General features: G+C 33.4%; 1 protein-coding gene, 1 long non-coding RNA gene and 4 pseudogenes across 3 annotated transcripts; 2 read left to right on the top strand and 4 right to left on the bottom strand.

Moving 5' to 3' along the window:
* Window positions 1-273, bottom strand: part of LOC125855877 (uncharacterized) — a 5,313-nt pseudogene extending 5,040 nt beyond the window's left edge.
* Window positions 274-8,231: 7,958 nt separating this feature from the next.
* Window positions 8,232-9,122, bottom strand: LOC125855876 (uncharacterized; annotated as a pseudogene).
* Window positions 9,123-10,890: 1,768 nt separating this feature from the next.
* Window positions 10,891-13,259, top strand: LOC125856639 (uncharacterized). Of its 2 annotated transcripts, XR_007445542.1 has the most exons (5): window positions 10,891-11,112; window positions 11,780-11,990; window positions 12,099-12,331; window positions 12,928-13,022; window positions 13,184-13,259. It is a non-coding gene; the product is annotated as an uncharacterized LOC125856639 (long non-coding RNA). The 2 variants fall into 2 exon arrangements; XR_007445543.1 differs by lacking the exon at window positions 12,099-12,331.
* Window positions 13,260-35,538: 22,279 nt separating this feature from the next.
* LOC125856630 (putative late blight resistance protein homolog R1A-3) lies at window positions 35,539-41,317 on the bottom strand. Its single transcript, XM_049536219.1, has 6 exons — window positions 41,233-41,317; window positions 37,125-40,889; window positions 36,707-36,846; window positions 36,533-36,571; window positions 36,398-36,433; window positions 35,539-36,211 (listed from the first exon to the last, which is right to left on the bottom strand). Exons 1-2 carry the CDS (start codon window positions 41,278-41,280, stop codon window positions 37,182-37,184), a joined length of 3,756 nt encoding a protein of 1,251 aa, XP_049392176.1. The 5' UTR covers window positions 41,281-41,317; the 3' UTR covers window positions 35,539-36,211; window positions 36,398-36,433; window positions 36,533-36,571; window positions 36,707-36,846; window positions 37,125-37,181.
* A 13,420-nt stretch (window positions 41,318-54,737) lies between these two features.
* LOC125855873 (bZIP transcription factor 17-like) lies at window positions 54,738-56,469 on the bottom strand (annotated as a pseudogene).
* A 634-nt stretch (window positions 56,470-57,103) lies between these two features.
* LOC125855871 (bZIP transcription factor 17-like) lies at window positions 57,104-58,655 on the top strand (annotated as a pseudogene).
* Window positions 58,656-72,089: the final 13,434 nt, after the last annotated feature.

Here is a 72,089-nt window from a genome sequence, read left to right as displayed (position 1 = left end):
TTTTGTAATATAGTGATTGGATAAGAATGAGTTCTTTAAATATAGATCAGTACTCTAGATCAAGATCTAATGAATGAGTTTTGTTTGTTTTTGTTACTTTTGATATAATATCAAATGCAATATTGAATCGAATTTGTAATGATGAAAATGATCTCATGTTGGGTGTGAAAATCTGTTGCAAACATGGAGACTTACTTTCAATGCAAACTTCATGGTCGAAGGACAATCCAGGTCAAAGAGTTTGGTCTTGTCCACGCTATCATGTATGTACATTTCTACATCTTAGTCGGGAGACTTCTCTTTATTTTTTTATTTTTTTTAAATTTAAATTTCTTTGTGGTGTGTATTTTAGGAGAATGCATGCAACTTCTTTAGATGGAGGGATCGTGAAGATGTTGATATTCGATCCAAGTTCGTTATTCTGAGATTGGCGAACAAAATTAAGGAGTTGGAAATTGATGATGAAAATCATATTAAAAGAAGTAACAAATGAGTGATGAAGGAGAAGAACCAAATGTTGTAACAACTGGAAGCTAATCTTCGTGTTGTTTGTTGTGGTTTTTTTCTATTTTTAAGCATTACCAAGAACAACACTGTGGAGGATGGAAAATTCTTATGTAGTTGTGTACAACCATTAAAATTATCATAGTTGTGGAAATAAAATAAATAAACGTAGTTTTGCACTCTTGTTCCAACATTTTTACTTGTTCTTAACATAATATATGAGTTAAATGGTGCTACATATTGAGACATATGTTGCTACAGATGACTCATCTGTTGCTACAGATACCTCAAATGTTGCAACATATCACCCTTATGTAGCAACGTTTGACCATTTGAGGCATATGTTGCTACAGATAACCCATATGTTGCTACATATGAGACATATATTGCTATAGATGCCCCATATGTTGCTACAGATGACTCATACGTTGCTACATATGAGACATATTATAATACCCCGTAACTTAAAATACATTTGTGACTCGTAAACACCAATGCATGGATGTGATATCGGGGGAGGTATATCATTGCAAATGATTAAGCATACCATGTAACCCTTATATTTAGTCATTTGAAGGGGTAAACAAAAGTTTTAGGTCAAAGAGATCATTAAAGAAAAGATTAAAGCTTAAAGGTTCATTGTGGAGGAATACTACAAATTATCTCATTTCTCATCTGACTTTGTACGAGCATATATCCTAATATATAATGAGTTAGAGGGCCTACTACCTATCCAATAGAAGGTATTTGAGTCTAGTTTCCAACAAAATAAACCGTTCGTTAAAATGATATCGAAATAAAAAGTTATGTTCATTCTACGATAGACGCGTGCATTGCCCAATCACTGCGGGACATAAGGCACTTTAGAGAAAGTCGGCCAAACTTGTTGTTTTTATATTAAAAGTTTGGGATATACTTTCTTATATACTCAAGAATGTGTAAGGACTGGTTTTAACTTATTTCTTCAAGTTTTTCTCATCTTCAATCCACCAAAGCTTAAGGCAAGTTGGTTTCTTCAAGAATCAAGTGTCTTCCTCTCCATAGACCTATAGATATACAGATATACTTAGCTAAATGTTTTCTTAAAGGAAAAAGTATTGTTCTTGGAGAATAAAGAACGGCAGGGGATGCTTTTCTTTGATATATAGGTATGTATCATCTTCTATCTTCATAAATAGTATTCCAAGGATGCTTTAAGTATAATTTGTGGGTAGGACTCACGGGACGGTGATAGGAAGCCGTGAGTCCATATTTTACCCATTGTATTTGATGTTTTGGTGAGGAGGGAGTTTGTAGAAGGTTGTGTTGGATGTTGTTTTGACCAAATGAGGGGTCAATGGTATTGTATTGGGGAAGTAAGCTAATTACATTAAAATGGAAGGCAAGCTATAGAGAACACGACTATTATAGTTCTTGAAACTTCGTCGCTCACCAAGTGTTTTATGAAATTTCTAAGTCGCTAGGAATATGTTGTAACTGGTTATATGAGCTCCTATTATTTTAATTTATTGCATCAGTTCTCTACCAACTTAAACTATGAGCTTATAAAGGAATTTGACATCGTTAACAAGGAACCGGTGAGATGGTGATCGGAGGCCATGAGTTTTACTTTTATGTTAAGTGTGGATGATTAAGGGGGCTGGTTCTTTATGGTTAAAGGATGAGGAGTAATACTGAACATGTAAATAAGTCATAAGCCTACTAGGAAAGTAGAGAAAGAGAAAGGTGTGGTGATACACCACTCATCTATGATAATTGTTGAGATTGTCGCTCGCGAACTTTTATTGTGTTTTTGGCATTGTTGTGACTCTTGATTAGTTTCTTATACTATCCTTTTACAATTTTATGTTATAGATAAAGTTTTCAGCAAAGGAATTTGACGACGTAAGATAGTAAGTCCCGAATTAAGGTATGTAAAGCTAAAACCTTTTTTTGCCCTTAAGGCACGACCTAAACTCGCATGTTCTTCCGATAAATGTCACTATAGATTCTATGATACTTGAAAGAAAGTTATCATATTTTATAAACCCTCTCATGTTGAGTCCTAAACCTATAGAGTTATAGTACTCTTCAAGGAAGCAATATGTTTCACACAACTACATTTGTCTACAATTAGAACTCTTAGAAGTTAGCAGTGTACATGTTGCATAAATTTAAAGAAAGCAACCAGTCACAGATTATTCGTAAGTGTATAGGTCACAAGAAATATGATTCTCAAGCTAAAGAATGTAATCACAAATTGTATCACGAGCTATGTGATTAATGAATTAATTATTATAAATAATTACAAGCAGTTGAGATTATAGACTACTCTGCAGCGTAGGGTGGGTATATTTAGGGCAACCACGTGCGACGCTACTCTGTGCACAGAATTCAGATATAGTCAGCTGGAATTTTTCGTCGTGAATTCACCTGACTGATACAGGCCTGGGGCAGACCATACAGGAGCCCTGGGGGCGTACCTTGATAGACCTCGTTACCAGACTATGAGTTTCATGCGTAGTCGTGACAGTGGGCTACAGATGCCATACATGATTCACTAATCACCGCCGGTAGGCCATCATGTGATTCCCTGATAGTTAGCTTTACAAAGAGCAAAGAAGCGATATAATGAAGTAAAGATATCACTTAGGCAAATTATATGGATTATGTATATATAAATGACTAAGACATGAAACGTTCTATGAGGACCCTTGAGGTTGATCACAATTCCAGTTACGAATTATGTCTCTTGCATACACTGCTCAAATTTTCCTATCATGATATTTGATGTCTACTTGTTATTCAGTTTGCTTTACATACCAGTACATGTTTTATATGTACCGACGTCCCTATTATTTTGGCGTTTCATTTGTATCACTACAGGCTCAGGTGCTCAGGACAACAACCATTTTCAGTAGACTAGAGACTTCTAGTTTAGCAGTTGGTAAGCTCTACCTCTACTGGAGCTATCAGATATTTAGAGCCTATATTTTGCTATATCAGAATGGGTATGTCGGGGCCCTGTCCCGACTAGTTATCAGATTCTCAGAGGTATACTCTTTAGAGGCTTCGTAGACTTAGTCTTGCTTCCATTGTAAAGTAGCCCAACGGGCCCTTTTGTTATATATATTTTAGTATGTGTCTTCATATAGGTTCCGCTGCTTATGAATCTTCAGCTTTGGCATGAAATTAGTAAGATATTTAGCAGGTGTTTGTGTATATCCTTGATGTCTGCCCCTTTCCAGTTAGGGGTGTGACAAACTTGGTATCAGAGCACAAGGTTCAAGTGTCCCAGGGATTCTATGAAGCCGTGTCTAGTAGGACTTTTCTTATAAATGTGTTGCGTGCCATATTTATAAATAGGGACTACATGGGCATTTAGGAATTTGACCTTATTTCATAATCTAGATCGTACGATACAGCTAAGTCATAGAAAGTTAATTCTGACTCAAACTATTTTTTCATTTGTGATTCAGATCATGTCTAATATGGACAAGGATAAAGAAGGCTCGAGGTCCATTGCTAGAATTACTCAGGAGGCATCCATTTTACACCAGTCCCAACTAGTATGTGATCAGAATACTGGTCAGCAAAGCTTACCATCTCCTATGCTTCCAGGTCCTCAGATTCCCATGACAGAAGGAGCTACAGGAGTTCCTACACCTCCAATAGTACCAACATAGTTCATTTACTGCCTGTACCGCCACCAGGTGCCTCAGAGCAAGATCTTAGAGGGGCAATACAGTTGCTCACTCAGTTGGTAGTTGCTCAGGTCCAAAGACAAAATGCAACAACACCAAGTACGATTCAGGAAGAGGCAGCTGGATCCAAAGTACGTGATTTCCTCCATATGAATCCCCCAGTATTCACAGGATCTCAAGAGTCACAAAATGAGTTTTGTTCATGTTCATGACTGCCAAAAGCCTTTTTGCACCAATCCAATCCATGCCTCTAGGATATGGTCTAATGCCCCTGACATAGTTAATCATATCTTCATCCTATTCAAACTCATTAATTAACTGCGTAAAGCTTTAGCCACCAACTGTTGTTGCTTCCTCGCTCATTTTGTCATATCTTAGTTTGAAGTTGGAATAGAAGTTGAGATCCAGGATTCTATCTGTGAAATCATAGTACTCAGGGTATCTCACGCCTCTCCCACATGAGGCTAAGGATTTCATCAACATACTGAAATAAAAAATATTATTAAAGAGTAAAAAAGAGTAATCATTGAAAAGATAAAACAAACGAGCATTATAAATTTAAGGTACTAGTAGAGAAAAATTACACAGTCTTCCCACCAAATGTCCATGCTTGTCATGGTCCTGAAATCTTCTCCACTAAAAAAATGCATGTTGTATTATGCACGCAGTTCCTTTACTCTCGTCAAGTCCAACAGTTTGTTCTTTTCAGCTATAGTCACACGCTTATAAACATTCACATGCTTGAACTCCAGCACTTCCTCTCCTACGGCCATTGGCAATTCTCCAAAGATCTTCTTCTTCAAATTTTGTAGTGCCTTGATAAAGGATTTTTTTCCTCCTTTTGGTCTGTGGAGTTTATGGATGTCGAACATTCTTTGATGGAATGACCTTGCCCCCCCCCCCCCACCTCCCTTTTTGTTTTAAATTCATTGACGGCCTGACTCAATGTTTGAAGATACATAATAGAATCTTCATTTTATTTCTTGCACTTCTCACAGAGAAAGCCAGAGTATCTTCTACAAGAGGTAGCCCCTTGGTCTTGTCCAGCACCAGTACCAACATCAATACCATGACCATCCATGATGGTTTTTGCTCCAGCCAACTCCATTTTAACTCTATCCACAACAGGATCAAATAAGGTTTCAAACAACCCTTGAGTAGTTAGATATGACATTTGCAATTCCTTTTCTGTTGGGACAAGTCATGGATGCACAACCTAAAATTATAAAATTGAGTCATCCGTAGGAATATTTAGGTCAGATGTCGCCACAGATGTGTCATATGTCGCTATAGATGGATGATATGTTGACACATATGGGAATCTGTAGCAACATTTGTGTCACATGTTACGACAGATGGATTATATGTAGTAACATATGAGTCATCTATAGCAACATTTGTGTCATATGTTGCGACAGATGGATCTGTAGCAACATATGAGTCATTTGTAGCAACATTTGGGTCACATATTGCTACAGATTAGTGATATGTTGCAACATATATGGGTGTAATATAATAATAACTTACTGCATCATGAAGAGGGTTATAAAGATATGGAATAATTTTGGCAGTTTTTGTTTTTGATCTCAACCATCTCAATATCCTTGGAGATGAGATCTCTTCTCTGCATTTACTTGATGAGTCAAATGAGGAATGACTTCAAATGCCCAAGCCTATAAAAAAAGAAAACATGTGAAAAATCAAATGTTGAATTATTCAATATAATATAAAAAGATTAAGAACATTTATGTTTACCATAAAAGCCCATGAAAAGCCAAATAAGTTATTGGTCTTTGGTCCTAAAGGTTTCAACAAGTATTTGACAGTTAATTCAAAGCTCTCATGACCCCAAGGATAGTTGTTGAAAGCCTCAATATCCAGAGATAAATTCACCCATTTAAGGGATATGTTGTTATTGAGATCTTTGGCTAAAATTACATTATGTACAAAACAAAGTAAGCACAATGACTCCTTGTGCTTCCTTGATGTATCCTCGACATTCAACAAATATATTAAATCGGGATTTTTGAAGCTTGTGCCAACAAGGGACACCAAGTCCTGCTCCTCAGTTGACTGTCTTGTTTCTTATTTTCCTCATTTCTTTCGTCTCTGTGGTTCTTCTTTGACTATGAATTCAGGGACTGGCTCAGAAGGAGGATGACATTTTAACCCTGAAACTATGGCAAACTCTCTTCTACCAAAGAAGAGTGGCATGCCACAATAATTAATCAAAACCTCATCCTTCTCTTCAGGATTCTGACAAATGAACCTTCTTTTCAGAAGTTCATAAACCATGATCATTTGAAAACGTGCATTATTATTCTCTGGCAAATCAAGAAAATGACCAAACAACTATTCCTAAAAAAATATTCCAAACCATCCTGCTTGAGGGTGATCCTGAAGGTGTCGAAAGGTTTTCCCATGGCTGACCTCATAATGCTATCACCAGTAGCATTAGGCTGCAAATGCACAAGAAAAGTGTGTGCATTGATAGTTTTGATCCCATCATCTTCAACTTCATTTTTTTCTTGTTCTTCTTCCTCAACTTCTTTTTGTTTTCCTTTATCTTCAATCAACTTCATTTATTTTTTCTTCTTCCTCCTCAACTACTTCTTTATTTTTTCCTTCTTCTTCCTCAACTTCTTTTTGTTTTCCTTTATCTTCCTCAACTTCTTTTTTATTTCCCTCTTCTTCCTCAGCTTCTTCTGCTCTTTCTCCATCATCATCTACTTCAGTTTTTCTTTTTCTCTTTCTTCATATTCTTTTTGAGAAAATTTTGCTTCTACTTGAGAAGAAGAAACTGCTTCAAATGCAAGTTCTTCTAAAAGAGTAATAGTCAAATTTTCATTCTTCTTCCTACAAGTTTTAGTTCTAGGCCTCTTCTAGATCTTTGTGTCAGTTGTTTCTTTTGTTAATACAATTTTGCTTTTGACAGGAGCCATTATATTTGTATCTGCAACCACAAAAATCAAATATTTCTTAACAAAAATAACAACAACCAAACACAACAACACAAACAACAAATACGATTCAATACCACACATGAACCAACCAACAAACCACAAAACCCTCCCTAAACCCTAACCAACGAACTACAAATTAAGCTTTTTGAAATCAGATAATATTTCAAAGGGAATAACTACCCAACCATCCTACAAACAAATAAGTGATAAAACCACTAAAAACGTCCTGATTTAATACCAGTAAGTATTTCTCAAAACCCTAATTAAATTTTACCTGAGAAGATATCAACGATAAACTAGAAATGATGAGGGCAACGCTGCCTCGTTGTAGAAGAGGATCGCAATAAATTACCACTTATGTTGTAGAAAATATCGCAACAACAACCTTGATCTGTGAAGGAATAATGGAACGAAAGAAAGGAAGGAAAGAAGAGAAAAGAAACCAGAAATTAGTAAAAATAAATTAAATTTGGAATATGAAACGACCTTTTATAGAGGAGAGGAGAGAGGGAAAAATGAAGGGACGATTGTTTTAAACCTTTTATTTTTTTATTTTTTTTTAATTTTGACAATTCAAAGTGTGACATATGTTGCCACATATACCCTTTCTGTTGGGGCACATGCAGATAATTTTGTGGTATTTTTTACAACAGAGGTTATATATGTTGCCACAGACACCACATTTCTTCCTTTCCATCTTAATTGACATTTGTTCCAACAAAATAAAAATAATATTAATAATTATTAATATTAATATTATCAGCAAAAATGAACAATTGATGACAATATAATGTTGCCACATATCTATTTTCTGTGACATATGTTAGCACATATCTTCTTTCTGTGACATATGTTGCCACATGTATCATTTTTTGTTGGGGAACATGCAGATAATTCTATGGTGTTTTTTACAACAGAGGATATATATGTTGCCACAGACACCACACTTCTTCCTTTCCATCATAATTGACATTTGTTCCAACAAAATAAAAATAATAATAATAATCATTAATATTAATATTATCAGCAAAAATGAACACTTCACCAATTGTTTTATACAACTTATCAACAAAAAGGTAATTCACAATGGGTCTTCATTGTTACTAACATAGTCACTCCGAGTCTTTAAAATCTCATAATTCCATAGGAGTGAAGCATATCTCAAGCGAAGGGATTGAGAAATAATTCCATCTGATGGTATTTGTAGTCCATCACTCAAAAACTCAGCGTATGCAGCAACAAAAACTCCACAATCACTGCATAGTATATCATCAATTAGAAAATATAATAAACCTAATATTAACATCACATTTCAATAGTGGTAAGACTAAAAAAATAATGTGATACTACTTACAAATTATCGTTTGCTTGTTGGGCAATACCAGTAACATGTATGACTTCGAATGGGTGAGATTTGTTCTTGCCCTGGTAAGATTCAAGAACTGACCAGTTGGTTCGGTCTTTTTGCTCAAAAAATCCGCTAGATTCAAGGTACTTTGGCAACATTGTAGATAACTTTTGAATCTCAGCGCACAATTTTATGTTAGTCCTAGATGAGGACATCAAATCATACACCTTTATGCGTCATTCCTTCAATACAACGACTGCCAAGACCCAATGAAACTCCCCATTGCAATTTATAGGGACATAAACCTCATCTGTGAGGTGCCAAGGCAGTCCAGCAGGTATACCAAATCCTTTGATAGTGCCAACGATTTTATTCTCATATTCAGGAACATCATTGTCAATATATGTTTTGAAAAAATAATTAGTAGTGGTATATCGATATTTAGAATGACTCTGTTGCTTCGACTTCTTCCGCAAATAGTATAAAATAACATCCACATACTGCCAGATGCAACAACAAGTGTATTTATGTATCCATTTATTTGTATGCATTCATGTCTTAATCAAAAGATAAAAGTGGGCATCGATTAACCTCATTAGTCCAGCACTTATTGGGTTGAGACATTACGTAGAACCAGTCATTGTTCTTTGAAAATGCAACTACAAAATTAAGTTGTTTGAACTCAAGATTCAAGCAATTGGCTAAGTAGTGATCGTCATTGTTTCTTCTGCAATTGTGTAATCCTTATAAATAATTATTTAGTGGACAACAAGAAGAAATACTAATAATAGTTGAACGACTTTACTTTTTTGCATGATGCTTGTAAAGACCCTCATTTATTCATTGCGAGAAGGATGAAATTAGTTCACTTAGACCTCGCAGTCAATGTTAAAACCTTCAAATGCATATTTTTGCTTCACATCACAACTGACAACTTCAACTTTCTTCTCTTGCTCCTTCTCCTTCTCCTTCTCCTTCTCCACCTCATCCTTCTCCTTCTCCTCCTCCTCTCCTTCTCATTTTCCTTCTCCTTGCCTTTTGGGTTTGAGTGTGATACTGGAGCAGTAGTCATCGATTTTTTTCTTTCACTAATTTGACCATTTCTTGATAAAGTGTCACAAAAAATCAAATGAAGACTTAATTGACCCTTTCATTTAATTGTCTCAAGACTCTACAACAGCCAGCTCTTGGTCATCATGTTTGCTTCATTGTCGGAGGATATATTTTTCTTTTTCTTCCTCTTGTTCTTCAAGCGGTGCTCTGACATATTTCTTTGTACTATCCTTATCTGAATTTGGAGATGTCACAATTCTATCAAAATTTCTGATTTTCTTCTTCAGATTTAGATTTCCAAAATCACTCTTTTCTGGTCGACTTTGCTAAAAATTTTGTTTGAGCTTTCTACTTCAGGTGACCCATCTGATGTATATACTTTGTGAGTGCTCTTTTCCCCTTTCTGTTCAATATTGTCTCTCCTATGGATTTCATCTGTGGTAATTTGTGCTTTTCTTTTTATGAAATTTTTGTTTCAAATATTTGTGCTGAGCTTAAATTGATTATGAACATACATGCACTGAACTTTTACTTTATGCATTTTCCCCAACAATGGTACTCTAGGACATACCCAGATAACTGATTATTAGAAATAGCCGTGGAAAACCTTTTCTTTCAGCTTAATCTCGCTAATTTCGGTGTTCTTTCTTTGTCGTCGCTTCCATAACTGCTTTGCTTTTCGATTTGACTTCTCTTTATGTAGTTGATGTTCTCTCCTCCCCCGATTTAGGAATTCATAGTTCCTCCTTTTTGCAGTTTAGCGCGTATGTATGTATGTATGTGTTCCTATTGATTATTAAGATTTGTTTTGGTGCTGCATGTCATGTGATTGCATGTGTGATTTTGGGTCGAACATAATTTTGGCTTGTTTTGTTGTTCAACAACTTCTCTCTACAAAAATCAATTTTTCGTTAATTGAGTATTCAACTATTCCTCTCTTTTTTGGTAAAAAATTGATCTTAGAGGTGGGAGGAGAGTTACGGTATTGCTGAATTTATCAAATATTTCTATATTGCTAGTTTCTTCTCAAAATGAAAGCTTAAACTTGTTCAAATATTTCATCAAAATTAAACTAATCAAGTCAATAAATTTCAAATACAAGGAAAAGGAACCTCGTCTAAACTCATACGCGTAGAAAGTTGAAAGCATTTCATGTCACTTTATGGTAATTCCTTTCCTTTGTCATTTTTATTTTTTATTCTTTTAATTTGCTTATATCATATGAACTCTCCAATTTTTCCTTTTGTGTCTACTAAAACTTCTCAAACTCTTATTTTCCTTTTTTATTTAGGAGTTGGAGCTAAGCAAGCACCACTCTGTCAACATGTGTGCTTGCTCATTAGGGTATTATTGTCATTTCACTCTTTAGTTTCTTTCTGGCTTTAACACGCTTCCTCAAATTTTATCCCAAAGAAAACTGCAACTCCGTTGTTTCCAACAGAAAACCACAACTTCCATCTTCCTCTACCTCAGTTGCTTGCAAGATTTCATAGTTGTCTCAAAGTTCTTGTGCGCTTTCTCTGTTCTTCTTCGATTGCAGAGGTTGTTTCTACTTTATTAGGTAAGTATTTGATAAAAGTACATACAGATTTGCTTAGTTTGACACCCTCTCCTCTTCTTTTCTTTTAAATGCTTTTTGGGTTATTTCCACCCAAAATTCGGCCAATTCTTCAAATGGGTATGTAGGATTTTGATAAAATTAATGTTTTTAATGTTATGGGTTATTTCCACCCAAAATTTGGCCAATTCTTCAAATGGGTATGTAAGATTTTGATAAAATTAATGTTTTTACTGTTATATGGATTCATATGACAAATGGAAATTTGAGATTTTGGTCAAATTCGTGCTTTTACTTTTGGCTGAATTCACATGCCAAAAAAAGGATGTTGGTTGAAATTTGTTGATGCCTTTTTTTTTGGCTTCTTTTGGGAATAAATAGTCAATAAATTCAACTTCTTCACTACGTCGACCGAGGTAAAGCATTACGTCGCACTTTTGTAAGCTAAATCAACAAATGAGCATGTTATAACCCGAAAAGTTCATCTTAGCGAATTAGTACTAGCTAAAATCATATAGGCATAACACAACAGACAAAAGATATTTCCATTAAAGCACAGCAATACGCAGCACCACAAAATAACCAGATTACACTAGCTTTCAGTCAAGCATTTTCATTTATGCATACATGTCTTATATGCGTGTGCAATTTCTTGGCTGTCTGTATGCAGATGACACGTTCAGAGCAAAAGAACAAATGCCCATCATTCTCTAATACAACCGCTGAAATGAGATTCAATCGGCGCAAAAAATATAAAGAAATATTGCTAGCTCAAAAAGAGGCATTACTATTACAAAGGCGCACAAGAGACCTCGAGTCAAGAAGACGTCTTCTACAAGTTCCTGTCATGATAAGAGAGCCTTATGTTACGTCAACAAAAGGTTAGTAGGTTAAATTTATGCTTTTTACATACTTGTATGCCTCTGTATGCATATGTAAATTATATGCATGCATGATCTGCTTTGACGCACTTCATCTTTATATATTAGTTGTTACATCTGAAGTTCATATTTCAGCTGCCACTTCTCCAAAAGGGAAAAGTTTGTTTCATCCTTCCCGTGTCTTTGAAACAGGCGAGTATAACAATCATATTATTTTTGTTAGCTTTCGGCAGCCATATGGTATTTGCTTCTTTAATTCATAACTACTTCTATATTAGGATCCACATCAGCTACATCTCCTGATCCCTGTACTGTTACCACGATCAATATATCAAATAGAGGTTTGTCTTAATTTCAACATAGAATACTATTCGCTAGTTTCCTCACATAGAATAGTATTCACTATTTTCCTTTCAGATCTAACCAATTCTGTGATATTTAGGAAATAGGTCCAGCAGAGGTTGTCAGATAAATGTTAATGAATCTCAATCTTAGTATATACCTCTCAAAGTTGTCCCAAATTGTAAATTTTGCGATGCAAAAAGATTTCAGTATGAAACGCCTGGATTTTCTTGCGATAATGGCTCGATTAAGCTTACATCACATAAAATGCCTACAAAACTAAGAACTTTATTTTTAAATTCTTCCGAAGAGTTTGAACATTTTCGAACATATGTTAGAACATACAATAATATGTTCTCTTTTACTTCATTTGGGGTAAAATATGACAAAGACTTGGCTAAGAGATATCATGGTATTTATACCTTTAAAGTTCAAGGAAAGATGTACCACTTCATTGATGATTTATACCCTGCAATGGGAAAGGGAAAACTTACAACTATACTTCTATGACAATGAAAATGAGGTGGCAAATAGAATTGCTTGTTCCACTAGAATTCATGAAGGTATGATAATAAAATTGATGAATATACTGCAGGTTAGTCCCTGCAACGGGAAAGGGAAAAAACTTACAACTATACGCAATTTACTGAACTGTTGTCTTCAAATTACATCACTTGACTATAAGCAAAGGTATGCCTTTATTATGATAACTACGAATCTTATTTCAAAGTTTTAATGATCCATGACCTATTACTCGAATGTTGTGATTATACCCAATTGACTGAACTGTTCTCTTCAAATTACATCACTTGACTATGTGCAAGGATACTGACATTGATTATCCTGTCCAGCTAGCACATTTTGCAGTCCTCTTTAATAAGGCCAGGCAGGTTCTTCAAAAAAAATAGGTATCCATAATTAAACACAAAATGTTGTTGTGTTGGTTCCCATATCTACGTATATGAACGAGTATATGATGAACCTATAGGGAAGGCAAAGGCACGTGTAATGAGACTTGTAGTTGGCGATCCCTTCACGAAAGGTGTTGAGCAAAGTTCTCAGGTACTCACTCCCTCTCTTTTTCTCCCTCTTCTTGTTTGCCCTATTATGTTTACGTTTTGCTTTCACAACTATAAACTTTCATATTTGACATTTCTCTGTACTTCTTTCATTTCACCACATGGCAAATCTGAAGTGTCTACTTCCACGCAAGATTTCCCAAAGTATCTATCTCCTAAGTGAAAAAATTTAGTAAATGATTTGGCATGTAGCTTAAAGTCTCATATTCTGAAGCTAATAAATATCATTACAATATACATCATAGATCGACTCAGGACAATTTAAGAAAACTCTTAGGTGCGGCCGTGACAGCTCTGCCGCCCTTGAATGTGGTGATGATACAATTCGCTCCAAAAGCTACTTTATTCAGTTCAAATGTCAAGGTATATGCTTGATATCCTTCTTCTCTAAAGTCCTCAAATAATGTTTCTGAAAATTCCTAGAGAAAGTAATTTAACATGATCATTGACACTTGCTTGAATCAGAAAGACGTGTCAATAGCACATGATGAGATTTTTGCCCTGCGGCAGTGTGTCTTCAAATTCAAGTAACTTATGATATGAACCTTTTGTGGCAAAAGAGCTATTTCAAAATTATTGTGGTTGACAGTTGTTCTTGACATAGGGTTCACTAGCTTGCTTCCTATATAAACTTTGAGGTTCTTTCCTCACTTCCAGTATGGCATGGTATTGAACCTCAGAAGTGTCTTAAGCATATATTTCTTGATAATCTTCAATCTACAATTTATCAATTATTTTTCTTGCGGAGTACTTTTTAGGTGTTAATTGTTGCACAAGAGATGTATATAGTGCAATTTTAAATCACATGTGCTCACCCTTTACAGAGGCTTTCATCTTAGTGACTTGTGTTTATCATCATCGGAATTTAAAATCATCATCTTTAGTTCACCCTTTCCCCGCCTGTCTACATTGCAAATTTGAAGTTAAAAATAGTGATCTATATAAAATGAATACGAGTAGTATATATTCTGTGACCTATTTTTGGCTTCACATAGTAGACCAAAACTTATACTCATTTAGTTGGGATGTTCTGGTGCACAATTAAGTTTGTAGCAATTGGAATGCAATAACAACACATGTCTTTGGTCATTGTTCCATGCTCTTATGAAAAAGTAGCTGAACATGTTAAGCCATACAACAAATATTAGTTACTTCGCAAGGATTATTTCTCGCTCATGTCTTTGTTTCTAACTTGGTTTCTTAGCTTTCTCCAACATGCATCTGACTATTCTTTATTGAAACAGAGGCTTACTATCAATGCAATTACATCTGTACTTAGGACGTGGAAAGTAGCACTTAACACCTCATGATGTGATGACACGTATATGTCTTGTAGCCATTGCACATCAATCTTACTTTCTTTTTAGGAAAGATGCATCTATCATTTTCTCTATAATTTGTATGTGTATTCTTCCTCCCCTCAGCACCAAAAAAGAAATTGACACTGCTATCTCTTAGGATTTTATCATTATTTTGATAGGAAAAAAGAGCTAACCTTCTTTAAAATGTCTTTTTAAAGAAATTGACACTGTTTCTCTGAATCAACAATGATTTTGTTTTGTTTTTGTGATGGTTATAGATTAATGATCCAGGTCAGCATGTTTGCTTGACTTATAGGGGGTATTTCAGTCATTTCAGTTTAAAAGGACCTTTCTTTTTGTTAACTGTATATATATTTGAAATGTTCACCCATTGTTGTTCTTTCTATTACTCAGTTGAATTGTAAATAGTGGCTTCTTCTCTGAATCAACAATGATTTTGTTTTGTTTTTGTGATGGTTATAGATTAATGATCCAGGTCAGCATGTTTGCTTGACTTATAGGGGGTATTTCAGTCATTTCAGTTTAAAAGGACCTTTCTTTTTGTTAACTGTATATTATTATTTGAAACGAAGCTTAAGTAGCTTTAGATATAGTTACAAAAGAAAAATAAAGTCGTCCAAAGCCGAGGTGTATCCATAATTGGTCGCACTATTATAAAAAAATGCATCAACATATAAATTTGATCAATTTAATATAATAAATCTAAAATATATAATATTACTAATTTTAAATTTTATAAATCCAAAATATATACTATTACTAATTTTAAATTTTAATATAATTTATATACGCCTATACGTCCAAGCATTGAATATAGCTACAAGAGTAAATTGATATGTTGGTTTCCCCATAAATATTCAAAGTATATTTAACTCTCTACTCTTCTTGTCTTGTCTAATCAATCAGTATATTTAACTTTCTTCTTCTTTGTGTTGTCTAATCTATCAGTATATTTAACTCTCTTGTCTTGTCTATTTTATTTTATTTTTACAAGGTTTTCGAACCTTATATTGAAATTTTAATTAAATTTGAATCACTCATTGTAGGATCTATTTAAAAGTGACATTTCTAATATAATTTTCTTCATATTCAAAATTTAAATTTAAAACTTCTAATTAAGAATAAAATAATTTCACCATTACAGTACAACCTATATTGATTATCTAATATTTGTGTGTTTTGAAAGTTGATTCATAATTATATTTAACCTTTCATGGTATATTTTTCAAATTTGTGTGCGTTGATTCAAAATCAAATCAAACAAAAATAAGATGAAAATTACAAACTTATAAATCTTACTAGTCAAAATGTTTCCGATCAAAGTTCTAATTCGTAAAAATTCAAAGGAGAGTCACCCAACTAATGCCAATTATATAACTCACAAAATAATATAAACTTAACTAATTTAATGTCGTACTGTATCTACCGTTATTAAAGAGTAATTAATATTCACACCTTTCTTTAAAAGAACATACACAACATTTATTAGGTCAAATTAAACTTTAAAAAAGCAAAAGGCACCTCCATCAGAAACTATATTTTTTCATATGACAATCAACAACATTAAATGTATATTAATGATGTAACTATTTTTCTTTTTTACACTAATCAACCAAGAAAAGGAAACATAACAAAAATATGATATTTCCTGATTTTCTATTTATATGCCATCTATATTAAAAGTAAATGTTTTTTAATATTTCTTTCATCCTATATTTGTTGATCATTTTATTTTTTATATGCATATTAAGAAATCATAAATAAGAAGATAATTTTACTAATTCACCCCTTAATTTTTTTTTTTTGAGATTTTTAGAAACAAATCTGAACACTTTCAAAAAAAAATTAATTACAAAGGTAATATAAGAAAATTTTAATTAATGTTCTCACGATTTAATAAGGTTGACACTAATATGAGTTAATTATTTTTAGTAAGATGATCAATTAATATGGACAGAGGAAATATTGTCATTTCACAAAACGAATGCATAAATGACAATATTCTTTCTATTTTACCCTTGAGAGTTTTTAACTTTGAAAATATACATTTGACCAACATAAAAAAATAAGTAAATAATTTATGTTCATTGGTCAAATTAATTGATAGAAATAAATTAATTCATGTTCACTAATTGGAAACTTAACCTTAAGGGTATCTTTGGAAAATCACTAGGTAATTGAAACTTGTGTAATTACTACCATGATAGTAATTATCAGCCTAGTAATTACACAACCTAGTAATCATGCCGACATGTTTGTTTGTCATAGTATAATTACAATGTACTTACAAGTGTAATCATACATTTATATTGAATTTCAAAAATTAAAATTAATTATTTAAAAATAAAATTTATATTAGACAAATAAGGGCATTTGTCTTTTGAAAATATATTAATTAATAAGCATATGTTCTTAACTAATATTATAAAAAAAATTGATTTATATATTTTAATTTAAAATAATCATAAGAACTAAAAGTATAGAATTTCTATGAACATCATGCAAGGCATGTTTGACTAAAAGATGAATATTATAAATATAACGTCATAAAATTATTAAACATTTGACAAAAAGACAATCTAGCAAGTCTAACTTAAGAAAAAATAGCTTGTAATGCACAATATTGAGTCAATACTCCTAAAATAAAATGAAATTGAAAATATAACATAAGTTCTAAATTCAAAACAAAAAATTTAACATAATACTCTTATTTCAAATTTAAACATAACATACATAAATATGATTTAAAAGAAAAGGAAAACATAAGTCCATAACTTTATTCAATAATGAATTCTACTTTAATTTAAAAATTATAATGCTAACAAAATTATACTAATATTTTTTTTAACATAGTACAAAATATTGCATGGGATCATTGGAAGTAAATGTTGAGAATAAGAAGGAATTATAAATAATAAGAAAATATTTTTAGAAAATATTAGAATAATAAAAACAAAAAATACATTTAAGCAAAAAACTAAAAATAGAAATAAAATGAAGAGATTAAAAAGTAATCAACTTTTAATTACATCATGTAATTACCTTACCAGCAATTCACAACCTCTCCTGTGAAGTGGAGAGTGTAATTACACTCTACCAATTACACCCAATTACTTGTTGACTATGTAATTACATGGCTAATCAAACAACACATACATTGTAATTGCACCAAATTCAATTACCATGGTGACCTTCCACACATGTCCTAAGAGAACATTAAATAAGGATACAATGGTAAAATGATAAACTTACTAATTTCTTAAGAGACGTAAAATTTAAAATGATAACATACAAATAAGAACATCTAGTATTTAATTGAACCTGAGGGTCTACGAGGTAGGGGGTTAGATCGAGTATACTTTGTCCTTTATTATCTCACTCGTTGAATTATCTCAAATTCACTTGTTTTCTAGGGGTGGACGTTGTATGGTATGATTTGATATTTTGAAGTTCGGTTTTGATATTTTGCAGTATAGTAAATCGGTACCTATAGTTTGTTCAACTTCGACTAATATATACTCATATAATAGAGTATTATGATTTCGACAATTCAAAAAAATATGTCAATTGTATCATATACGTATGGTGTTCATGGTTTGGTTTGGATCTGTTATTGGTTTAAATCAAAATCAAATTAATTTAGTCAGTTTTTAAAATTTAAAATCAAACCAAACCAAAAAAATAACCATCAGTTTGGTTCTTAATTGGTTCGATTTTTTTTTATTTGAAAGTAATAAATTTTTTAAAGACATATGTATCTCAATAGACACAGACACCTAGAATAATCCACAAAAAAAAAATATTGTGAATTCAATTAAGCAATACTAGAGTTGTTATTACACGAATAAAGTGATTTAATTAAGAGAAAGTGTGACTATCTTATGTGAGATAGGGTAGGTAATCACTAAAGTAATGGAAGTTAATGAACTTTAATTTAGGATTGTAATAGTTGAGCTAAAATTGAAGTGTTGGACTTGAGAAAAAATGATAAAGTCTAAGACTTAAGTTGATTAAAATTTAACAAAATATTTATATTTTATTTATGAATGATATATAAATCATTATAAATCTATATATATAATTTCTCTATCCGCTTTGGTTATTTTTAGATATTTTAGTAAAATCAAAACCAAATCAAATAGTATTGATTTTTAAAATTTAAAATCAAACCTAATTACCTAACCAAATCAAATCAAATATCGATTTAGTCTCTAACACAATCATCATTTATCTGCATATAAAAAGTGAAAATATCAAAACAAAAAGGGTTTCTAGAAAATAAAGAATATGAATAATGCAGTAAATAAATTCATCAATAAAGTCATTGATCAATAAAAAAGAAAAGAGAAGTAAGCTTTATAATATATACTAGATAATGTTTTCCGTGCTATGCACGGGCCCAATAATATAAATGGTATGTTTTGAGACTAATAATCGAGTTTTTGAAGCGATTGTTTGCATAGATAAAGGAATAAGTTTTTTTTTATCACAAATCTGTACTTTCTTTGACGCTATTTAAGGCATAATAAGACTACCACATACAACATTTTTGAAATATTTTATGTTGTCAATTACCATGATTTATAGTATTTTTACGATAGATTCACTTCAAGAATCAGTGGAATTTTTTGTATTTTTTTCAAAACATATTTTATGTTGTCAATTATCATGATTTATAGTATTTTTACGGAATTTTAAAATAAAAAAAAAATAAAAAAAATTAGACAAATAAATTAAAATGGACCCAATATATGTTATTTTTGTTGTCTCAATTTATGTGACACAAATGAAATTTGGAGAGTCATCCAAATTTTCATATGTTTTTAAAAAAAAATTTAAGTTATTAATTATTGTGATTTATAATATTTTTATGTAACTTTGAAATAACGTACATTACTGGTCACATTGTCTTAATTTATGTGATATGGATAAAATTACAAAATTAACCCTTTTAAAATATCTATAGTTTAAGTTGTTGATTATTATTATTTATAATACTTTTTTGGTAATTTTAAAATGATATGTGTTATTTTTTCTGTCTCAATATATGTGAGCCTGATACAATTCTGAGAGTCAACCTATTTTATTATATAGCTTTTAAATATTTTAAATTGATAATTATTGTAATTTTTAATGCTTTTTAAGTCATTTGTAAATGATATATGTTGCTTCCTTGATTGAGACTTTTCCATTTGTGACATATAGATATATTATTTTAAAAGGGAGTTTATGCCCAAGTTCTACTATATAATAAATGTAATATATAATATTCAAGAAAGTCCCAATCTTGAATATTAGAAAATTATACTTGGGCATAGTAGAAATTTTAAAAGTCCCACAAGTATAATATATAATATTGAATATTGGGAAAAGTCTCAATCTTTAATATTATATATTATAATTGGGCCTAAACTCCCTTTTATAATATAGTAGAAAATAGAATATTATTGAAAGAGTGTGTATAAGAGAGGTTAAGAAGCTAAAACTCTATTTCAACTCAATTTTCATTTAAATTTGCATTCAAATATTGCATTAATTTTTTAAAAGAAGACTTTCATATTATTTTTTATTATCCTTAATTTTTTTTAAATACAATGCATATTTTATATCAAAATTGAAAGAAACATTTGAAATTAATGAGATATTTTTATTCTTTTTGCCTACGTTGCATCCCTCCTCTCCCCTTTTTTTCTAGTTTTTTCTTCTTCTTTTATTCATTTGAAATTTTCCTATTTTTTAAATTATTATTATTATTATTATTATTATTATTGTTATTATTATTATTATTATTATTATTATTATTATTGACTTTTACTATTATTACTACTTCGATCACTAATTAGTAATTATTATTATATTATTGATATCATTATTATTAATAATAGTATTTTATATTTTTATCTTTTAATTTAGTATTTAAATCAAATGTATTTAAATTTATTTTATAATATCTAAAATTTTAGGCAAAAAACTTAAGTATACAATTTAAGTACCTAAATTACTATTATATAGCAATAATTTTTTTTTTCCGCCTATATAGCAATAGTTTTTTTTTTTTCAAAACTAAAATTTAACATTTTAGAAAAAAAAAACATGTAGTGTTGAAAAAGGGAAGCCACGATTTTCTCATATTCCGTGATTATCTCCAATTCTTTTACCTTACACGATTTACTCAAATTTGTTATATATTCTCTTCCATAAAAGAAAAACATTTTTTAACAAAAATAAAACTCTCTTTCTACCTATTCTGATTTATTGTTCATACATGGATACCAACAATTTTTCAATTCTAATTCAACCCAACGGATGATGGAACACGTCAGGTGTTAGAACAAAATCACGATTGAATTGGAGTTTTTTCGTGATAATTTTAATTGTTTTATTTAATATATTTTTTTAAAAAAATCATGATCGTTATCTTATAATTTATTATATTAGGAATTTGTTTTTGTCTTACACTCTGTATGAGGTCGCTAGAAATTATTTTTATGAATTGAATTTGGGTACATTGAGTGATTTAATTTATAGTAAATGACGTTGTTAATAAGCAGCACAATGGTGCTATTTTTTGATATTTTGTCGTTGGTTTAATTTGTATGATTTTGTGGTTTAGTATAAAATTCATACTGTATGATTTGTGCTTTGATAAATGATTTGGTGAAATTTTTTGTCTTTTTCTAATTCTTGAATATACAATAAATTTTTAAAATTATTTTTGGTAGGTTATTAGGTTTAATTGATAGTGAACAGGGTGTAGATTATGTTGTGTAATTGGTATTCTTTATTATGTTTTTATAAACACCAAAGTCATGATTTATTTTTGGTGTGAGTGTTATATGTTAGGTCCTATAGAAAAAGTAACTTAGGTGTTTTTTTCGTAAATGATTTGGTGAAATTAATGGTATTTAAATACATTTGTTAAACGTCAAATTCAGTAAATATTTTTTGGTATGTGATCTGGTGTAATTGATATGTTGTAGGCCTTATATAACACATAATTCGAGAATTCCTTTTGGTGTGTGATCTGGTGTAATTGGTATGTTTTAGACCTTATATAAACACCAATTTTCAGTATTCTTGTTTGGTATAGACAATAAAATTAAATAAATATTAAATTGGTTATAATTATTATTGATTTGTGATGGTATATTATTCGGTGTAATTGGTAGTCTATATTATGTAGATGATTTGATATAATTGATATTGTGTATTTTATTTTTATTAACACCAGAATTCATAGTTTATATTTAGTGTTAATGGTTGTTAAGCATTTTCATATAAGTATTGATTATTTTTTGTTGAAATTATAGGTATATCTTTCTCTCTTCTTGGCGATATGCTTATGGATCCTACTTGCACTTAATCTGGGAAGCAGGGGGTTGTCATGTCATGTGGAACAAGTTTACTCTGGCTTTACCATATTTTCTTGCAATTGAATATTTAATGATATAAACGATTTTATTATTCGCGAATAGTATTTGTTCTAGTGTTGAAATATTAGTTTACCAATTCTCAAAAGCTAGTTTACTTCATAGTAGAAATGTTCTTTTGGGGGAAAAGTCGATGTTAAAATTGTTTCATATACATTGGTATATTTAAAGGTATATATTATAGTAATTATTGGTATAATGTTGATTTCATAGTTGGTTCAAATATTTGTATATTAAATGGTTGAATATGTGTTAAAAATACAGTATACATATGTGATATTTATTGACATATATGAATTATATTGTTAGATTAACACATAGTGTAATTCTCTTAGAAACATAATTACTTAAAAATTACTATTGAGCATTTAATGGTATATAAAATTACCTATTAATATAAAAGTGGTGTTATATTTCAACTTTAAAAATGATTTTGTAATGCTCACCAATTTAAAATGGTAAGATTATACCTTCCATATTGTCAAACCATCGTCAAAAAATCGATTTTCTTCATGATATAAAATGATTATTTTGGAAAAAAATTAAATATTAAAATGACTTCATATATATTCGTATTTTTAAAGGTGTGTATTATATTATAATTTATAATAATTATTGGTATAATGTTGGTTCTATAGTTTGTATAGATGTTTGTATATTAAATATAGGTGAATATTTATTAAAAATATGGTATAATTTTGTGAAGAATTTCCGTCCGTAATTTTTTTTCTCTTACACCACCTTGACTAATTAGAGATGGAGCGGATGCATTCAACTCAAAATTTGACCTTGATAATAAAATGAGGTTGTTTGAATGACTATTACGCTCCTTAAATCTTGTACTCTTTATAAGAATGGATTCCACTAGAATTTTTCCACTCATAATTTCATGAAATCGGATGAAATAACTTTAAAATCATAAATTTGATGAGACTTTAAAATCTAAGAGAAAAAAGATGAAAATCAAAGAGGAGAAGAAATCATTGTTCTTGTAAATAACAATCGAGTATTGTTCTCTTGAAGAAGATGAAAATAAAAGGTGTGAGAGAGAGAGAGAGTATATTTTCACATATATATATATATATATAATAAAAGAAGAGAGAGAATACTGATTAGTGATTACCATAGGAAGACGGAAAAGAAAGACTTCTTTTTTACCTAGATTAAATAAAAAAAGGAAGAGAGAGAAAATTAGTATGTGTACAAAATAGATAACGTGTATGAGTAAATTGTAGTTGAAAAAATAAAAAGTAATATCAAAATTATCATTCCCATTAAATCCGTACATAACCCCCAAAAAAGAAAGAAAAAATACTACTCCTACTAATATTCCCATTGTTCCTCATTATTTGTCCATTTTTTATTTTTAATTATTTATAATTACTTATTCATTTTGACAAATCAAGAAAAAATAAAATAAAAAATCTCTATTATACCCTCAATTTATTACTTTAAAAAATGTAGAACTTTTTGAAAATTTTAAGTATTTAATTCATTCACTTCATAATTAATAAGGATAAAATAGTAAACTCACTATATCAATTATTGTTTTCTTAATAGGTGTGTCAATTCAAAAGTGGACAAATAATTATGGACATATGGAGTAACTTATTTAATTAAATCTCGAAAATTGTTTTTTTGTTATGTTTGTAATTTAAAAACTAATTTTGTAATTAAAAAGGAGTATCCACATTTATTGTTAATTAAAGTCTTAAATAGTACTCCCTCCGTCCCATTTTATGTGACACCATTTCCTTTTTGGTCAGTCCCAAAAAGAATGTCACATTTCCTAATAAGGTAAGTATTTAAATGTACAATTCTTCTTTTACCCTTGTTGGTCCCACTTAATCTTAAAATAATACTCCAATACATTTATGAGGAGAGAGAAAAGTAAGTCTACTTTTTAAAGGGCAATTTAGTAAACATTTCAAAGTCTTCATTTATTTCTTAAACTTCGTGCCCGATCAAATGTTGTCACATAAAATGGGACGGAGGAAGTATATTCTTGCAATTTTCACTTTTTTTTAATTTACTTTCGAATTCAAGAGCTTTTCAAGTTTAAAAATATATTAGTGATTTCAAGACTTAACAAATGTTTTTTTAGCTAATTTCACCGACTTTTATTTAACGTTCTAGCACCCATATTTAGCTTTTAAAAATTAATTAACCTGAGTTTGGCCGGTTAATAATTTTTAACTGATCTTAAAAGATGCTTATCTCTTTTCCATTAGGATAAAATAGAACTCTTACCTAGAATTATATAAGTTAGTAGACTTTAGTTGGAGTCAAATTTAGTATTACTTAGTTAAATATTTAGGTGTCCTAATTCACCGTAATTAACTAGGTGGCGACTTCTTAAGTTGATTATTAATTTGAAAATCACCAATATGTTGTACGCATTTTGACCTCGAGTTAAAATGGGGTATAACAACTTGTATTTGAGTTCATTGTAAGTCGAGTAAGTCTTCCGCTGAGTATTGAGCCAGGTCAAAGGTTCGCTTGGGGCCAACAATGGTTCTCGAGTGCCGGCCACGTCCAGGGTGTATGCTTGAGGCATGACAAGGATTTTGTATAGTTTGTTTGGATGAAAAGTTCAACATCATATAATATTAGGTTGCTCTTTTTCTTCCTTTCTTCTTTCATATTTTCCATTGAGGTATCGACTATATTTTGTTAATTGTTTATAGGGAAAAGGCATAAATTCCCCCTTCAACTTATATCGAAAAGTCAGTTACACGCTTCAACTATTATGACGACCTATTACACACCTTTACTACTTAAAAGTGAATTTATTTACTCCCTAAAACTGACGTGTCAAAAAAATAAAAAACTGGCGCGTCAGAAAAGATTAAAGTTAAAAAAAGAATTTAAAAAATCAAAATCTTCTTTTCCCCTTCCATTACCCTTTAGAAAAAGAATTAAAAAGTCAAAATCTTTCATCCCCACCCATTACCCTCTTCTTCTTCATTCTTTAATTTTCATGACAATTTTTTATTTTTCATCACAACCTTAAAGATTCACAATGACGTGAGTGTAGTAGTGGTGTTGTTGGTTGTCCAGATTATTTGTTGGTTTTTCAGATCTGAAAGTATGGAGCTCTTTGGAACTTCATCGGAGCCATGGCTGAAGCTTTGAGCTTGCCGACGCACCTTTAAAACAAATCAAAAGAATAAAATCGCAAAGGGATAAGGTAAGGGGGTTTGGTTTGGTGTTTGTTGGTGATTGATTTGGATTTTGAGTGGTTGTTTTGTGGTGGTTGTTGGCTGATGGTTCGTCAAAAAAGAAGAACAAATGGCGTTGTGGAGGTGGACTTATGGTGGTGATGGGTTGGTTGTTCTTCGCCGGAGAAGACAAAGAAAATTCTTGTATAAATTCAAATGAATGATTTCTCCGATGAGATTAGAGAAAGTGGGTGGGATTATAAAAAAGATACAACTATTAGAGAATTTTAATAATTAATTAGAGATTAATTAGTGTAAAATAGAGTTAACAAAAAGAAAGTTAATTAATAAAGAAAAGAAAACAAAAAGAATAGAAAAAAATATAAAATTTGACTTGACACTGACATGGCGATGACGTGGCAGCGAGTGTAATACACTACATGCTGTGAGAGTGGTGTTACACGTCTCAGGGAGTAAATAAATTCACTTTTAAGTAGTAAAGGTGTGTAATAGGTCGTCATAATAGTTAAAGTGTGTAACTGACTTTTCGGTATAAGTTGAAGGGGAAATTTATGCCTTTTCCCTTGTTTATATGATACATTTTTTGAGCTGATCATTTTTAATTATTACGTAATAATAATAGAAATGTTTATATATAATTTACACAAAGGAGATTAATTTATATATATATATATATATATATATATATATATGACTTTTCTTTAACACTGTAAACAAAATTTATTATTAAGAGAACTAAATGACGAAATTTAAAATTTCTCTTACTCAACAAGAGATTTAAAGAAATTATTGTTAGTTCTTTGTGTGTGTATATATACAAAAATCATTTTTCAACAAATTTTAATGAAATAAATATTTAAATTAGCTGAATGACTTTCTAAATAAAATATCAATAGTTGAGCGATTTTGCATATACAATAGTCATAATTGAATGACATTGAGGTTATAAAAGAAAGTTGAGTAACTTTCTGAGAAAAAAACTATTAGTTGGGTGACCATATGAGATATTAACTCCTTCAAATGGTAGCATGCCTTTAGCTTACGAGAAGTGCTAAATGACCACAATTTTGAGGCCCAAAAATGTAGAAAGACAATACTCCCTAGTCCACTTTTAGATGTCATATTTTTTTAGAGTTAAACGATAAGAACTTTGACTAACATGTTACGATGTAATTTTCATCATATTGATATGCAAAAAATTACAATTTATAGTACTTTTCGTATAGTTTTCAATATACAATTTTCTTGTCTAAAATATTGAAATAATGTAATCTAATTTAACTTTAAAAATTAGTCAATTTGACTTTCGAAAAACATACCATAACAATTAAAAGTGGATGAATGGATTACTAACCTTTTGCCTCCAAAATAAAGTTCGATTTTCAATCAAAACTCTTAAAAGTAAGTGCAACGATAAGTTTTTATGCTACCAACATGAGTTGTGCACTGGTGGGAGGGATTCATCCTTAACCAAAGATCTCTGATTCGAGCCCTGAGTATGGAGAAAATCCTGTTGGGAGCACCACCCCCGAATGGGTCCTACAGAGCGCGATTCGATTTAGTTGGAGCTTCAATGTGAGCTTTGAAACACCGGATGAAAAAAAAAAAAAGATAATTTTTTATGCTATGAATCACAAATTCACAATTATTTAAGAGAAATGATTTTTATTATGTACATGATACCCTCCACATCACTTCATCTTCATCTTATTCTTCTCTCCATGTTTTAATCAAACTTTAAGATTAATTTTATTACATACAGATCATAATTCTTTAAAATTATTTTTGGATACCGTTGTCATCTAATTTCGATTTTTTCAGGTAATTTTTTTCTCTTTTTTTCATCATACAATAAAATTCTAAAAATTATCATGTAATATTTCTTGGAGATATACTATATTATATTTGTTTTCTTTATTTTAATTTCTTTATTTTATATTTAGTATACTTTCATTAATATTAAAAAGTATATGATTTGACTATTTTTCCTTTACTAATATACTCAATGTATATTATATTTCATAATCATCTTTAAAAAATAAAATAAAATAATTTTAGCATACACTTCAAAAATTATTGTTTTCATATAATAACAAATCTCTTTTTTATTAAACTTTGTACTTTTATGTGATAAATATAGAAAAATAATTTTTGCGTAATAAATTTTAAAGTTAGATTACTTTCATGTAACAAAAAGAAGAAGTAAATATTTGGATAATAAACTCAGACTTGGATGATCACCAATAAAATTTATTCAAATATTCTTCAATTTTTAAAATTTTTTTTGGTTGAAGAAATAAGAATATTATTGAAAAAATACGAGTACAATTTTGTTCTTAGCTCCTTTGATTTTTTTCTCTTAATTTTTTTTTTGTGATTCGAGAGTCGATAGTGACATGCTTCTCGAACTAGGATAATTTGACTTTGATCTTTTTATAAATATTTCATGATTTTGTGAAATATTCGAGAGGTCTCTCCAAGGAAATATATTGCCCTTTATATAGACATGAGCTAGGGTTTAAGGTAGACCGTAGAGTACTCTCCAAGAACCCTAACTGGAATTGAACATGTCTTATAGAATCCCACAAAATTTCAATATCTACAAATGTCCCCTATTTCAAGGCTTGTCGAAGTGTAGACTTGATGAAACTCAATGACGAAGCTTGAAGTACTCATTCTTTCACCTTTGTTGTTTTTAATTTTCTTGCCTTTTTTTGGGTTATTTTTACGTCTTTTTCTGGAAGTTTCTTTACCTATTTTTTTGGACAGTTTACAATTGTTTCCTTATTATGTTGAAAGTTTTTTTTACTATATTACTAAAATAATAGTATATAATTAAATGAAAGTTGTGAAAAAACGATTTTATCTAAAGTGAAGGCTTTTAAATAGACAAAAAATCCAAACAACATTTTTAAAAGTCTTTTAATATGGTATAGATATAGATAGATAGATAAGTAGTAACAACAAAGAAGGAAATCATTACAAATTAAGCTTCTAAACTTGTTCTTCTCTTATTGAATTTGATTCAAAATGATGACTCTTGAGCATAAGAATTCAAAGCACAAAAATACACATAAACAAGGTATAATGGCAAAATAACAAAGTATTTTAAATGATTGACCGGAAATTCCTATAAAGACAAATATCGAAAGAAAACGTATTGGACATAAAGTAACCATTAAACACTCATAAATATGCATAATATCCCTGTGATCTTTTGAAATCCAACAATACTTTGAATTTTTCAATTCAACTTCCGCTATCCTTTGATATTAATTAAACTTGAAAAATAAATCTCTCTCAAATCACCCTTAATGGTTAATTGTCTTATTTGGTAAATATATATATATATATATATATATATATATATATATATATATATATATATATAATATAGTGTAGGAGGAAATTAACCCAATCCTATTCCTAGATGAATTCTAACACGCATGTGCTAATTATAATCCTACTGGATAGGCGAGCCCCGTGCTTAGCACGGCCAAACATTATATATTTTCAGGATACAATTAATTTTAGGTGTTTGGTAATAGTGGCCCAACATTATATATTTTCAGGATACAGTTAATTTTAGGTGTTAGGTAGTAGTGATTAAAGATTAAACAAAAGGAAAATATGAAGCTAAAATTGCTTTCTCGTATCCTTAAATGCTAGTAATATATTGCATCAGACATCTTCTTTGACACCGAGGGGAATGTAGATGACATAACTAACAATCTTAAGCCATATTTAACTATAGGATCAAGGAAATTAAATTACAAACCATCAAATAAGGAGATAACTTTCAAAATTGACATATTTGTGGAAGATGTAACAAAACTAATATACACATATACAAATATATTATTACTGAAGTATGTCTAACAAAATACTTCACTTTTCACTGTGGAATGCATTTATTAAGATTGTAGGCAATTCACATATCAAAACAAAAAGAACACCAAAAATATATAATAAAACTGTTGTGAATTGCATTTTACATATCAAAACAAAATAACATAAAAAAATTAATAATAAAATTGCCCATCTAATACACAAATCTTCCAGTCAATTTGAGATCGTTAAAGCTCTTTAATTAACCATCTTCATATTTCCTCGAAACATACACACGATAAATTCATCTCAGTAATATGAAGCTTTAAAGGTTCACCAGATCTAGAAAAAGGCTCGCACCACTTGTGAACCCCATATAATGCAATTGTTTATAGTTATATAATATCAAAGTCTTCTCATAAGGTCTTTTGTAGGGACCTACATAACAACTCACCCTTATAAGATCCAACTTTCTTCAAGTATTTTCCCAGACCTCAAATGTTCTTATTTTCTAAGGACGTAACATTTTATACCTTACCTCTTGATATGAGCTACTCGCAGATGACATTAGCATCTTCTTTGTTCTCGTTTTCATTCTCTTCCATTGGAACTCTAAAAAGTTCCTGAATATTTGTAGTATTATTAATTATTTGGTCCATTTGCGAAATGAGAGATTGAATTCAATATTAGAATCTCACCATGAAACCGTAGGGGAAAATCTCAATGCTTTAAATGTATATATAAAATAAAATAAAAACTTTCTACAATTACAAAACAAATTCAAAAGAGGAGGGAATACAAAGAGTAAGCTAAAGAAGTAGGTGAGCCTCACGAAATACCGGCGTATACACCGAAGAAGAGAAACAACAATAAACCATGATACAATACTATCACAGATCTTCAACAAAAACTTAACAATTTGAAAGAGAAAAGAACAAAGAGAAGAAACTCAATAATTGTTAATGAAATTTCTAAAAGTAATGGACAATTCTATGAGTATTAGGCCAAAAAATATTTGTTCTTATTGCCTCTTGGATATAGGCCTCTATGAACATTTCATTGTTCTTCTTTGATTCTCCAAATAACTGCCTATGCAGGATCATGACTAAAGTAAATCATTGAAGAATTGCAAAGAAATGATATTCAAAGTAAAAATTTGTTTTGAAGAGAAGAGATCAAGTAAAAATTTGTTTTGAAGAGAAGAGATCAAGTAGCACATACATTTTTATTTTTATTACAGCAAGAAAAGTTAGTATTCATGTCATCATTTTCACAAGTTTAATTGATTCTTAGACACCAAAACAAAAGTAAAGGAAACCAATTTAGATATATTTGTATACATAAAATTAGAGAAAAGAGTTAACTATGCTCAATTTAAGTGTCACGCTATATAGATTAAAAATTAGAAATATGTAAAAATGTTTCAGTTTCAACAAATTTCTTATATACCAACACAATCACTGGGCATGACTTGTTCCTGCAAATGCAAGAGATCAGTTTTTACAGCTAAACTACCTGCTATAATGAAAGAATATATAGATGATATTTTCCATGCCTAGAACTAAACATCAAAGTTTCCTTAAGATTTGGAGGGCCACTTCAATTTGTTACCAAATTATCGAGCAATCAGTCTCCGAAAAATTCTCACCCAAGTGTAATCCAATTAGGTTTTAAGTTAATTGAGCACAACACTACTGCAATACATGCTTAACAAACTATTGTTCTAATATGATACACCAAAAAAACAAACATTTATTGGGTTTAAGCTACATCATGACCATATCATAACTTTATATATAGGGTAAGATGCTAGAGTTGGAGTTCAACCTATCTTCTGCACTTTCAAAAATTATGGTGTAGTGAGATGTCGGGATACCTATTTAGGAAAATGTAAACAACAATCGTCTAAGGAAGTTGTAAAACATGGATTCAAAGCTCAAACATTATATAAAATTGAAGAACTGAAAAACTTCAAATGGAGAAGGCATGATAAAGTATGGAATTAATATAAAGTTGCAAACAAACTGATGCACCTCAACGTAAGCTAGTAGGAACGTTAATGTGGAGTAAATTAATTAGTATATGAATAAGACGAATGTACTCTATCAAAGTTTACATTTAATATTGACCGTCATATTTTCGAAAACAATCCACTTAATTGTCAACTCAAATTAAGTTCCATGAATAACTCCTCGTCATATACTCCAGTCCATTCACATTTTCATTTTGGTATTAACAAAATTGAGATAATGAGCGTGACTCAAGGCTCCTATGTCGTTAGATCTTACAATTCAACATTCAAGTATACCAACAACCATGGTTCTAGCATGACAACAAAGTAACACAATTTTATTCTCTTCTCCAGGTGAGTTACTACGCCAAATTCCTTAGATGACTCATTGCCACATATGTTTCTTGTCCTATGGTAAGCGTCTACGTCCTGCTCGTTTCATTGTTTCTTTCAATATATACCCTCATCAAAGTATGAGGCAACGCGTTACAACAAATAGAATATTATTGCTATTGAGGGAAAGAGAAGTTATCAGGAGGGAGAGAGTAATAGAGATTGTACAAGACAAATGAATAAAAAACTTATTATACTTGAATTTTACAACAGTATGGTGAAGTTATATTTACTTAAACAAAAGGCAATTCAACAAACTTAGCTGAAAGTGGCATATCTATCTGCTTTTGAATCTGGAGAGTTGAGGTAGCAAAAAAAGATGGAAAACCTACATATCATCTTTGTTACTCCCACCTTCCTAGTTCCTAATAATTGGTCCTCCATACCAAGTGAAGTTGTAGATATTGGGAATCCAAAAAGACTAATTCTTTTCCAGCAACATCAAAATGAGGAAGATACTTCCTGCAATTAGACAGTAATCAAACGTCCAGGATCGTAAGGGTAGAAGTGGAGTTAGGGGATAACAAATTTTGGAAAGTTGCGACATAATTCACATAAACCTATTTTGCTCTCACAATCTGCTATTTATCAACCTAAATTTCAAATGTAGTCACTTAATCTGATGTTGATCTCGAGCACCAAGACAGATTGTCCATTCACAACAATCTCAATAAGAATACTATTACAAATTTCATTCACAAATTTTCAATCTAAACAGATGAAAAAGAACTTGAGAAAGGAAAATAAAATGGGGGAATGAACCTACAACAAATTGTATGTGTTAAATATATATGATCAGCAAAATCTAACAATAACAGGTGACTGACATGGAAAACGACAACACTATCTGATGCATTATCAGCTAATAAAGCTATGTATATTCTGATGGGAAAAAATAAAATCACATTTTCATCTAAATGGTAGAACATGAAAATCCTAAGAGTGATTTTTCTAGTGAGTTTTCCTGGAGAAACACATAAGAAATTATTTCAATAGAGAATGAGACATTGCTTACTTATCTACCAGCAAACAAAAGGGAATAGAAAGTTTATTAATTAATATATATTCTTGCCTAATTAACGCGTGAATAAAAAAATGTCATTGAAAAGGTCAATAACTACAAAACTCTTTTAAAAAATGAGGGAACAAAACTTATTCCGATCAAACTTAACTGCCTTATAATGCTTGTCTTCCAAGAATAGATGCATTTCTATTTGTAAGATACATAAATCTATTCGAGAATCATTTGCATTGGAACAAATTAAAGGATCACTAAGCGACTCATATTTTACAGCTTTTTTGTTGGTCTCGGTGGTTCAACTGACAGCTCCACGCTTTAAGTTCAGATTCAATAACTGATGGCTTCATCTCCACTTTGCTTGTGTTGAGTGACATCAACTTTTAGCGTTCCTCACGTTAATGCTAGGCTGAAAAACATGTTCCTCTTTTGTGTAGGACAAAACTGTTATAATTTTTGAGTGACGCTAGAGATTATTCAGGATGACTTCCTCAGATGAATGTGGAATAGTCTATTTGACAATGTCTGTTACACATGGTCAATACGTAGAAGTTGGTGCTGAAAACAAAATTAGTCATTTGTAAGATTTAAAAAATCTAATGAGAAAAAGCTAATGCGAAACAAGAAAATATAATCAGTCTGTACATGTATAGAATTTAAATTTTAGCCAGCTAATAGTTGGCAGGGGCAGTGCACCAATTTCTACAACAGGATCAGAAGTCATATGAGAAACACAATAAAAAATTATAAAAAATTATAATAGATAGCTTGATCGACGGCAACAGGGGTTTCTCAAGCTTGTTGGTTAGTTTGACATGTTCAAATATAATTTTTGTCAAGTATACAATAAAATCTGTGTGTTAATGTTTTGATTGAAGTTGGTGAAACTTTCACTCTTGCAGCAAAGAGTGTAAGCTTGTTTGCATAACGTCCAATATCATCACCATACACAACTGCCTAATTTGTTGCTCATGTAAAGTTTAATAGTTTTTTGACATGTAGGGAGGTAATATAATTATGTGAAGAAAATGAGATGATACTGCTATAGGTAAAAGTACATTTTCGTCTTCAAAAATCAAAATTTGAAATTTGATTTTCTTCTCCAGACTTTCTCGCTCTGGACTCATGTCCACAATTTGGACTCTATAAGTCCAATCAGGATGTCAGTCGTTATTCGATCGATACTAAATCTTAGTACCATGCATCCACCCAAGATATCTTGACAATAATATGGACATGAAGAGTTAGAATACCACACCAATTAGAGTTCTCTTCAATTTGTGACATCTAATTAAATTAAGACGCACATTCTTTTGCTTATGTCTAAGTTCTTACAATGTTTTTACTTCTTACGCAATCAAAAATAAAGTGGTGTATACATATTCTAAACACACATCAAACTCTTTTGTTAATGTCTAAGGTCTCGATCGATAATAGCAATGTATACATACAACACAATTATACTTGAATAGTTACCGCATAAAGGGAAAAAGGGCATCTGGTCATAGACAAAGTTGGAGTGAATTAACTATGCAAAGTAAATTAAATCATTTTTGTGGGGAAAAGCATAACGTATTACTTGAAATTGAAGGACGACATCTCAAAAGGAGGAAAAGGAGAGCACAGAAAAGGTGAAGAGAAATTCTTAATCAATACATGCAACATAATTGTAAACCACATACCAATATGGAGCTGGATTGCAAAAAGTATTACCCACAAAAAGGCGATTAACAACAAAAGAGGGACAATAAGTTGTGAAGGATTTCACCAACAAATAGGAAAAAAGACAGGACAAACTTTTAAACAGAGAAGAACAATATTTCCTAAGTGCAATAAACAGAAATTTTGAGTAGGAATTTCTATAAATGTATGATTGAAGAAGGGAAAAAGGTTAATGTAGGCATACTAGCTATCAAACACTCTCGATACAGTAAAGGCAAAGGAAAGTACACATGTAACTCAAACTGAGAAACAAAGAAGGATAAAAGATGGATTTAGTTTGAGCAATGATAAAAGCTATAAAACCAAAGCACACTCAGAATTTTGAACACACGATTGAATGAAAAATCAGCAAAAGCTGGGAACTTGGTTAAAAGTTCCCCAAGATCCACATGCAAATATTATACATACAAAATATGTCCTTGATATTCTCTAAAATCGAACCATTTACTGCATCTACTTATTTCTTATTTCTATATGCCTTAAGATTAGTGGAACAAAAGAGGAAGAAGGGAGAAGAACTCACCAAAAAAGAAGAAAATCTAACCACAATAAGAACACGAAAACTATGAAAGTAACAACTCGAAAAAGAGATAGAAAAAGGAAAAATACCCACCAGTTTCACATAGATGAAGCTGCAAGAGGGCTGATACAGATTCTTGAGAGCTAAGAAAACAACTTGTCTCTCTCGCCTCTTTGTTGCACTTACTAGCCAATCAGATAGGGCCACAAAGAGTGTATATTTTGTGTTGCCTTCCGTACAACCACTTTCCGCACAAAGTACAACTTTTATATGCAGTGTTCGTACATCAAGTCCCATATATAGGAAGTAAAAAATAAAAAATAATAATTATTAATTATAATTATAAGCATTTAAGTATAGAAACTATGTTAGTTTGTTTCAATCCTAAATATTAGGTAATTTTTTAGTAGGAAACTTTTGCCCCGGATTTTTTCAAGGGGGTTTTTTTCCGGACATTTTCTTTTGAATTTTTTTGCTTATAATTATATGATCATTTAAGTATAGAACTATGTTATTTTTTTGCTTACTTAAGTTCACAAAAGCAATTTATGTACATGAACCCATAAATTTTTTACTTTGTGCAATTCTTTGTAACAAAAAAAACTTGTTTTGTGTTGCTGATTTTCTTTTAAACTTTTCGATTATGAGGGAACTACGTATAATACACATTCACAAAAAAATCTACTGAATTTGGCACACGACATTTTGTTGTATCGAGTAACAACAATGAAATATATATTGTAAAAAGTTGTTTTGGAGTAGAAATTTGATTGGCAACGGGTGAATTTGTATTCCGAAATCATGTTTGGACATGAATTGTTACAATTCTCCTCCCAAATTTTGCCAGAATATTTCAAACTTCAAAAAACTCCAAATAATTGTTTTTTCACTTTGAATCACTCACATCTCCATCAACAATCAACCCATGGCACCATAACTTACTGAACAAGAAGACATCCAAAAAGATATCACATCGTCTCCAGCTTTGCAGCATTGGCCAACGGAGCCTTGTCGCCCAAGGGGGCAGTCTCCGATTATCTTCAACTGACCAACAGAGCCTTGTTGTCCAAGGGGCAGTCTCCGATTATCTCCAACTTGCAAAGGCTTTGACAAACGGAGAGCACACACGTAGTGGAGGTACAGAGAGTATCTCTAACTTGTTAGCATGGGCCCTGCTGTAATGAAACACACAATGAGGCAAGAGAGAGAGAGAAAACCGTCCCAATCCCTTACAGTTAGGACAGTTCCTTGCAATAGTAACCAGGGCGGCATTTGCCATTTGGTAGCACAAGTATAGAAGCAAGTGGAGCCAGCTGAGATAGCTACAAGGCCTCGCTCTGTCAAGGATACATTCGGTTCAATATAATATAGCACCTGCAGTCACATTCAGATGCAAAGATTACAAAAAAAATTCACCTCTAAGGAAATTTTTGCTTCTACAACTAGACGAAATGATCATGATAAGTTTTTCTATTTTATTACAAACACAGCTACTGTATTGAGTCTCGAACTTATCAACATGCAAATCTGTAACAAAGTGAAGTTCAAGCTAAGACTTACCCACAGCTGCCACAATTTGTAAGAGCGCCTGATCATCTTGCCAAGATCAGGGATTTTGAATCGTAGCATGACTTAATTTAAATGCATGAGTCTATAGTGGACCAGATGTATAAGCGGAACCCAAAACTTGGAAACAACATAACTTCTCTTCATTAATGGACTTAAAATTGCCACCTGCAGAAATGAAGCAACAATTAAAATGGGAATCTATTCAAAAGTGGAAAAGAAATAACTAGGATGCATGATTTAACCTACAACAAAGTTGAGATAGCACATCATGCTTCACAGAGGATTTTTAAAACTACTTACTGCTGCAAATGAGGCCAAACCAATTCAAACATCTTGATCATTAGATACAGCAGCTTCTCAACTCCAAATCCTTATCGATGGTGATTGTTGGTGCAGGTGTATCGGCAAAGGGAATTGTAACCATCTTCTTTACATGTGATCTGCAAAGAAAACAAGTTACTCCATTTTGTGAATTATGTGACACTCTTTTACTTTAAATAAGTTTAAAAAAGAATGACGCCTTTCTAGGTTTGGAAACAATTTAATTTTAAACTTCTCATTTTAACCTTAATGACATGTTTTTATTGCCACAAAAATGACGTGTCATGTTTAATACTAGAAGTTTCAGAAATATTCTTTCCTTTATCAAACTCGGTGTGCAGTTAAACTCCGCGACATAAAATGAAGTAGAGTAGGCAATAAATTCATCTATACTCACATATTTCCGCAGGGTAAGAGAGCTCAAAACTTTTCACACATACAGCTTAAGAACTACTTAAAATAATGGGACATTGTTCCGGCCAACAACATGAAGCTCGTCCCCTCCCATGATATCTTCAACATATTCCTTAATCTTCATAGCAGAATCTATAAGTTGAGGGCTCTCTACAAGTTTGATAATTTTCAATGAACAAATATCCCCAAAACTTAGCGGAATCTCCTCAAGCATACAACATCTCCACAGTTCTAATTTCTCAAGCACGGGAAATGATTCCTCTCCAACCTCCCACTTAAAAAGTATCACTTCATCCAACTCCAAAAATTTGAGATTCTCAAAGGTGTCTTCCTCTGTCATGTTCCATTCTCCCCCGTGAATGATTGTGTTCTCAAGGGACAACCCTTCAAGGTTGGACAGTCTAGCTAATGCTGATAATGAATCGGGTGTCAGAGGAAATTTACCTAATGACAATATTTTCAAACTTGAAGGGAAGTGAAAATTACACAGCCAATTTGTCCCTACAGAGGGCTCACTGTCATTTGAACTTTCAAATTCTACACTGAGGCGTTCTAGTTCAGTTAGGAAATCCAATTTTGGGAACCAGTGTCGTTTTGTTGAACAATCCCGTGATTCCTTGAGAACGAATACAAGAATTCGAAGATTGGGAAACCTTTTGAAAATATCCTCTGCATCTTTCGAATAGGAAAGCACCAGGTTCTCTAAATATCTCAAGTTCTCTAACTTTGTGTCCTCTGCTATCAGTATTGGTTCATCTGTATCCATATCAAGGAAAGAACAAGAAGTCATGTGCAGTATTCGCAACTTTACTAGATCCCAAATTCTCGGTAATAATACCAAGGTTGATCCTTTGTTATACACCGAGAGGATTTCTAGATTCCGGAGGTTTGAGAAAGATGAAGGCAGAGATTTAACTTCTGTCCCAATTCGTAAGAACCTCAAATGAACCAACATGCATATTTCATTCAGCAAAGAATCTTTCACCTTAAAAGTGTGATCCAGTTTCAACACTCTAAGAAGCCTCAAATGTCTTAGGTGGCATGTATCAGAAAGACCGCCGTCAAGATTATCTGCATTTATCCTCAAAGAATACAGGTGTTTACCAGAATGCCTTTTCTTATTTGAACCAAACAGGACAAAATTTTCAAGGCCAAAGAATTCGCTTTTACAATCAATGGTCACTATACGTGGCATCAAATCTGAAGAAGAAGATGGAGCACTTGAACTTATCCGGTCAAACAACATTTCCTTTCTTGCTTTTATCAAACAAAAGTCATGCACAAGATCATGAAGTTGGCAAGTCGGGTACTCACCAATCTCATTGAAAATAATTACCAAGCTACTGGAAATTAAGTTATCCAAAAAAACCTTCATCACTTCTTCCTCACTCTTCATCTCTGTCTGCTCCACAAGTCCTTCAGCATGCCATAAATCTATCAACCCAGAAATTATCATTGCAGTGTCCTTCGAATAACTTGCAATGTAAAGCAAGCACAACTTTACTTGATCTGATAAATGGTCATAACTTAGTTCTATAACCTTCATCACTTCCACTTCACTGTTCAAAATAAAGGAATTCAAATTATTTCGAACTTCAAGCCACACTGCCTTTTTCTTTTCCCTCCCTGCAATGACTCCAGCAATCAGATCAGCCACCAAAGGAAGCCCTTTACAATTTTGGGCTATTTCTATTCCAACATCCAATAGTTCATCAGGGAAACTCTCGTTTCCAAATGCCCTTTTCTCTAATAACTCCCAACTTTCTTCTGGTTTTAGCAATCGAAGGTCAAGAAGATCAGTGTTGCGCTTTCCATGCAAAGCCACTTTCTTTTCTCGAGTTGTCAATATAATTCTACTTCCTTTCTCAACTTCTGGAAACGGTCTTGTTAACTCATCCCATTTTGAGGTATCCCACACGTCATCTAAAACAATAAGATACCTCTTTCCATACAGTTGTTTCCGTAGCTTATCAACAACATCAATATTCTCACTCAATTTTGAATCAGAGCGATTAACTTGATTAAGAATTTTATTCAACAAATTTTTCTCGTCATATTCTTGGTCGACTGTGCACCATGCGCGAAGGTCAAAATGACTAGAAATTGATTTATCATTGTATACTTTGTACGCCAAAGTAGTTTTACCTGAACCCGGCATGCCAGTGATCGAAATGACATCTAGATCTGCTGATCCACGGGTGAGCTTCTCAATTATCCAAATTGTCTCCTCCTCAAAACCTACAATAATTTTACCAGCCTGTAATGACTTGCTTTCAACTAGCTTCTTGGGAGAGTTTACAACAAGGAGACCTCCGTTCTTGGGAATCTTCTCATGTAAATCGGAGACCTGTTCTTTGATAAACTTGATCTGCATTATGGTAATGGGAAGTGAGAAAATAAGATGTAAGAGACCATTATCTCGAACAATTATTGAATCAATGACATCTTTTGCCTCATATGCCACATCTAAAACACGTGCCCAGAGATCTTTGTACCATTCCTGCTCAATATTCACAAAAAAAGATCTTATGGATTCTAGGTCTTCTTTCACCAACCTGATTTCTTCCTTTATTAAAGCAATTGAATAAGCATTGGAATTCAGCAAATCATCTAAGTGCATGTGTAGCAGATGCATGAAGAGAGGTCCATCACTCATGGGGAAGCAACATTGAGATGAGTTCGGGACTGTCAGATAAACATGTTTGAGATCTTCCTTGAGGAGTTCAATATTTTCCAGCAAGTCTAGGGTTGCACAATTTGTTTTGTCAGTACTCTCTTTATTCCTTAATTTTTCTTCCAAGTCATGAACAAGAGTTGATACCTCCTTGGTAAGTTCTCCAACACAAGCCAAAAGATCAAATAATTTGTCATGATGAATAAAGTCCCTGTGCATATCAGAAAGAATAATTAATAGGAACTCTATCATGACATGAATGTTTTGAGCCCCTGAAGTAGTGGTGGTAATAACATTTATCATGTGCTCCTGTAGATGAATCAGATATTCTCTAAGAATGTCAGGACAGATTTCCAGGAGTTTCTTAATGAAGTGTCCAACTTCTGCTGAAGTTGAAGCTTTCAAATTTGTAAAACATATGTTCACAACCTCCAGCTCAATTGGAATAATCTTCATGAGTAGATGTGCTAGCTTGAAGAGTCGAGACTCTCCATCAATTTGATCATCCCAAAGGAAGCGTCCTACTCTCTCAGCCATGAGTTGAAACTGAGGTAAGACATATTCAACAATCTCGTGCTCAATGCACCCATTCACTATCAACCCATGGAAATCTTTCATGTTGCCACACACATTGTGAAGAATCTCATACTGAGTCTGTTCAGTAAGATACTTGGATAGATGATGGAGATTCAGGAGGAGGAAGTCCATCTGCTCCTCAGTCATGGTGGCACTTGATGTAGAACGATTCTGAGAGCTGATAAAATAATCAATATTATCCCTGAGGCGAGTAAGGACATGATGTATGTTGTATTTAATCGCCACGTTAAACTCAACATCACAGAGAATTGATTGAAGAATATTTTCAACCTCTTGTCTTTGGACAGACATTAATTCATCAAATTGCTCCAAATCGGAATAAGAAAGCTGGATGTACGTACAAATAAATGCCATCCCAAATTTCAGATTTTCAATTTGATCAACCATTTCAACAGTCTTTTTATCTTCTTCATTCTTTAACCTCTCAATGAAATCCAGAACGTTGACAACATCCTTGTAAAGAGCAGAAAATGACTCCTGCCAAATGACCAAATGTTATATCAAGTTTTCATAGAGTACACACACACATATATATATATATGCTCTACACAGGCAGCTAACACGTGCACATGTATTTAGTGTGAATTCGAAGAGCTATCCTTTAGGAATATCTAACACAAATTCTTGTTATACACTTTATCTATGAAAATTGCTGTAATCTATGTGACCTAATACTTCATCTAAAATTATCGGATACTTAATCTTCTACGGAAAACATTCAAATAACACAAATCAAACAATGGAAAATGGACCAAATATACCCTTGTACTATAAGATAAAGAGCAAATACGCTCTCCACAAAAAAAGTTGAGTGACATACCACTGAGTTGTTTGCTTCCCCTTTCTCTCTTCCTCCTTCATTATCCATGACTCTTTAAGTTTCTCTAGTAACCTTTTTACTGCCCCTTCCAAAAAACTATTAGCTAATTGAAAATTTGTATGGAGGAGAAGATACAGAGAAAAGGGGGGTGGGGTCATAGGACACCAAAATCATTGATGTTAGGAAGAAAATGACAAAAAATATGTTTGAATTAGTCAGTCAGGCAACTTGGTAGAAATATAAATAGCTGAAAGGAGTTGTACAATTAGCTATTTAAGTTGTTTACAACCCATAATTCAGAGTAACAACTGAATTTTTATACTGTCTTAAGGACAAGTAGGTTAAGGTCGACCCAGGGGCGGCTCTAATAAATCAGTGACCTAAAGCCAAATTCGAATAGAGGCCTTAAATTCAAATATATTTTTTTTATGAAGTTTATTATAGCCAATTATTTAATCTTTCTTGAGACATAGTACTCATAATTTATCAAACTTCTATTACTTTTTTGCTCTTTTATGAAAAATTTATATTTTCTACAAATAATACTCAATATTTTTTTTAAAAAAATATGTATAACATATATTTTTTTTAAATGAGGCCCCTCAAATTTTGGGGCCTAAGGCGGTTGCTTTTTTTTCAAAGGGGAAGAGCCGCCACTGGGTCGACCAAACAATGATACTAAACATGAAAGCAATGCCGAATAATAGCGAGCAAAGTAGTTAAACAAACTTCTCTTAGTTATTAGAGACGATCCATCAGAGATGGCTGGTCCTCTCCCTTCAAAAAAAAGAAGCAGAAAATTCGAGTGAGGGAGAATAATGTTTTAGCAGTAATGTTGAGCACTGGCAAAGAGAGTAGTTTGCTAAATGAGAGTAGTTGAAACTTCAAAGGACACCTTACCTCACAATGTGGGTCTTTTCGGTGCGAAAGTTTCAAACTTTTTTATCCGAATGTGAGCTGTAGCTGAAGGGTTATTTTGTGTGGTCTTTTAAAGTCATAATTATTAAATTAGATTATAGGGCAAAAAATCAATAAAAATTTCAAAAAAAGAGAAAAAAATAAATATAAATAGTGGTTGAGAGGTATCACATCATCTTTTCTATATTCAATTATATATGTATAACCTTAAGCTTTTCATAATCAAGAGGACCCACATCTGTCGCCCTCTCTTCCTTCCATTGGTCAAACTAAACTTGAGAAATACCCTTAAGTTGATAAAGTGGCCAATTTTGACTTTTCCTTCGGCGTCACTCCCATGATCATTAAAAAATTATACACCTCATCCCTAAAATCTTGTGGATCTTCCTCAACTTTAGAACCATGAAACTCTGGGGGATTTATTATAGTAAAGTCCCTCACTCTAGTTGCTGCCGTACCCACATTTGGGTTCACGGGGACCACAACCTCCCTATTGGCTTGAATCGTCATAGCTTGAGCCAAAACTTGAAAAGCGGATCAGAACTCCACATTAGTCACTTGTTCGGCCAAGGGTCGGCTGGAACTTCTGGAGCTTCTTGTTCCACTTTGTCACATGCATTCCTTTTAACCTATGTTCTTCGAGGGGCCATATCATGAAAATCATCAGATAAGCATTAGGAGAGAGACATATAGAGTTACACTTTATCGCACAACTTTAGAATGATGAAAGAAGTGGAGTTTCATAAACATCTTATAACCTCCTATTCATAAATGTGGCGCGCTTCACACTTATGAACAAGACTCTACTCGACGTGGCTTGTGAGACATCCTAAGACCTTTCTAAACGTTAGGCTTTGAATACCAAGTTTGTCACGACCCAAAGCATACCATAGGCGTAACATGGTGCATAGAATCTCGAGAGGCTCTACACAAGCCACTTAATCATACAAGATAATAGAAATAAAGATTTCAAAAAAAAAAAATAGTGTTATACTCCTTCCGTCCACTTTTATTTGTCAGGTATACTAAAAATAGTGGTCCAAAATTAGTTGTTAATTTAAACAATCAAGAAACGATTAGTCACCTTTTTCCAATTCTACCTTTAATAATTAACTACTATTTTCAAAAAGTACTGGCCATTTTAAAGTTACAATACTACTTCAACGTGAAAAAATTATTACTATAGTTTTCAAAAAGTACAAGCCATTTTAAAGTTACAAGACTATTTAAAGTAATGCACTTTCACCATTAGCTTAAGTAAGCATTCTATTAAATTAGTTTTAGAAGAATCATTAGATTATATTTTTATAAACATGGACACCAAAACTCAAGTTAAAATTTCAGTAGATATTAAAATTCACGATTCCATTAAAGTTGAAGATCCCATGAAGATAGTTAAAGATCAAATGAAGAAAGTTTAACAATCAAAAGAAGGAGTTGGTGATGACTTCAACTTAAATGTTGTGAATGATGGATTGGACTTGAACAAGTTTCCATATTAAGGAGGAAACTTGTGAACAAGTTTCCATATGAATTTACCATCATATTAAGGAGGAAACTTGTTCACTCCTCAATTGTGAAGGTCTTATTAACAATTTACCATCATTATCCAAAAACTTAGGAACTAATTTCTCCCTAAATGATCGAGTACTTCATATATCAATTCAAAACTACATTTCAGTTGAGCAGGAAGTTGGCTCTCTTTCTCTAACGTAGATTTCTTTATATGCGGAATTTTATACTTATGAAAACCTCTTGTTCGCATAATTTGTACCATGGACAATTGTAGTGTTAGAAAAATACGATTCGACATCACTATGGAAAAATCTTTGTATGCCTTCACAACAACATTGATAAGTTCATCAATAGATTTTGGTACCTCCACATGCTGTAAGGACTGATAAAAAATGATTCATCAAAAATGTTTCAAGAATTACATCCGTTTGAAATATCATTTATATCATGAACATTATCTATAACAATATTGAGATCACACAATTGTTTTCTAGCACCATTATCATTATCAGGTTCAACGGACAAATTTAAAACTATTTGAAATAATGAAATTTGATAACTTTGTCTGATACCATATTTTCAAATACTATGCATTCTTTTATAATGTTAATTTTGGTGGAAAATTTTAAGTTTTCATATACTAAATTTGAAAGCACAAAAATTTCATTCACGAAGAAAGCAACAATATTTTTTTTCATTGAGCAGTGTAGAAAGTTTTAATTCAGTTGAAAAGTTATCTCGTTGAACTTTTGGTATTATTTGAACACATGAATCAGTGATATTTAATGTATACATCTAAAATCCATTAATGACGACCAATTTCCATATTCATTGATAGTAGGGTTATATTAGTCAAATTGTACCTCAATTAAGGGTTGTGCATGACCTTATCCTGACAAATAAAAGTGGACGGAGGGAGTATCATAAAGGAATTTTTGACAAAGCACAACTCTAACATAGTCTCAACAAGCCATCTATACATCAAAAAAAAGTGGTTGAGACGTAACCCATACACAACATACAAATGTCTAAAAATTGAAATAAGGAAAACTATAAAAGTGTCTCGATCCTTGAAACATGAGGGCTCACCAATCTTCGAATGCCAAGAAATCAACTAGCCACGAGCATGAGAGGTAGGAGTGTCGAACCCTACATTAGTGAAACAATGTAGGCACAAGTATGCATTAGTACACGGAATGTACTAAGTATGATAACAATGCATAAGAGTTATGAAATCATGCTAAAAAGGACTTTACATGACATGTAATGACCAAACTAAATCATAATGATAAAAGGGTTAGAAGACATAAGTCATAATCATGGTAAATGCAAGCTTAACATCTTTAAAATACTTGTGAGATACTTTGAAAGTAACCACTGTTCATTATTGTGGGATGTTTACTATTTAGCGGACAAAGACCATGTGAGCTATAACATGAAATTCAATATCTATTTCACACTGAAAAAAATGTCCTTACTTGCCATGGTATGAACCATAAGTCTGAGCTAAAGTGGATCCAATAGCTAGTGTCTATCTGAGACAATCCAATGGTGGTGCATAATTCTGGAACTTAGAGATTGCTACTAAAGATCTACAAACACTAAACGAAAACCTTTATCCTTAAAATCAGCTCGGTGCTAAGTAAAATCTCATGGAATGATCATTACTCATATTCATATTATCATTCATGAAAAGGCTCAATTTAGCAACCAATCCAAGCTAAAGTTTATTTAGAATAGCTCCTAAAACTTGATTCAACTTAGGTGAGAAAACTTTTCAACCTTATGTGTTGAGAATATGTCTCAGGAAATTGCAGAAATAAAACAATTAGCTATTTGTAGGATTTTAAAATTATGTTATTAGAGTCCTATTTGACTTATATTTAGGAGTTAGTTCTTTTTATTTGTTATTTGAATTAAGCTGATAAGTTAGTATCTTATTTTTCTATTTTTAGTTAGGAATTATATCTATAAATGCAAGTCTCTGAATTATTAATAAAATAATTCCTTTGATAATAATGTAGTATTTTTCTATCAAAGTCTTTCTCTGTTATTTTCTTTATTTCTTTATTAAAAAACCATCAATTGGTAACTAGAGCCTTCTTCTTGAGGGACCTGTGAGTAGAAAAATGGATTCTGAAAATAATTTTTTACGAATGGCTCCTCCTATTTTTGATGGTGAGAATTATCAACTATGGGCTGTGAGAATGGAAACTTACTTGGAGGCTCTTGATCTTTGGGAAGCCGTGGAAGAGGATTATGAAGTTAATCCGCTGCCAAATAATCCCACTGTGGCCCAGATCAAGAGTCACAAGGAAAATAAAACCATTAAATCGAAGGCAAAAACAACTTTGTTTGCTGCTGTTTCGACAACTGTTTTCACAAAAATCATGACTCTCACATCACCAAAAGATATTTGGAATTATCTGAAGAAAGAATATGCTGGAGATGAAAGAATACGAGGAATGAAGGTATTAAATTTAATGAAGGAATTCAAATTGCAGAGAATGAAAGAGTCAGAAACAGTCAAGGGATACTCTGACAGATTGCTTGGTATTGTCAACAAGGTAAGATTACTAGGCACATAATTTAAAGATATAAGAATTGTTGAAAAAGTTCTTGTTACAGTGCCCGAAAGATATGAAGCATGTATAACTACCTTGGAAAACACACAAGATCTGTCCAAAATTACCTTGGCAGAATTGTTAAATCCTTTGCAGGCTCAGGAACAAAGGAGACTTATGAGGCAAGATGACATGGTTGTAGGAGCATTAGTAGCCAGCCACAAAACTCAAAGCAAGGGTAAATTTTTGAAAAATCAACACTGTGGAAAAAATGGACATCCTCCATATAAATGTTGGAAAAGACCAGATGCACAGTGCAAGAACTGCAAATAATTTGGTCATGAAGCTGTGATTTGTAAAAGCAAATTTCAAAAAGATGAAACAGTTGCCCAAGTCACTACTGAAGAAGAAGAAGACGACCACTTATTTGTGGCAACTTGTTTTTCAACCAAAATATCTGATTTTTGGATGATTGATAGTGGTTGTACAAACCACATGACATATGAAAGAAATCTTTTTAAAGAGTTCATTCTATGAAAAATAAGAAAGTCAGAATTGAGAATGGTGATTGTATTCTTGCAAAAGGAAAAGGGTCTGTTTCAATTAAAACAAATTCAGGTACAAAAATAATTTCAGAGGTTCTTTATGTGCCTGATATTGATAAAACTTTATTTAGTGTTGGTCAGTTAATAGAAAAAGGATTTAAATTATTATTTGGAGACAAATATTGTCGAATTTTTGATTCTACTAAGCAAGAGATTTTACAAGTTGAAATGAGAGGTAAGAGCTTCTCATTTAATCCAACATAAGATGCACACAAGCCTTGCAAGACAAATGATGAATTAGTAGATTTATTCACAAAGTCAATTTCAGATGAGACTACAATCTACAATTCCTGATCCAAGAAGGAGTGTTGAGAATATGTCTTAGGATATTGCAGAAATAAAACAGTTAGCTATTTTTAGGATTTTAAAATTATGTTATTAGAGTCCTATTTGACTTATATTTAGGAGTTAGTTCTTTTTATTTGTTATTTGAATTAAGTTGATAAGTTAGTATCTTATTTTTCTATTTTTGGCTAGGAATTATATCTATAAATGCAAGTCTCTGAATTATTAATAAAATAATTCCCTTTGATAATACTGTAGTATTTTTCTCTTAAAGTCTTTCTCTGTTATTTTCTTTATTTCTTTATTAAAAAGCCAACATTATGAATCCTTATGTGAGAAAACCTTTCACAATCATGAACTTAGTAGTATGTGATGCTTATCGTGACCAACGACACTAACCTACGGTATGAGTGTCTACGATCGTCGATACAAGTTGAGATAAATCGTTGGGTACATGCTTTCAATAGGAAATTTGCAAGATAGTGTGACTAGGCTAAGCTTTAGATGGAAATAAGTTCCCTCTCGGGCAACTTATCCCATTTCAAATGGGTTCCTCTCGGACACCCATTTGCCGCATGAAGACCAGCCTACGCCTTACCCCACTCACTCTTTCGAGCTGAATATTAGGATATGGGACTAAGGCTCACCCTCTCGGGCTGAACCTCATGTCGACCCACTCCTTAGTCCATCAGTCTAGTGGTTTTGGTTTCGCGACCTCCCTCTTGGGCAAGCCGAAAACACATGGGTGGTTTTGTATTTGCAACTACAAACCCATTAAGTTAAACCACAACCACTAGGTGAAATCACCATTAAAACACATCTACCCTATTAGCAAGCAAGACCCAACAACAATATCAACACATATTTGCTAAATCACACCCCAAGGATGGGTTTTTTAGCTACACATCAAGAAATAACAAATACACCTAAAATGATACTAAAATCAAATGGGTAATTAAACCTTGATTTAAGCAAAGGAAGAAGAATGGAGAAGACCCACTTCCAACTTGGGGAAGAGGAAATCCTTCTCTCTTCAAGTCTCCCACAAAACCCTCTCCAAACTTGAAAGAAAATATCTAAAAATGTACTATTCTATTATGAAAATAATAATAATGGTTTGGAACTTCTAAAATTAATAAAGAGTTTAGTATTTATAGCCGTTAGAAATTAGTGCAGGCGGATAGTTCAGTGAGGTTAGTCGAGTCCGCCGAATGACTCGGCGACTCGCCCTTCTTCTGTCTCATTGCCGTTGAGTGCTTGCCTACAACATCTTCACTTTCTGGACCATTGGGCGGTATAGTACTGCTTCTGGAACTATTTGGCGAAGCGCCGACTGCTCCTTTCATCGCCTTTTTGATCCTCTTCCTTCAGGGCTTTGCATACTGGAACAAAGGGTGGAGTCTGTCCTTTCGGTGAATCGCTAAAGGTTTTTGGCGATGCTCATACTTCAGTTTCTTCGTTCTTTTCAGCCTTTTTGTTCCTTTTTGCGCCTAAGTGTCCATGCTTCCACTAAAACTTCAAATACCTGAAACTTAAAAGTTTTCATCAAATATTGAGACAAAATAAGCATTCGAGGACACTATTTCTATCAAAATAAAGCCCTAAATGAGTCCAATTTGTGGACTCATCAGTAAGTGAGAAAACCTTTCGCAAAAAGAACGTTGATACTTTCCTCTCAAAGCATCCTCAAATCATTTACATCTCTTTCATAAAAGCATAGATATCTTTGTAAAAATCATATTTCATAGTTCATAAGCTTCTTCATGTATTTATAGTCTAAAATCATGGCTAATTGATTCATATAAATTCAACTCAAAATCATGTAAATACTTCAACTCATGCATTAAAAGATAGAAAAAAAATAATTAAATCATAATTGAAAAGAACCTGTGAAGATTGAATAAAACCCTAACTTTGAATTGAGAATCTAACTTTGTAAAATGTGAAAATCTTAGGAACCCTAAGGGTGAAAGACTTCATATGTGAATACTAATATACCTTAGTGATCAAGGCCCAATATCTATGGTGAATTGAAGATCTTGAAGTGAAACCCTAACTTCCTCTTCCTTAGCTTTAAAGAGGATTTTGGGGATGAACTTCGATGGAAATTTATGATTTAGGAGAATGATTTAGAATTGGTTGTTTAGGACTTAAATCACTTTTATATGGCTTAGAATAGGGGTTAATATTGTCATGACCCAATTTCTCAAGTCATGATGGCACCTATTACACCTCACAAGTAGGTAAGCTTAACCCTTATTCCAAATTCATAAGCAACAAACTATCAAGTGGAAGCCAACAACGAGAAGTATAAAGCTCAAAACAAGCAAAGAAAGGGTAAACAATAGAGATACAAACAGAAACCATCCCAAGAACTGGCACTAGTTGGTAGTTGAGCATCTAATACAAAACATGAGCACAAAACTTTACAAATACAAGATAAGTACGGGTTGTCTTTGAATACAATATAATGACTAACCTAGAAAAAATAATAGACGGAAACCGGTAGCTCCAGACACTCGGAGCTCACCCCAATCTCCAAAACTCCAAGCTTCTCTGCACGACTCCAATCAATGGAAATAACTCACACTGCAATCTGCAAGGGCATAAGTGTAGTATGAGTACCAAACAGTACTCAACAAGCAACGGTTGACTGAGCTCAAAAGTTAACACAAGCATAAACAATAAGTAATAATGGGAGATGCTAATGTAAAAAGACAATAAAGAGTAGAGACATGATACACGAGGTAAGAAGCTGAGTCAAGAACGTACCTGGAACACAAGCCAACAACCTATTTGTCAACAACTAAGACACCAAGTCAAATACCCAGGGTCAGGAGATCCTACAACCACAATTCTACAGTCCAAGCCTGACAATATAAAATAATAGAGAATAAAACATAGTCAAACAATTACCTAACTGGACCCCATAAGCCTAGAAGGTATAATAAAAAAACATAACCCAACTGACCCCCATAAATCGGAGGGTGCAATCAACAAACAAGTATACTGGTGATAGGTAATACATATGTATGCAGATGATGCCGTAGAACCATCAGTAGCCATCTATAACTAAGTGTATAGAACTACCTCCCTGCCCTATATGTGAGGTAGGACGCATGGAGATCCATCATTAGGTACTATGATACTCACGGCCAAAAAGGCTCATAGGGGACGCGGGTAGTCCGTATACACTACCTGGACCCGAACCAGGACTTAAGCCTTGAACTTGTGACAAGTATGGATCAACTCCGTTGAGGATCATAAGTAGACATATTCATGCAAGAAAAGACGTCGACGGGCTGACTAGTCAAGTAAAAATTGAGCACATCATAGATGTCTCGAATATCTCAAGTACAAAGGAGAACGTCCCTGACGTCTAGTAATCTCAAAATCTAGTAAATTCGGTGATCTTGGTGGTACGACTCCCGTTAAAGCTACTTTAGAGTAAAAACTGAGTAAAATCGTATTTCATCATAAATGTTATGTATGCCAATGCATGAGACAGGATCGTACCACAAAATCTATGTGAATGAACAAACAACACAATGCATGCCATCACCAACATTCAAACAAGGCACTCAAGTCAAATAAATAATCAATCACCCAAACCACGATATCAAGCAGAGAGTACTAATCTGACAACCTGCTGGTCCTCGCGTACGACTTTGGGCCCAACAATATAATAAATCTCATAAGGGTATAGCAAGTCTATAGCTAAACAACAAGCGAATGGACCAAGGAAGAGTTCAAAATCGATAAAATAGAAAACTGACTCAAGGGGTGACACCCTACCTCAATTATTCTACTCCAAGCTAAGATTGCGCATAGCTAAGACCAACCCATGACTACGATGGCCACCCAGGTCATAGGTCCTAACAAAAGGAGAATGACCTATTACCAGCCTAGTAGGAGAAGAACATAACTATAAGGGCGGTACAACACAATCTAAGGTACCTAAGGTCCCCCCGAGTCTATTGTCACAAAGTATCAATTCCACCAAGGATAAACAAGACCATTGATACCACACCAAAGCTACAAGTCTAAACTAAGAATCCCTACACCCAATCTAAGACCAAGTCCCCTACGAAAACAAAAAAGATGGAATAACAAAAGGGAAGCTAAATACCGGAAAATGTGAAATATATACTAGGAATTATATAAGAAGTTCAACCAAAAAAGTAGATTGAAGCCTACCTCACAACCGATCACAAGCGCTCCGGATCCACCACACATGAGCTATCTACCTCCGAAAGGCCTCTGAACACCACCATACTATCAAATTATTGATCACAATGTCATTACGAATAATAGGCACTAAATTTGCAACAATTAGAAACATACTCAAAATTGAGTATAAAATGAGAGTGTGTGACCCACATCAGGAATCCCAAAGTTGGCTTCGTCAAAAGGTCATAATCCATGTCTTGAACTTGTGTTTCAAAATAGAACACAATTCGATGCTAAAAAATCAGCTTACCCAACAACAATAACAAAAACTCAAACTAAAAGAGAAAAGGTAGCAGTTTACCGGAGAAATTCACCTCGAACAGAAAGTCACCAATACAGTCCAATCACTCTACCACTTATATCGACAATTACCAGTGTGTGGGGCTTCGAATCGCCAAGTCAGAGCTAAAACGAAGGACATATCACAAAAATACCAACTTAAGCCAAGGCTGCCTCGCAAACAACCTTTAAATAGAGAGGCCAGATCAGTGGCCGGTCGTGACCGCGGTAGATTGAACGCGAACGTGAGGTTAGCCATTCCTAAACACGGTATCCCACGCGTGAACATGCATGCCAGGGTGCCATCCGTTCATGACCGTGAGACTAGGCATGCGACCGCGACACCTCAGCTATATCAAAGGGCTTAAGCCTCCAAACTTTAACGGGGTGCCTAGGATTCATCCAGAACCTGTGCGCACTAACGAACTATGCTACCTCATCAAAAATGGTATTCCAGACTAAAAAAAGTATCAAAATTCCCATGCAAGGTTATTTTGATTAAAAGTGAGTCCCATACCCAATTTTCCTTTTAAGCCAAAATCTACGAGGGGCCTTAGAATTAACCCAAAAGCCTCAGGACCTAAACGAAGAGTCATTCTAGACTAAAATCAATATTCCATAAACTACGCTGATGGAATTCTCATCTGAGCTCGTTTACTCAGAATGTTGACTAAAGTCAAACTTAGGCTTCAACTTAATAGTTAAAATGCCTAATCGCACAAACTCGCATTGAAAGTCTCGGGAGCCATGCCGACTATGCTTCTAGACTAAAATGGCCCTTATGTAGCTGATAAAATAATTATAATTGGATTCTAAGGTTATCTTCTTGAATTTTTTGATTAAAACTGATCGTTCATGGTTCAAAGCTCCAAAATACTATAACTTGCATAAAAACTAAACGAACGACAGGTGACCAAACTGTCAGTCCCAACAAGTCATTAATGAGTTTTTGCCACTACAAGAATGGTCTAAACGCTGAACATGAGACATAAAAACCAAATGACCTGGAGGTCATTACAGAAACAACATACCTTAGGTATCAAACACATACGAAAAGACTAAAATAGCCATGACTTAAAAAGCTGAGGGGTGACTTATATGGAAGCCTTTACAGACCATTTAGGTCTTGATGTTCTGTGATGGGAACCATATAGATGGGCCATCTTCAGGATTTCGTTAAGCGACCAAACCTCTGGCCCTAAAAGGTCAATGAACCCCTAAACGAACCGTTTAGCCAATCGTGGAGGGTCCATGGTTGGTTTTAGGCCTGTGGACATGTCCGTTCAACTCGCAATAGATTTCTCAAATTCCAAGGTGTTACATTGTATGCGAAGTTTCTAAATACTAGTCCAGCTCCTATATATATCAATAAAATTCATAAACCAATCTAGTACTAAATCTTCCATTGTCGATGAAATATTTCATAGCCCATCTAACAGTGCATCAGATATTCCTATCAGTGTTCATAAACCAATCTAGCGTTACCATTAACTTAGTCAATAAATGATCATTTGGCCATCAGTCATAATCACTGAAGCAATTTTACTTATTTCTGAAGTCTCAACTATGGGACCTATATATGACTCGTAGATGGTGCCTGCGAAACACAAAATTCTAATGATTTCAACACTTTATCTGCAATTTTCCCTAGTCTAACCTGAGTATGCATTTTGGGGCGTTACACCCTTTATGTACACTTTTTATCTTTAAAAATTTACGTTAATTTTTTTAAAAAAATTGTACTTAATATTATAACATACACACAATAATTTGTTCTTTCATATACATTTATTATTAGTTTACGTGATACACACTTGCAAAATACATACATTTCACTAGTTAATATTAAATGATATTTAGTTTACTCTTGAATTAAGACAAAAAGCACAGGAGAAAGCCATGTGTTAGCTTAGAAAAAAATTAGTTAGTTAGGTAATTAGTTATTGTTTCTGAGTTTATACCTTAAATAATTAAATATCAATTTTTTTTCTTTTTCCAAATTGGGAAGTTACCACATATAGCTCTATTCAATAGAATTTTTTAAATTAAAAATTTGACAACTATTTAATCATAATGATTAGGGGTATGTATAGGTCGGTTTGGTTTTTCATAAAAAAATAACTAAATCAATTATGTCAGTTTATTAAATTTTAAACCAAATCAAAGCAATATAAAGTTGGCTTTTACGACTTTGATTTTACCCGAATCTTTCATTTTTACAATTTTTTTTCATTTTTCTTTTACAAATATATAGTGATTGAAAAAGAGATCAAATATATTTTCACTTACCTGTGTGATAAGCTAAAACTTGTAAACGTTAAATGAATAGGAATCTTCAAAAAGTTCGTAAAATCCACTTGAATACAAAATACTTTCATTGAAACTTCAACGTTCATGATATTAAATTTAACTATTCGCTTAAAGGCTACAGTCAAAGTGAATTCAAAATAAACCATATAAAAAGTAAATTATTAACTTCTGATCTGAAAAATTATAACAATATAATTGTAACTTGTGAAAATGTGCTTGGTAAAGTTTGCTTCTTTTTTAAATTGTGGATAATTGGATTTTAGAAAGAAAATTTTTTTATTCTTATATCAAGTCAAATTTTTTACTCCTCAATTTTTGATTCAAAAGGGCACAAATCAAATGTCCAACAGATATCTCTCTAATCCCTATTTGTCAATGGATTTGATTGGTATAAGATTTCTCCCTCTACTGTGTTTGTATATATAAAGTTTTTTCCCCTTTTGTTATAAAGATTTTCTTTCCCGTTTTGTTGTTAGGGCTGATATTTGAGGTGACTTCTCTGTTTTCAAATGTGATGAGTAGATTTTCCAGTTGTGCTGATTTCGAATTCTTACCCATCATTCTACACTTAATTCACCGATGTTCCAAGCTTTAATTTTCCCAGGTAAGTTTTCCAATTATTTTTAGGATTGTAATTTCTATTTTTCTTCTATGTTCGGCTAACAGAGTCATCTCTCTTTCAAATTGGTAAGATTTTTCCCTCTATGATGGATTACATACAAAACTTTGTTTTGATAAACATGATAAAGGTTCCTTTGAACAACACAAGTCCTTGGTGATAAAAAATTGAGCACTTAAACTAATGTTTGTAAGGGCTTGTGTTGTTCACATGAATCTTTATCATGTTCATCAAAACAAAGTTTTTTTGTCCCACTGAAAGACTTCGAGAAAGGCGAGGATGGATTCCTGGGTCAGCAGGGTCTAAATCTCCTAGGATTGTCGAGTTCCCGTCAATCTAAACAAGTTTATTATTCCTTAGGATGTACAAAGAGGCTGCCAGAGGATCACTACTATTGCTTACGTTAACACACTCATCTACACCTTTATTGGTATTTTGTTGATTGCTTTCACCCTGACCTCCTGGGCCACAATGTAAGCTATGATCTTTTCCACCATATTTCCCAGAATGACCAGTCCCATTCACAGGCCCGTCAATAGTCAAAACTCTTCCATGATGTTTTTCAAAATATCCACTCACAAGAAGCTCCACTCATAAATGGTTGCCTCATACCTCCATATATCACTTTCAAACCAACCCAACAAAGAGAAGCATGGAGAACAACACACCAAGGTAGCTAACACTAGCAACCTTCTTTGGTTTCACCTCACTCTTGTTTTTCTGCACTTTCTTGCTACTTTTTTTGGGGGGGGGGGGCACTACTGCATGTGGTTTAAACTTTGGAATGAAAACCAATGGCACTTGTGATCCTCGTCGCTTCATCATATAATATGGTGTTTATGACATCCATGGAGGATGGGAATACATCCCGGGGGGTGGCTGCACTTGAGGAGGTACACCAGTACCTCTAAGTTGTGCCTTTAGAGTTACATTTTCCTCTATTTCATAGGATATCTTCACATTCAAATGTTGAATTGGTGAATGAAGTATTCTAACTCCTCAACATAATGCTTTTTTCTTTTCCTTGACAAGTGAGAACTTTCCCTGTTCCTAATTTTTCTAGCCCATATTCTTTTTGTCCTCATCATTATTAGCATTGTCACTCAAGGAAAATATAGTTGATTTTTGGTGTTTGTTCACATTGTTCGAGTATTTACTATGCTTTTGTCTTTTCAACAAATAGCTACAATTACTTATATTAGCATTGAGTTTCTGTTCTACAACTCCACCTTTTACTGAGTTACTTCCTAACTTCGGGGAATAATGCAGCAATCTGTTAGAATTTGATAGATTATTCAACCCTTTTGAGAGATGGAACCACAATTCGGAGATGGCATGTTCAAGTACCTGGAGCCATCGGTAGAAACCTGGTGCAACAACACAGACACTTCATCCAAAACTCCTGAGCTGCTCCAACTATGAAGTAGCCCCGACGATGACATGTCCTTAACCATCTCAATTCCCGCTTCCTGATTGCTAGAAAAATTGCTCATTTCCCCCGACATCAACTTGAAATTTCTAGAAGAATTGATAAAATTCCTTATCAATTCATTCCAAGGTTGACTAAAACAATTAGGGTCCATCTGGAGTAGGTTTGATCCCATAGCTTCCCCTTGAAAATCTCCTGAGGTTGACTTGATAGTTCCAGAAGCATCATCAACACTCCTTATCGATTGACCAAAGCTATTTGGGTCCATCTGACTCGAGTCCAAACTCGGCTCCGACCCGAGATAGTCAGGCAGGTATCTAGGCATTTGAAACGCATCATTATAGGTAGGGTTTAGAAAAATATCATTGAATGATGCATCAAAAATGATGTCATCAGTTGAGAAATCAACGTTAAAAATTTCATAGGAAAATCCTCAATATTTTCTTGACATGTTGCGGTCATGTGTACGGCATAAAAAGTATGGTCCAAATTTTTTTAGCAATTGACCACAAATTTAGCGAGAGACGGAGTAGGAATAGAGAGGAAACTGTCATTTACTTTTTTTTTATAGTTTTATTTTTGGGATTGTATAGATTGATCTGTTAGAATTTGTAGATATCATATCTTAGAAATAAAAATTAAGATTCTTAAAGTTTCAAAAAATAAATTTGTAAGGTTGTTTCATTAGTTGGTATATGTATTTTACCAATAAGCGCATGTATGAACAAAATAATCCTCTTTTAAATGATCAAACTATGAGGAAAGATTGCTATTTTTCAATGAAGTAAGGGTTGTAAATATGTGATCCAAGAACCATTTAATTCTATTTATTTTCACTATGCCTCTATATTTCACACTTGGAAGGTCATAATCTAGAGTTCAATGACTAGTATATCTTATAAAAATGAATCTTTCTAGTTAAATCAAGAGCACTAGTCTAACAGGTTATTAAGAAAGAAAGTTGAATTTTAGAAAACGTCCTACACATGACCGCAACATACTCTTTACGTCCTACACATGACTGCAACATACTTTTTACGTCCTACACATGACCGCAACATACTTCTTATGTCCTACATATGACCGCAACATATGAAAAAAACGTCGATAATTTTCTATGAAATTTTTGAACTTTGATTTCTCAATTGATGACATTATTTTTTATGCATCATTTGATGATATTTTTCCAAATCCTATCGATGATGATGCATTTCAAATGTCTAATTACCTGCCTGACTGTCTTGGGTCAAAGTCGAGTTTGAAATCAGATCAAATGGACCCAAATAGCTTTGGTCAACCTGGGAGTCAGCTGATGAGTAGTTTTGATGATGCTTCTAAAACATTTATGTCAGCCTGGGGAGAACGTCTCGGGGAAGCCTCGGGCTCGAACCTGGTCTAGATGGGTTTTTATTGCGTACGTCCACGTGGGAATGAATTGATTGGAAATTTTAGCGATTCTGCTAGAAATGTTAAGTTGATGTTGGAGGAAATGAGCAATTTTGTCGGCAATCAGGCAGTGGGAGGTGTGATGGTTATGGAAATGTCATCTTTGGGGCTACTTCATAGTTGGAGCAGCTTAGGATTTTTGGATGAAGTGCCTCCGTCGTTGCATTAGGTTTCTACCGATGTCTCCCGGTACTTGAATGTGCCATCTCCGAATTGTGGTTCCAATCTCACAAAAGGGCTGAATAATCTGTCAAGTTCGAACAAATTGGTACATTCTTCTGCGAATTTAGGAAGTAATTCAGTAAAAGGTGGAGTTGTAGAACATAAGCTCAACGCTAATGTAAGTAACTGTAGCTATTTGTTGAAGAGGAAAAATGGTAGTGAAGACTCAAATAATGTAAGCAAACACCAAAAATTCACTATATTTTTCTGGAGTGACATTGTTAATAATGACGAGGATAAAAAGAGGATGGCTAGATTAATTATAAATAGGAAAAGTGTTCACTTGTCAAGGCAGTTAATAAAGCATTATGTTGAGGAATTCTTGTATACAATTATCATACTTCATTCAACATTTGAATGCAAAGATATCCTATGAAATGGCGGAAAATGTAACTCTAAACGCACAACTTGGAGCAACTGGCGTACCTTCACAAGTGTCGCCACCCCCAGGATGTGTCCTCGTCCTCCTCTTATGAATGTTATTATACAACCTTAAATGATGAAGCCACAAGGATCACAAGTGTCATTGGTTCCCATTCCAAAGTTGAAACCACAAGCAGCAGCACCCGTGCCAAAAAGTAGCTAGAAGGTGGAGAAAAAGAAGAGTTAGGTGAAAACAAAGAAGGTTTCTAGTTTTAGCTTCCTTGGTGTGTTGTTCTTCACATTTCTCTTTGGTGGGTTGGTTCCTTTATTGAAAATGAGTTATGGAGATATAAGGGAACCATTTATGAGTGGGGATTCTTGTGAGTGAATTTTTTGCAAAACATCATGGAATAGTTTTGAATATTGACAGGCTTGTGAATAGGACTAGTTATTCTGGGAAATACGGTGGAATAGATCATAGTTCACTTTGTGGCCGGGGAGGTTAGGGTGAAAGCAATCAGCAACATACCAATAAGTCTTTAGATGTGTTTGTTTACGTGGGTTTAGCTAGTGATCCTATGGCAGCCTCTTTTCATGTCCCTAGGAATGATACACTTGTTAAGATTGAGGGGAACTGATAATTCAGTCTGTGTTGGCAAGTGAGAAAAGCCATGACGTCTCATGGAAGTGCTCATAAGAAAAATGGAGGCAGGAATTGCCAACTACAATAGTCATTTTTGAGTAAATATTATAAAAATGACTATTTATTTTAACAACGCCTCTGTATTTCACACCTAGAATGTCATCATCTATAGTTCAATGAGTAGTATTTCTTATATAAAGGAATCTTTCTAGTTAAGGATTTATACCTATTTGAGTGCTTTTAAATCAAAAGTACTATCCTAACAGGTAAGCAAGAAGTACAAAATCATAATGGTCCCATATAGTTGTTCATAAAAATTTTCTAACATTTAAGAGGCTTGATGATCTTTATTTATCCAAACTTAATACACATTTTAATTGTTAAACTGATATCCTCGAGTTGTGAAATTAAATACAAATAAAATTGATATTTTATCTGAAATACAATTATGATTAATTTTTTTCATTTTTTACAAACATATTTTTAGCTCCTACATTAATTGTAGAAAATAAAACAATATATTGATCATAATAGCCAATTATAAATAAGAAAAATAGATGTATTTTGACATACTTAGTAAAGAACACTGCAAAGGAAGAGAATTTCAGTGGGACCAAGTCACTTTCTTCTATGGTAGTATATGTTCAGGTTGATCCAAGAGAGATGGGTGATGCGGATGGTGATGGTATTGTTAGTATTTGAAACTTCAGAGAAAAAAAAGAAGGTTCAACAAAAACATTTTTCATTCATATTACATATTACAAAAGGCATACACACATGCTTTTCAAAAGTTAGTAGAGACCATATATAGCTAATCACTAGTGTATGTTCTTATAAGACATTCATAAAATAAGGACTACCTTTCCTTTACAAACTACACATAATATTGAAAAAAGAACCATTAAACAAAAGACTATCTAGAAATATCTCATTTTCTAATATTCCTCCTTGATTTATCTTGGATACTGCCAACTTAGCCCTTAGAACTTCAAATTTTCTCTTAGGAAGAGCCTTTGTCATAATGTCTACAATCTGCTGATCTAAGCTGCAATGAACAAGTGTAACTTCCTCTCCTTCTCTTCTTGTTTGATAGCAAGAAACTTCACTTTTATATGCTTGCTACTACCATGTTGAATTGGTTTTTTGGCCATAGATATTGCTGAGTTGTTGTCAACCTTAATGACAGTAGATTCAATAAGATTTTGGTCTAGATCACTCAGAATCTTACTTCACCGTAGAGCTTGATTAGTTTCTCCAACAACATCAATGTATTTTGCTTCAGTAGAAGATTAAGCTACCACTTTTTGTTTCTTTGAATTCCATGAGAACAGGCCCGAACAAAGTGTAAAAGCATATCGAGATGTGTTTTTCATATCATTAATGCTTCTTTCCCAATCACTATCTGAATAAACCATCATTTGCCCTTGCTCTTCCTTTTAAAACCAAATAATATAATCAACAGTTCCATTCATATATCTCAACATTTGTTTAGCAACACCAAGATGATCTGGAATCAGAGCTAGCATAAACCTCGACAGAAGACTTGTTGCTAACATGAGATCAGGACTTATTGCTATTAAATACAACAAACTACCAATTAGACTTCTATAAACTGTTGGATCAGCCCTACACCTCCTTCAAACTTTGAAATCTTATCATTGTGAACCAGTGGGGTTGGTACAGGCTTGCACCTCTCCATCTTGAACCTTTTAAGATATCCCCTGCATATATTCTCTGAGAAATTAAGATTCCATAAGTATCATGATGGATCTTCATTCCTACAAAGTAACTCATTTAACCCAAATAGGACATTTCAAATTTGGTCTTCATATCTTGCTTGAAGTGATTCACCATAGAATTATTGCTTCCCGTTAACAGAAGATCATCAACATAGAGTGACACCACAAGAACATCTCCTCCTGTAGCCTTCTTCACATATAGAGTGGCTTCATTTTCCCTTCTTTTAAAGCCACAATAAATGAGATGAGCATCAATCTTACTGTACTAGGCTTGAGTAGCTTGGTTAAATCCACATAATGGCTTATGAAGCTTGTACACTTATTCCTCCATTCCTGGAACAAAAGCCTTCTGGTTGGTCGACATAAATCTCCTCCTACAACTGTCCATTGAAGAATGCCGATTTCACATCCAGATGATACAACTTTCAATTTGATTGAGCTGCCAAAAAAAAAATAGCCTTATTGTATCATGTCGTGCAACAGGTGCAAATGTTTCTCCATAATCCGAACCTCCAATTTGCAAGTAACCTTTCATAACAAACATTGCTTTGTATTTATAAACTGAGGTATCTAGATTAATTTTGGTTCTATAAATCCACTTCACCCTATTACAGTTTTGTTAGGAAATTATGATTTCTCTAGAAACTCTTAGATTCTAGATATTTTTGTAGTAGACCAGTCTTTTGATTTAAAATGAGCGGTGGTTAGTGAGCCACATTTGTGCATAGTTTAGTGTGAGATATTTTGTTTATTATGTGATTGTAAATCTCACTTTATTTATGTATAAACCTTATGTAATGAAACATCTAGAGAATTATATAGAACCCAAGAAAACTTCAGCCTCCATCATTAAATTTCTATAGAAATTTACAACAATGATTTCCTACTGTTTACACCTTGTAGACTTGAAGATCTTCTTCCTTTTATTTGTAACAATTTTTGACTTTGGGTTTATCAACCACCTTCCAAGTATCATTCTTCTTAATCATACAAATATCCTCTTTTATAACTTCAATCCAAATTTCATGTCTTGATGCTTCTTGATAGCTATTTGGTTCTGAGACTGCAATATTAAATCTTTGATATATCTCAAAAAAGAACCTTGTCTTCAAAATTGGCGAATCAAGTGAGGATTACCCATTTGATTCTTCAACTTCTTTTGGATTTTCAGAGACAAATGATTGGATTTCTGGCACCAGACACACGTCTAAAAACATGCATTATCTTTTTCAATTTGCTCCTTATCCTAGTTCCAATAAGCATGCTCATCCACTAGAACATCTCTTCTAACTGAAATACTTTTTGTTTGGAAGTTGAATAATCTATAACCGTTGGCTTGCGATGAATAACCAATAAAAATCCCTAATTCACTTTCAGTTCAAGGTTGCTTCTTTTGACCGAAGGAACATAAGAATAACAAATCGAACCAAAGATTTTGAAGTGCTTCACATATGGTCTTATTCCACTCCATGCCTCAATAGGAGTTTTTCCATCCACAACTTTAGTTGTCGGCCTACTTAACAAATACACTGGAGTAAAAGAAACGTCTGCCCAAAAGCTTTGCGGTAGTTTCTTTTCAAGCAACAAACATCTAGTGATTTCAACAACAATCCTGTTCTTCCTCTCTAAGACTCCATTTTTTCCCGAGTAAATAGCTTACAGTCCACTTGTGATTAATTTTCAAATCTTCACAATACTTATTGAACTAATTTGAAGTGTATTCACCACCATTCCTCAACCTCAAAGACTTTCATTTTAAAACCACTTTTTCTTTCGACAAAAGGTTTAAATTACTTAAAAAAGTGAAAATACTTGAGTCTTGTTACTCAAAAAATACACCCAAGTCATCAATAAAGAACACAAAATATTTATTTGGTCCCAAGATGATGTTTGCATAGGTCCACACACATCTGTGTGAACTATTTCAAGTTTTCTGTTGCCCTCTAGGTAGCACTTTTAGGAAATTGTGACGACCCAAAGTACAACCCAAACGCAACATGAGAAATATGATCCCGAGAGATCCTAAGCAAGCCACTTGAAATAAGTATGACGTAATGAATTACAATTTAAGAGATATAATCAATATAAGTCTCAAATCATAGAATGGCATAAAGGATATCAACACAGTACATCTGAAAAAATGCAAAAGCTATTAAGTCTGACATAAGCCTTTCTAACATCATATGAGTGGTTAGGATGTAACCCATACACCACGTACAAGTCTGAAACTGAAAGACCATAAAAGCAATGAAAGTATCTATGGCTTTGCCCTCGAACCATGATGACTCACCAATCCAAGTGATTAAGCTGAGTAATCTCCATCTAAGCACACCAGGGAAGAGGAACATCAAGCCCTATATTTTGATACAATATAGGCATAAATATGCATTAGTACGGTGAATGTACTAGGTATGGGGAAATGTACAAAACCATAAACATGATATGCGAGACCAAGTAAAACGTGATAAAAACCTTTATAAAGAAATCATAAATCATATACAAGGTCAATGCATACTTAAAACCATTTGAGAAACTTCCATAAAACCTTTGATAGTAACATAGTTCATTTGTGGAATGTTTACCATTAACCAACAATAAGACTATGTGAGCTGTAACATGGAATCTGGTTTGACCCTCACACAGAAAAGGGGAATCTACTTGCCAAGCTAGAACTCCGTCTCATTCATTCTTTGCTTAAGTGTCATTTAAGACAATCCTACGAGGTCACATAGTTAAGGGACAAGGATATTGCTTCCAGAGACTCGACCTCTACTAACAAGAGAGTCTCAATTTCAAAGTCCTCTCGGTGCTAAGTATATCCCCACGGAAAAGACATAATCATAATCATTTAAAAATATTGGAAAGGCAACAATAAAGACTATTAATCCAATCACAAGTTCATAATGGAGTAGCTCCTTCAAAACCATGATTCCATGAACTTCTTTATAATACACACTTACCTTTCTAAGTATCTAAATCATGATTCCTTTAAATTCTGAGAAAATCTTTCACAAATCATTGATACTTATCTTAAAAGCATTCATAGTTTATAAATCATCCCTTTTATTAAACATGCATAGATTCATAATCATAATTCATAAGTTCATAAGCATTTTTCATAAGTTCATAGTGAAAATCAAGTATGAAGTATAGGTCCATATGAAATCAATTGAAAAACATATGATTGGATTGAATCATGCATAATATGATCAAATAACATCAATTGAATCATAATAAATAGTACTTATGAAGAATAACCTAATACACTAGATAATTGAGTGAAATTGAATTGGAGATTTAGAGTTTTCTTTAGGACCCAATGGATGAAAGGAATCGATTGGTGATTTTCCACATACCTTGATAATCAAAGCCCTAAGAATGCAAGAAGGATGAGACCTTGAATATTGAAACCCTAACTTTCACCTTGAAAGCTCTTTAGAGGATTTCGGAGAAGAAGACTTGAGGGATTTGAGATAATTGAGTGAATGAGAAGATTTAGGATTAGTCTAATGAGTAAAAATGGTTATAGTGATAGTTATAGGGCTAAAATGACATAGTTGCAGGTTTAATTAGATAGGAAAAGACAAAAAAACCCTTAATTAAAAACTATCGAAAGACCCTACGACTTTGACCTACGGGCTGTCCTGGTCAGTCATAGAATCATTTACTAGGACTCAAAATTTCTTATCATACAACTAACTCGGAGAACCCAAGTTCAAGCACATATTTAACCAAGTCTAGATCACTTATATGGATCCCACCTACAACCCATAGACTACAGTACTACTCTTCAAATCCTTTCTAGACATGAGGTCTCAAATCAATTCTCTGAATCACCCTATGCGCACTTCCTACGACCCGTAGACTTACCTACGATCTATCTGTTCTTTCATAGTTCAACTTATTGGGACTTGACATTTTTCCAAATCTCAAACCAAGACCTACAACTTCATTCCTACGGCCCATAGGACATCTTACAGTCCGTAGGTCGGACTCATAGATCAGTGCATTAGTGCCAAAATGAAACTTTTCCATTCAAACTCAACTTTCAATTTCTGAGGTGTTACAAAAGTGTTTTCCTGTGTACCTTACTTATCTGACATGACTCACAATTTTTTTTTGATAGTGAGATCTCAAGTAATTGTTTAGTCAATCATTTTCATATATAAACTTTAAAGGAGTATAGTTAAAAACGCCCATATCTTTTGTCCCACAATTATGACTCATCCGTAATTGTAAAATTTGCACTATCAAACATCTTTTCTAAAGGAAATGTTTTATCCATCATTTCTACATTAAAAATCAAACTATCTTCATAGTCAAAAACCAAACAATGTTTGCCCTTAAAAACAAGGACTATCCTTTAGACATCATTTGAATCACACTTAACAAGTTACATGATAAACAAGGAACATACAACATATCATGTATAGATTTATTACCTTGTGTAGTTTAAAAGGAAACTGAACCCTTTCCAAGTGCACCTATTGTTTCACAATTTCCCATCAAGTAACACCCAGGAACTAGTAAGCTAAACTAGGGCTTTACGTAAGGGTTCTAGAGCTTTATGTGGGGGTTAGAGTTGTAGAAATGACTTCCCATACTTTGAATGAGGGGTTTATGGGTTAAACATTAAGGTACAACTCCCCAAGGACCAACCAAGGGTCCTTGAGGAGGACCTTAGCAAAACAACCCCCAATCTGCCTCGAGGTAGTGACCCACGAGGGGACTCACACCTCGTGGGTCCACCGATGCCCCATGGGGAGGGTAATGGGTCAAGACCCCAATAGTGGACCTGCAGACCACCACCCACGGAGGACCAGCACGGCCCATGGGTTGGAGCAGGTTGGTCTTAAGGCGGTTTAAGTTAGGGGTTAAGGAAAGGTTCTAGCATTGATTAGTTATTAAGTAGGGTCATTTTATTAGTAATTAGACAATATATATAAAGCTAATAGACCCTTATTTCAATTTACCCAAAGAATCCAAATTCCCTCCAAGAAATTCTCTCTCTAGGAAGCAAAGAAGAAGAAGAAGAAGAAGAAGAAGAAGAAGAAGAAGAAGAAGAGAAGCAAGTTAGGGTAAATTGCTCTAGTGATGCAATATTGGTGAGGAATTTATAATCAAGGTATTATAGATTATTCATCCTAGATTCTTCCATCCATGGAGCCCCATATATTTCCCCCAATTGTGAAGGTGAACCCCAATTCTAGCTAGGGTTTCTTCCTATATTGTGGGTAATGTTGAGTATGATTCCAATTGAATGGATAGTACTTTTTTATGATTGATTTAGTATTGAATTATGTTATTATGATGATATTATGTGTTTTTCATGGCTAAACCTAGTTAATTGATGAGATTGAAGTAATGTGGGTTTGTGCCCTAAAGAGGGAAATTGAAGACTTAGAGATGATCTTCTAGAATTGATGTTATGAGTATTAATTGTTCAAGAATAGAAACATGTAGACATGAGTTGAATTAGATTATAGTAAATATGATGAATCATGACTATTAAAGCTTGAAGTTGAACCTTTATGATGATTTATGACTAGAATCACTTGATAATGAAGAATGTGATTAGAATGCCTTGAAATCTAGGTATGTATGATAATTGTAAGAAGTAAAGCTTTGAGAGTAAGGGTTGTAGTCATGAATGTTGATCACTAGGGTTTTGAGACTAAAGCCAATATGATGGATTATGTATGATAAGGCTCTAAGAGTGAAACTTATATGATAAGGGTAGACTATTAGATAGAAGGATTATGGTAAAACTTTACTTACCTAATCTACCTTACGGATGTTTGAATGTATGAAGTGATAGAATCGCTTGAGTAATGATGATATCCATGTCTAATGTAGAATTCTAGATATGGAATTATGCACAAATATGAATCTAAAATGAATCCAAGTCCAAGGACAATGAAAAATGATGAGGCTTGTGGTGATTCCCCTAAAGACCTTTGTATGAGAGGGATATAAGGTGACTCCCCTTATCCCTAAATTGATAATCATGAGGAGATTACCCATGACATGATATAAGAAGTATGTGGTGACTACCCTTAAAATGTGACTTCTATAGTAAGGAGAGAGGTGAATACCCATTAGCCTTTATGTTGATCATGGAGGCGAATACCTATGATCCTTATGTAATGATGTGGAGGCTAATACCTACATCAAATAATGGTGGGGCATGAATGCGAATACCTGTGTTTCCTTAAAATAGTTATGGAGGCGAATACCTATGACTATACATGTAAAGTACGAGGATTGGCCTATATGATAGACATAGAGAGGTGAATATCCATTGGCCCTTATTGATAGACATGGAGAGGTGAGTTCCCATGTCTTAAAAACAAGTACAGAGTAATCTAAACATGTCTAATGTGGGTTGTAGCTTGATAATTCTTCCATGAGATGTATGCCTTGAGGTGATTCCCCTTGCTTTTATGAACATGAGCATGACTAGTTTGGATTGTAGCTTGAAAGGCCCCTCCAATACATGCATGAATAGAGGTGATTTCCCTTGTCTATGAGAACAAGATATGCTAAACATGAATGAAGAACCTAAAGTGTCTAGTTTAGCATGGGTAAGATTATGGGGTCTTGTTCATGCATTGCACAAGCTTTCCTTGAGGTGACTCATGAAGTGTTTCTCTTATATATTGTATGCTTAGCTTTGATTGTTGCTATAGTGTCTTTCTTAATATGTTTGATAATTGAGTGTTCCATTATCTATGAGAATTATGCTAAGGATGAGTTCCTAAGATGATAAGTATGATTATGATGACCAAAGGGAATACTTAGCATGTATGGGATTATAAGATCCTATCCATGCATTGCGCAAGTATACTTGGAGGTTACTTATGAAGTAGTTTTCTTATGATATGAAAGTCTAAGACTTGACTATGTATGTGGACTATGCTTTATGATGACTAATGCTTAAATTATGTCTATGTTGGAGATTATACTTATGATTATGTTGTTATCTCTTATGCTTATGGATTATGTCTTATGTTGACTAATCCTTGTGTTATACTCTTATGAGGTTATTCTAGCTATCATATTTAGTACTTTTGTACTAACACATACTTTTACCTACATTCTCATCAAATGTAGGGTTCGATGATTTTATTTCCATTCTTGAGGATAGGTTTCTAGAGGAGCAAAGAGTTGAAGAGTTGGTGAGTTCTCATAGCATCGAGGATAAAACCACCATTTCCTTTTGTGTCTTGTTTTATATGTTAGACTATTGTATGGGTTGTGTCCCAAGAGTTATTGAAGTATTGTTGTAGATGGTCTGAGACAAAAGTGTAGTAAGACTTCCGTTTCATTTTATAAAGACTTTGATTGTATGAAAAATGTTCTTAAATTCCGCACTTTTGTATTATCTTATGTTATGATATTCTAAGTAGCTTGTATGAGACCCCTTCGGGGTCGAGTACGCCATGTTACATCTAGAGTGTACTCCTTGCTTGTGACAAACTTGGTAATCAGAGCACAAGGTTTAGAATGGTTCTACGATTGTCTCAAACCATGTCTAGTAGATCCTTGTTAATAAATGTGAAGTGTGCCACATTTATGAATAGGAGGCTATTGAATGTTTAGGAAACTTCAGTTCTTCATTCTCTAAGTGGTGCCACAAAGTTTGGCTCTATTAGGTCCTTCTAATCCATGCCTGTTGGTTTTCAGGGTATGGCCAATACAAGGGCAAATGCTAGGAGAAATGAGGAAGAAAATGTGGATCATGAGGTTCCTCCCCAAGATCCTCCTCAAGCTCCGGTTGATCCTCTAGTTGAGAATGTTACTCATAGGGAAGTGGCTGCTTCGGTGAATCCTAATGTAAATTTCGCGGCTTCAAGTGTGAGGGAGTTTATTAAGATGAAACCCCCGGAGTTTTATGGCTCCAAAGTGGAAGAGGACCCTAAGGAGTTTATAGATGAGGTTTATAAGGTGCTTGATATCATGAGGGTGATTTTGGTACAGAAAGCAGGGTTAGCCGCTTACCAATTGAGAGGGGTAGCACAAATATGGTATGGTCAATAGAAAGAGAACAAACCGGTAGGAGCGGGTCAAATAGAGTGGGAGGTGTTTAAGAATGCATTCCTTGATAGGTTCTTTCCCTTAGAATTGAGGGAGTCTAAAATGCAAGAGTTTATTAACCTCCGTCAAGGAGGTATTAGTGTTCAAGAGCAATCTCTAAAGTTTACTCAACTCTCTAAGTATGCTCCAACTTTAGTGGAGGATTCAAGGGTTAGGATGAATAAGTTTATGATGGGAGTGTCCGACTTAGTAGCAAAAGAATGTCGTACGATAATGCTTGTTGTGATATGGATATCTCACGTCTTATGGTTTTCGCCCAACAAATTGAGGAGTCAAAACTCAAGGAAGAATCTAGGGAGAAAAAGAGGTCTATATTGGATGATGATAAGTCTTTTAATGATGAGTCTGATGAACAAGGCCGCCCTAGGTTTAGACAGAAGTTCCTCGGGCAAAGTCCCTCAACCACTCATAAGTTTAACCAAAAAGGGGTGCCTAGCCTTAAGCCACAAAGAGATAGTAGTGGGGTTTTATTTCTAGGGTGTAGTATGTGTGATAGAGGTTGAATGCCTAGTGGGTTCTAATGTTTGTTTTAGGTGTGGTGAGTTGGGCCACAAGATAAGGCATTGCCCTAAAGTTGCTAGAATGAAGGAGATACTTGGCGTAGGTCCCAACCCTACCCTTCCTCCGGTGCAATTTGTTTGGGAGGGAGTGCTCCAAAGAAGAATAGATCTTAAGCTCTCCAATCTAGAGATGATAAGCGTGACCTCCTTATGTTGCTATCGGTATGCGTTTTAAGCTTTATCTAGATTCCAGTGTTTCTTATCATTTATGACTTGATAGATTTGATATGATAGACTTTGATCTTGTCTTTAGTATGAATGAGCTTCATTGCTGCTTTTATGTTATAGATGATGTTTAGAAGAGTTGTGTAGGCTTACTCCCAAGGGGAGGGGTGATGTGCCTAGATAGCAAGGCCATTGTGTGTTTATGTGTGGACATTATTTCTTTATATGTATGTTCATGAAAAAGTTTAGGTCTTGATAGAAATGACTTATGTGCATTGTTTTATCTCATGTTGTAGTGCATTGAGTAGAGTTGCTTGTATAACTTCATGAAATAAATTAATGAGCATGCCTTAGTTTGGGATTGAAAGATTCCTCTTGAATAAATGCTTTTTGAGAGTAAATTGTATTTAGGCTCCACGAGTGTATGTTGAGCATGTTTTAGCTAGGAGATGGTAGTTCCTCCTTGAATATGAGTAGATATAGAATTTCATGCATTTTTGGTTGTTAGATGTAGTTTTTACTCCCTTGTGTTGCATTGAATATGTTTAGCTTGGAATTGAAATTTTCCTCCTTTGTTTATGTGAATTTAGATGTATTGCATGCATGATGGGTTGCTAGTCTAGAGTTGTGACCTTAAGAAGTACCTAGAGTGTCATTTGAGGAAGAATGTTCCCAAGGGGAGATATTGTAACACCTGAGAACTAGTAAGCTAAATTAGGGCTTTACGCAAGGGTTCTAGAGTTTTACGTGGGGGTTAGAGTTGTAGAAATAACTTCCCGTACTTAGAATGAGGGGTTACGTCAAGGTACGACTCCCCAAGGACCAACGAAGGGTCCTTGAGGAGGACCCTAGCAACCCCAAATCTGCCCCAAGTTATTGACCCACGAGAGGACTCACGCCCCGTGGGAAGGTCGTCGATCAATACCCCAATAGTGGACCTGCAGAACACCACCCACAGAGGACCAACACGGCCCGTGGGTTGGGGTCTCATGGGTTGGAACAAGTTGGTCTTAAGGCGGTTTAACTTAGGGGTTAAGGGAAGGTTCTAGAATTAATTATTAAGTAGGGTAATTTTCATAGTAATTAGGCCACCTATATAATGCTAATACACCCTTAATTAGATGATTATAAATCATTATTTCAATTCAACCAAAGAACCTAAATTCCCTCCAAGAAATTCTCTCTTTAGGAAGCAAAGAAGAAGAAGAAGAAGAAGAAGAAGAAGAAGAAGAAGAAGAGGAAGAAGAAGAAGAAGAAGAAGAGAAGCAAGTTAGGGTAAATTCCTTCATTGATGCAACCTTGGTGAGGTCTTTATAATCAAGGTATGATAGCTTATTCATCCATGGATTCTTCCATCCATGGATCCCCCTAGATTTCCCTGAATTGTGAAGATGAACCTCAATTCTAGCTAGGGTTTCTTCCTATAATGTGGGTAGTGTTGAGTATGATTCCAATTGAGTGAATAGTACTTGTGTATGATTGAGTTAGTATTGAATTATGTTATTATGATGATATTAGGTGTTTTCCATGGCTAACCCTAGTTAATTGATGAGATTGAAGTAATGTGGGTTTGTGCCATAAAGAGGGAGATAGAAGACTTAGAGATGATTTTCTAGAATTGATGTTATAAGTTTAATTGTTCAAGAATAGAAACATGTAGACATAAATTGAATTAGATTATAGTATATATGATGAATCATGACTAGTAAAGCTTGAAGTTGAACCTTTATGATGATTTATGACTAGAATCACTAGATAATGATGATTGTGATTAGAATGCCTTGAATTCTAGGTATGTATGATGGTTGTAAGAAATAAAGCTTTGAAAGTAAGGCTTGTAGTCATGAATGTTGATCACTAGGGTTTTGAGAGTAAAGCCAATATGATGGATTATGTATGATAAGGCTCCAAAAGTGAAGCTTATATGATAAGGGTAGACTATTAGATAGAATGGTTGTGGTAAGACTTTATTCATCTAATCTACCTTATGAATAGTTGAATGTATGAAGTGATAGAATCACTTGAGTCATGATGATATCTATGCCGAATGTATAATTCTAGATATGGTATTATGCATGAATATGATATGATATGAAAGGCTCTCTCACATAGAATGATTCTAGGTTGAAAGGTTTGCTCACCTAAAATGAATCTATGTCCAAGGACTATGAAATGTGATGAGGCTTGGGGCGATTGACCTTTGTATGAGAGGGATGTGAGGTGACTCCCCTTATCCCTAAATTGATAATCATGAGGAGATTACCCATGACATGATATGAGAAGTGTGTGGTGACTACCCTTATAATGTGACTTCTATAGTAAGGCAAGAGGTGAATATCCATTAGCCTTTATGTTGATCATGGAGGCGAATACCTATGATCCTTATGCAATGATGTGTAGGTGGGGGCATGGATGTGAATACCTATATTTCCTTAAAATAGTTATGGAGGCGAATACCTATGACTTTATATGTAAAGTAAGAGATGAATACCCATTTGGCCTATATGATAGACATAGAGAGGTGAATATCCATTTTCCCTTATGATAAACATAGAGAGGTGAGTTCCCATGTCTTAAAAAAAAGTAAAGAGTAATATGAACATGTCTAGTGTGGATTGTAGCTCGATAGGCCTTCCATGACATGTATGCCTTGAGGTGATTCCCCTTGCTTTTATGAACATGAGCATGACTAGTTTGAATTTTAGCTTGAAAGGTCCCTCCAATACATGCATGACTAGAGGTTATTTCCCTTGTCTATGATAACAAAAGATGATAAACATGAATGAAGAACCTAAAGTGTCTAGCTTAGCATGGGTAGGATTATGGGGTCTTTTTCATGCATTGCACAAGCTTACCTTGAGGTGACTC

This window comes from Solanum stenotomum, chromosome 2 (genome assembly GCF_019186545.1).
Source record: "Solanum stenotomum isolate F172 chromosome 2, ASM1918654v1, whole genome shotgun sequence".
Lineage (NCBI taxonomy): Eukaryota > Viridiplantae > Streptophyta > Magnoliopsida > Solanales > Solanaceae > Solanum > Solanum stenotomum.
This window is presented reverse-complemented; position numbering and strand designations above follow the sequence as displayed.

Excerpts from the sequence above, each read along its gene's own strand:
- LOC125856630 (XM_049536219.1), bottom strand. The coding sequence starts at position 41,280 with ATGGATAATGAAGGAGGAAGAGAGAAAGGGGAAGCAAACAACTCAGTG. Across the intron at positions 40,890-41,232 it reads GGGAAGCAAACAACTCAGTG|GAGTCATTTTCTGCTCTTTA; the intron begins GTATGTCACTCA and ends GTCATTTGGCAG.